The sequence below is a fragment of the Empidonax traillii genome, unplaced genomic scaffold, assembly GCF_003031625.1.
Source record: "Empidonax traillii isolate 1590-97213 ecotype Southwest subspecies unplaced genomic scaffold, ASM303162v1 scaffold55:size2822071, whole genome shotgun sequence".
Lineage (NCBI taxonomy): Eukaryota > Metazoa > Chordata > Aves > Passeriformes > Tyrannidae > Empidonax > Empidonax traillii.
The window spans coordinates 2,285,695-2,356,266 of record NW_020955248.1 but is presented as its reverse complement, the minus strand read 5'-3'; the positions used below and the strand labels follow the sequence as shown (position 1 = coordinate 2,356,266).

General features: G+C 45.5%; 2 protein-coding genes, 1 long non-coding RNA gene and 1 other non-coding gene across 4 annotated transcripts; 3 read left to right on the top strand and 1 right to left on the bottom strand.

Moving 5' to 3' along the window:
* Nucleotides 1-23,794: 23,794 nt before the first annotated feature.
* On the bottom strand, nt 23,795-27,520 carry LOC114055454. Its single transcript, XR_003570728.1, has 3 exons — nt 27,277-27,520; nt 26,803-26,960; nt 23,795-24,690 (listed from the first exon to the last, which is right to left on the bottom strand). It is a non-coding gene; the product is annotated as an uncharacterized LOC114055454 (long non-coding RNA).
* Nucleotides 26,982-27,053, top strand: TRNAV-GAC. The gene has a single exon. It is a non-coding gene; the product is annotated as a tRNA-Val (tRNA).
* Nucleotides 27,521-30,919: 3,399 nt separating the features above from the next.
* Nucleotides 30,920-43,346, top strand: HMGXB4 (HMG-box containing 4). Its single transcript, XM_027879564.1, has 11 exons — nt 30,920-31,069; nt 33,046-33,154; nt 33,770-33,885; nt 34,563-34,638; nt 35,560-36,761; nt 37,938-38,019; nt 38,729-38,793; nt 39,090-39,198; nt 39,743-39,912; nt 40,805-40,927; nt 42,668-43,346. The coding sequence occupies exons 2-11, from the start codon at nt 33,124-33,126 to the stop codon at nt 42,710-42,712; spliced, it is 2,019 nt and encodes a 672-aa protein (XP_027735365.1). The 5' UTR covers nt 30,920-31,069; nt 33,046-33,123; the 3' UTR covers nt 42,713-43,346.
* A 2,661-nt stretch (nt 43,347-46,007) lies between these two features.
* Nucleotides 46,008-66,767, top strand: TOM1 (target of myb1 membrane trafficking protein). The gene is made up of 15 exons (XM_027879562.1): nt 46,008-46,116; nt 53,400-53,484; nt 55,246-55,324; nt 55,484-55,633; nt 55,743-55,877; nt 56,100-56,246; nt 57,271-57,387; nt 57,830-57,963; nt 58,394-58,427; nt 58,993-59,101; nt 60,112-60,232; nt 62,610-62,685; nt 64,849-64,908; nt 65,225-65,261; nt 65,358-66,767. Exons 1-15 carry the CDS (start codon nt 46,065-46,067, stop codon nt 65,504-65,506), a joined length of 1,485 nt encoding a protein of 494 aa, XP_027735363.1. The 5' UTR covers nt 46,008-46,064; the 3' UTR covers nt 65,507-66,767.
* The last annotated feature ends 3,805 nt before the right edge of the window (nt 66,768-70,572 follow it).

Sequence of the window (70,572 nt, the reverse complement as noted above, 5' to 3'; positions counted from 1 at the left end):
CAAAAATTGAATTTTTCAGAGGTCCAGCAGACTTTTGGAAAGCTAAGGCTTGTGTCAAGGTTAATTAGGAGATAACTTTGGAATGGCACCAAGGTAGCTGGCCCAACAAGGAAGACTGAGCCATCAGGCTGGCCCTCACCCAGCCCTGTGAGGCTCTCTGAGACTGGATGCAGCCGTGCAGCTGGAGAGCTCCTTCCCATGCCCTGGGGTGAGCTGGTGAGAGGGATGGCTTTGCTAAGGCAAAAGGCAGCTCTCCACAGCAACCCCTCTCAAAGCTTCTGCCCTTTCTCCCTGCTGTACCCTTCAAAATGGGGCTCCAGCTGGAGGGTAAGAGTTCCATAAGACATGGTTTCTTTCTCCAGACAATATTATTATTATTCAAGCCATGAATTGTACAGGTACAAAGCCAAGAGGAACATCATGATTATCCAGCCTGCCTGCAATGGGCAGTGGGAAGAGAGGTGGTGTTCATCCTCATCACCAGCCTTCAGAGAGGACAGCCTGTGCACAGATGGACAGGTTTGGTGGATGTTTCCTGTTAAAATGAATAGGAGGAGGACAATATAATATATCGCAGTCATTAAAAAGAGAAAGATGTTGATTTGCCCAAAGGCTTTACTACAGGACTTCAGCTCAAAGTAGCTTGCTCGTTGTGCCACATGGCCATCATCTGTCATCTGTCATTTCACCCCCTCAGCGGAGCCAACCTGTCTGAACAAACCCCTCTTTCTGGCTGCTGTTTTCTCAGTGAAATCCGAGCCAGCCTTTTCCTGCATGACAACGCTGAATCCAGCCCAGCCTCTTAGCAGTTAGAGCTGTTGCTGTCTGATGTGTGGTTGCTTTCAGTTCGGTTCCTTGCAGGGGGAAAAACAAGCCTCACCAGAGGGTTCCCCAGCTTTTGGCAGAGCACCCAAGATGGTACAGCATGTGGAGCACGCTGCCATTCCCTGAAGGTGTACATCTAGGTCCAGGCCACTGCAGGGACGCATTGCCCCACTCGCCTCCTTGGAGAGGGACAAGCACGCTCCAGCTCTGCCCACCAGCAGATACCTCCAGCTGATTCTTCCTATGAAGAATATGCACACACCAGGCTTAATCCACAGGTCATGGGACTTGAACCACATCTAATCTTTCAGTCAAGGCATAACCTCAACAGGTCTGGGAAGACTCCAGTGGAAAAAGGACTCTCCACTGCCCCAATTTCTTGCAGCTCCAAACCAATCGCATAGCTGCGGTGAGTAGCAGAAACCAAGCTGCAGGCATGTCAGCAAATAACTGTTGTACAGACTGTTTGTTGTCCACTTGACGCCAGTCCTTGTCAGCATCAATATCCCAATTTCACTTGCTACAAACAAAGGTTAAGTGAGTCCAATTACTCTAGTAAGGTAATATCAATAATGCTACTAATTACAGCAATTGCATTATGGATCATTAGTTAGTGATTATGACTTTGTCAAGTGCTTGGCAATTTTATGCAAGAATCACTCACAGTGTGTCATGGAAAAGAAATATCTTCTTGGCATTGCTGGTTTCGAGTCAGTATAAATGATCTTAAAAGTTTGTGTGAAGTCTGCCAAAAGCTTCTCAGGAAAAGAGATGTCTGCCTAATATTTGCAGTTCCACAGCACGAAACAGGAAGAGAATGATAGTAAGAGAGGGATGGAGGAGTCCTACCATACACAAATGAGAATTCATAATTTTGAATCTTGAAGAATTTAAGAAAATAGGATCCCATACAAATAAAATGGACCGAGTTTGTGTGAGGTTTTCACATGTTTTTGTAATAAGAGGCATTACTATTCTTACAGCCTCCCTGGAGAGCCTTGGCATGTCTTATTTTATTTGAATAAATAATTAATTTAGTTTAATTAAGATCATCCAACAGCCTCAAGACAGGTTTTACTAATTCAAGATTCGGGGGGGGGGGGGCTAAATATGTAGATGGTATCCACAGAGACTGATCTTTTTCTTTAAATTGAATTGGAGATGGTTAAAAGCTGTCTCTGTCCTGTAAATTTTCCTCTGCAAATTTTCTGTAGCTCTGCTGTCAGAGCAGTGGAGATCAGAGACAGTATGTTCCACAAAACTGGCAGGAACCCTCTCTGTGACCTCTTCTTTGGTCACAAAAACATGAGTTCCAAGTGCCTAGATCACACTGAGAAACTTTTTGCTGATTTAACAGCTTTTCCAGGGGTTTTACCAAGACCCTCTCCACCTGATCATATCCCATATTTTCAACCCCTTCCTTAAGTGAGTACTAAAATCATTCCAACCCAAGTTTAATGAAAAGTAAATGGGAAATTGAATTTAAAGTCAGAGAAGAGACCATTAAGATCCACTAATCTCACTCATGCACATGACAGACCATAAATTTCACCCTCCACTTCTTGCACCAATATGCAGTAGAATTAAAATGCCTCTTCTAGAAAGCTCCTTGTCGGGAAGATGATGAGCTTCCTCGCCTCATCATCCCATTAAAAATTCAAGGACTCTTTTGCATTTTGAAGGGTCTTATGAAGGTCTGGAAACCTTATGAAGCTAAAGCAAACAGCTGGAAGCAAGATTTATTCATAGACAACCCAAGGGTGCTGGAATATCCTTAGAACATTTAGGCATCTTGTCTGCAAAAGGCTTGACCTCTACATCGTGCTCTGCACTTTCCTTCTGGACTTGTAGAAATCAAACTGGCAAAACAACAAAGGTGAAAGTCCAACACACAAGAATACTATAACCTACCATTACTTATTATATTTTCAGAAAGAGAGAAAAATATTTCTTGATACTTCGAGCCTTTAGAGTGAAATTCACGGCTATTTAGTCATGTTAAGTTACATGGCTGGACAAGTGGTTCAAAAATCTAAGGACCTCAAAGAGTATAAGATGGTAAATATGAGATGAACATGGCTGTAGAAAAGTGGCACCCAGGAAATGCATCATCCCAGATCAATTTCTGCCATGTTCTGTCAAAACTAATCTGAATAGGCACCAGCACTCTTTTGGCCATAAAGATGTAATACAAGCAATCGTGTATTTGCACTGCTTCTGTCAGGGTTAGAGCAAACCAGTGCAGTAGGACTGTGATATATTCAACTCACACATGTTCAATATACGACAATGAAAACTGAGAAGACAAGGACTTGACCTCATTTGCCACTGCATAACCCCTCAGACTTGGGAATATGGCTTAGGCAAGGCTAAAAGCAATATTCAGTCCATAATCATGTGAAATATTTAACAGAGAAAGCAGATGCTTAATAAGATTTTAAATGACTCATTGGAGGAAACCTTAAGCAAGAGACAATATACACAAGCACATTAAACAGGACAGCAGCATGGTTTTTCCTATTGCCTTTTTAATGTACAAGCAAACAACCAAAGAGAAAAAAAAATTTTAAACTATTGTAATAATGCAGCTCCTGTCCATATCATAGGGATACCAGCTGGAAAAAGACAGATAATTCACCTCCATTTTCATTTGGCAAGATCAGAAGATCAGATGAATTGTGATGGTGTGCAGCTTTGGGTCGCAAGAGTAAAATATGCACTGTTTGTTCTCCATGGCCAGCACTGATTTACCCTTACTTGAACTGAGAGGTTATTTAAGCAGTAATTTCAGCTTCCTGCAACACAGAAGCAATAAATGGATCCTCTCATGCATTTGAGACATTTTTACTAAGCACATTCATGGGGAGACAACTGTTGATTGTACTCCAAAGGCATCTGAAATAATAATTATGATAACAAAATGTCACAGGAAAAGTATGGCTTCAAGCACACCTGCTGCTTGTTTCTCCCTGATGTGCTCATAAATTTGCAGCTTTCTCCTCTTCTTTCTTGGGGCTCCAGGGAGAGAGGTGGCAGGGTGGGGAGAAGAGAATGAGATGCAAGCAGCAAGGCTGTTTATTGCATTCCTGGTGACTGAGGTAACTGGCCCTTGTCATTCATTAGTATGTGTTGAGCAACTTCATGGGGATGGAAAGTGCTGCTGTACAAAAGTATTGGGATTTAATTTCTTTTTTGCCATGGGATGATTTGGCCTGTTCTGAAGACCCTGCATCCAATGGTTGTGTTTTAAGTGATTCAAGAAATACAGTCCAGACTTGATATCTCTGTTTTCCCCTGCCTACAAAGGCACAGAAGGGACCATAGCCTAGTTCTGTGCATCAGTATGCCCAAGTCCATGACAGGTGGCTGGAACCACTGTTATCCTACCTGCTGCTTTGTGGTTTGTGCAACCTGATTTTTGCCAGTCCCATCAGCAAGGGTATGGGGAGACTTATCTACCCAGTCCATCACAGTAGAAAAGAGACATCAGCACCAACAGTTCCCATCCAAACAATAAAGAACATGGTTTAGTGGTGGACTTGGTAGTGCTAGGTTAACAGTCAGACTCATTGATCCTAAGGGTCTTTTCCAATCTCAGTGATTCTATGGTTCTGTTACACAGCCTGAGGCACAAGGAGCAGCCCTTTTGCAGGCAGGTACAGACCCTTGCTAGCTGGGCTGCAACATTTCCATGACCTAACCCTCTGGAGATGTGCTATATAGGATAGCCAGGAGAATATAAGGAACTCAATTAAATACTGCCTCTGGGAGGAGAAAAAAGACTCTCTTCACTCCACAGCACACTGTATGCACACCCCATTACCACAGTCAGGCACAAGACAACAGTGCCCGAGTACTGCACGAGTGTAGAATCCCCTTCCACCTGCTGTCTCTAGTCCAAAATTATGCCTTTCACTAGGAAATGCAAAATGTGCCTCATGTAGTTGAAAGAGGGCTGTGAAAATTCACAAAGCTGCCACTCCATCCCCAACACTGGGAGCATGCACCACACTGCTAAAAGAGGAAGTGCAGCTGACTGATTCCTGCTTCCTCAGTGCATCTATTCCTAAGCAAAGCATCCCTTGCTCTTACTATGCTAGGACTAGTTCCCTGGCTGAACAAAACACTGCAGGCTGCAGAGCTGTCATTTTGCCACTGCTCATCAGCACTAAATTCAGTTTGGAAAAGGAGAAAACAAAAAGAAAAACTTATCTGTTGGTTCTTGGCACTAATCAGTGAAAATCATTTCAGTGGCACCAAGTGAAGGTAAAGGTAATTGAAATGCAATGGCCAGCAGGCTGACCACCTCTAAAAGTACAGTCTGTGTGCCAATTTAAGAATTATTTGGATTTTTTTCTCAGGTGATTTTCATATGTATAATTACATTTGCATATAGGACCCCCTGTAATATGCCAAGTCAACAGCTCTAAAGATTGCCATCCTGTCTTTTTAAATAAAACAGATTAAATCCAGGGAACAGATGCTGCCCTCTCGAGGAGTCTCATCCTGTCCGTCAGAGATGCAGCTACTCTAGATTGTTGTACAGTTACTGGCCAGCACTGATACAGGTACTAGAGTAATCAAAGACATTTGATTACAATCTTTAACAAGACAATCTTCAACAAAGACATTTAACAAAGACATTTAACCACATATCTCTACCTCTGGCCTTTAATTGGGAGCAACCACCCCGTGGTTCTTGAGCCAAGACTTGTGAAGGTTTCCAGTGCAGCTCAGTTGTAGGATATGTCCCACAAAAGAGGCATAGCAGTGCAGAAGCTGCAGGTAATCCAAATCCCTAGATGTGATGGGAAAGGGATTAAACCACCAAAGCCCCATCCTCATGTCTGAGTCAGACACTGTGGCAGAGTAGTGGGGAGAGGGCTCTCAGCCAGGCACAAGAAGTAGGACACAGTGACGATGTGGATGATGATGATTAGATTTATTGCTAATGCAGTATCTAAATATTGCCAATGCAATATCTAAATGTTATCATCTGTTACAATGGATTATAGTATAAGCAGGTCATGGTCCATGGTCACGAGCTTCAGTGAGCCCCCCCTGCTGTCTAAACTCCTCAGAGAAGCCTGGCTGCAAATAGGTCCACTTTGTGTCAGATTTGGTCAACAGTTTAAAGAGTTATACTATAAGCAGGTTTGGCTAGAAATATAGAGGTTTTGTAGTCTTTGGCCTGGCAGAATTCACAACTACAAAAAAACAAAGCACCTATGTAGCGACTTTAGGATTTTATCTCTGTATTTGAATGAATCTTAGTGCTTTTTACTCATCTGTCCAAAAGTGAGTTTTCCCTACCTTTGGACTGGATGTACTTTACAGGCTGCAACTTTGGGAGACCAGTTTACCCACTTTTCCCAGTCTCCATCAGCATTTTATGCCCAGCCTGACTGTAGCTCTTGGCCAGTGTCCAGTCTGCTCATACATGAGATGCTAGTGTTTCATTCTGTGACTAAAGAGTCAACAAAGCACAGATCCCAAAAACAGAGGCTTACAGATTGCAGAGGATTTGATGTGGCTGTCTCCATGTAGCTCAGCCTGTGATGAGCAGCAGTGACGACCTCACCCAGATCATCGGTTTGCACACATCTGAATGCAGCCTTTGGAGATATGAGATATGAACCAGCACAGCTCACTGGTTCACATAAAACCAGCCTGGGCCAAATCACCTTTTCTCAGAACAGAGCTGGGTGTAGCTGTGTGTAAATGCTGCGTGTAAAATCAAGTAACAAAGACTCAACCTGATTACCAGCGCAATGGCCTCCTAAAAAACTTGGTCACCCCCAGTCTCCTCTGTATCTGAGCCAGTTTCATTCTTAATTTCCCAGACCCAAACTATCTTTCAGTGAGTCTGCTTTTGAGATTTGTTGCTTTGCAGAATGAGAAAACTGGCTTGTTAAAACATCCAGGTGGAGAGGGTAAACTGCATTGAGTATCTCCTCTATCTATAATTCAGGTGCCAAACAGAGGGTGCAAACACAGGCCACAGCAGATCATGCTGATTATTCTGTCAGGAACAACTTAGGATGGCAAATTTTAAGCTCTTACTTCTGATCACGAAATGCCTGCAAACACATCAAGACTTTTGTACCTGCACTCATTATTCAGAATTATTTGATAAGCGTTATGTGCAAACATGTTTAACTGCACGTGGATCATCCACAAATTGTACGGCGTGACCTTCATTGAAGAGTTCAACATTCACAGACTGCCAAGGGGCCTGTCAACCACACCATTCTTTTCAGCCCTGATTTCTTCAGGCTGAAAAAAAGGGAGCCATTCCCAAAAAGAAGTCAAGCAGGACATTATGCTTTTCTGTGAGATAAAATATGCCTTTGGATGGTGAAGGCAAGGTTCAAATTTAGAAATATTTTAATCCTTTTCTGTCTAAAGGATCAAGAAAGGCATAAGCCTGATCAATAGACTGTTTGAAAAACTTCACCTCACACTTTCTCTTCATGGTCTCAAAAGGTTATTGCATTTGCATACATGAGGGTGATCCTCTTCGCAGTGGAATCTCTCTTGCTCCCTGCCTTTCACATCTGCTAATTGCTTTAGCACTGTGGGTCTGACTAGAGCTATTAAGTGGCCTGTAGTGTCATGCACTCCACTTTGTAACACAGATCTCACAGATGCACCCACTCTCCTCCTTCTCCATTTGCCTATTTTAATTTTGTTCTCTTTCTCCTGGAACTAGAAAAGTAGGAAAGAGGAAAGAACCACCTGTGACAGACACCAGTGATATTGCTTGATAAAAGGAGCTCCTACACTACAGTGATGGGTGAGAGGAACCTAGGGAAAATCAAATTTGACTGACAGCATCAGTGCTGAATCTCTCGCCTGAGGTATTGACATTATAGTGCTAAAGGTCCCTTCTCTAACACAATAATATTTCATATACCTGCCAAGCACGCTGATTTGAATGTATTCATCTCTCACTTTCTGTCACCACCTATCATGGTTCATCACAGTCACCGTTGCATTATTAATAATCCTTCCTCTGTGTATATGTGCATGTTTGTAGCCCAGATGGAAAAGAGCTCCACCTGATCAACAGCAATCTCAGCAGAGGGCACCGTCTGGGGATTTGGAAAAAATTCACAAGTCTGCTCTTCTATGTCAGTTTGAGAAACAGTCCACCACTAGTTGAAGCATCCTCTCCAGCTGGCCACACACAATACAAGTGAAGGATGAAGTGACAGAGAAGAGAACAAGGGATTACTTATTTTAATGGAACTAGTCAGGAAGCTATGCTGATAAGATCAGAATATAAAGAATGGGAAGCTGAAGAGGGATTTTGCCTCAAAACTCTACAGGAAACCACACAGATAACAGCTTTGCCCAGCCAAAGTGGTCACTGGGAGAACATCATGAAACATTTTAGTGAGCTGACAGCATTGTCAATAGGATGACACTATCCCATTCTAACCGGTGAGATGGGAAAACTTGTGTCTGGTGACTCAGCAGAGCAATAAAGAACCTCAGCTATTAGTCATGGCTGCTGTTAAGGGAAAAAAAAAAAAAAAAAAAAAAGAAGCCAGATCATTGGCATGAAAAGAAATGTTAGGGACACTGACATGAAACCCCTTCTTCAGAAAACACTGGGAAAAGGCATTAAGAGCCCTGTGTTTCCCTTAAGACCAGAAAAGTCTAGTGGCTCTCCAGGACACAGGAATGTAACCAGTGATGTTTCCAATGAAGAACCCAGTGCTAATAAGTTTCTTTAATCAGTGTTTTGCCAGAGGGCAAGCTCTCTTTCAAACAACTGCATGTGTTCCATCACCACCTTCCTTTGAAAACAGAATGGCAAACAAAATCAAATCCCAGTCCCCAGAAGTTAAACCCTAGCTCATGATTTCCTCTGAGTGTGCCATGTATAGCACATTAGAAGGCTCTCATTTTATCTTTAGGGCCCAGCTTTGGAAATGGCAAATCCTTCATCATTGGCAGAATCACCCTGGAACTCATGTCACAGCAGATTTGCAACTTTACGTGTTCTTTGTTCACTGTTTTCCCAAGTAGGTGGAGTTTCATGGTCAATGAATAATGAAATCACCTCTTTCCAGTGTGCAAAACATGATGGTTGTTGCCTTCCTTAAGAAAAGACAAGGCTGAATGAATGCAAGAGCTGAATCCATGCTTCAGCTCTGAACACAGATACCAATTACTCTTGAGAGTGCTCAGTAGCCAAGCACTGGGCTTGGAATGTATTCCTTTGACAGAAGGCTCATCTTGTCAGTCTGACAATAATGTTTGATTCTCACAAGTGCTTCACAGAGCGCCATGTACATCACTAACATCTCTTTCATCCGTCCCTTGTGGTATTTCAGACCTTGTGGTGACTTTTCCACTCTGGCTGACTCCTTGGCTGCAGAAGTGCTGCTTCACCGCCTCTGCAGCCATGTGCTGCTCTGGCAGCCTGCTGCAGCGTGAGATTGGCAGTGGTGGAACTGAGGCACAGGTGCACTAATTCATGACTTTGGGCAACTGTGAAGGTGAGTTTTTGTTAAGATCCCATCTGGGAAATGAGAGAAGCCAAGTTGAGGTTCATGTTCCCTTCGGGTGACTCCAGAGGCAGAGACCCTTCACCAAAGAGTGGTACACAAGGGGAGGCATGTTTAAACTCACTCCAGCTGCCTGCCATGCTCTGACAGGAGCTGTCCAGGGAGATGTCCATCTTGCCTCAGGATTTTTCAGGTTTTGCCCCAAAGCATGTTGTGATGGTTCGGACTTGGTTCCCTGCCAAATGCCCAACCTCCCAGTAGCAGCCCCTTTCTTCCCCCCTTTCTACTTCCGTCAGGGCAAAGGAAAAAAATTATGCAAATTGAAGAACCCGAAAATTAAGTTAGTTATATAAAAAATATATTTTATGTATATTACAGTTAAGATGCTTTGTACACAGCAAAAGAGAATCCAAACACCCCCCGAAGGGATAGGGAAAGGGGAAAAAGGGACAAAAGGAAACAAAAAGGGACACCGAATAGATATGCGCAATCAAACCCAAGAACTAGTAAAATAACTAGTAAAACAAATCTCACCACGTCCCTTAGAAAGAAACAGGATTGACACACGCACGGCCAGCACTCCCCAAGCCTCCACGTGGCAGGTCAGTGGATGCTGCAGGCCTCAGCCTTAGATAAGCGAGACCAACACAGGGACCCACTGTTCCCGAACTCCGGCGGAAGAGAAGAAGAAGAATGAAGGCCTCTCCTCCCTTCTTATTTATACCACGATTTACGTAAAAATCGTATGGAATACTGGGAACACTGCCCCTTCCTTGGTTACAAACTAGTAACCAGGGAAGGCCTAGATTAAAACCACCACACATGTGATTCAATACCTGCCCTTTTTGCATTGCCTCAGGTAGCCACAAATGTTGTAAAAGGTTATGAAATTAGTCCAGTCTCTTTAAAACCTAGCCACAGCCTTTGCATCCATGACCTCAGGGAGAGAGACAACACATTCCATGGATAAATTACATGCAGCATTTTTTTTAAAAAAAAGATTTCTTTTTATCAGCTCTAAAGCTGCTGCCCTTTAATTTCAGTGAATGACCCCTTGTTCCCATGTTGCAGGACAGAGTTTAAAGAAAAAAAAGAAAGGAAAGAAAGGAAGGAGCAATCAATTTCACTTTCCATCTTTAATCATTGTGAATGTCTCAGACAAGTCTCCCTCCAACTAGTCATCATTTCTGGCTAAAGAGTCCCTGCAATCTCTCATCATCTGTAAATTCAATGACACTTCTATCTTCACTGACCTTCTCTGGACCTTTCAATATTTCCTACATTTTTCTTCACCTGACAAACAATGATTTCTGACCCACCATCACCTCGATCCTTCCTATTCTCCTCTACAAGGGAGCCTGTTGCATTATTCAGCCAGTCCCTGACTATTGCTTCCTTTCTGCTTATTTAAAAGTAGATACTTGAGTCCCTGTTTTCAAAGCAGAGTCCTTTATTTTAGGTAGATTGTCAGTGCAAGAATAAGTTGATAAAAACTTTACATAAACCCCAGAAGAAAGCTTTTAAAGTGAGTTATCCCCTCATTCCTACCACTAACATACACTAGCAGAGCTGGATATTGCTGTTGATAAGCCTGTAGAGAACAACAGGAGCAATTTTCATTGCTATGACATCAACTTGCTTTGGAAACTGCTCATAGTTAAGCTCTTTTGGGATTTTTTTGCCCTTAAAAGAAACTGTAGTTTTGGATTAGGGCTCAATATGGGTCATGGAAAACACAGTATCTGTTGCTATCAGAAACTGAGTGCATTGGTCTGTGTATTCTCTTGCTTCACTGTCCTTCTCTATAAAATAGTTAATGATGCTGTTGACCTGCTTTGAAAGAACATTGATGGCTGCTAAGGAAGAGCTCTAGGAAGGAGCTGGCTCTTATCTCACTGACTTTCATTTAGTTTCAGATTGAGGGGCATAGAGAAGAGCCACACCTCCAGAACATTACATCTCTCCGTCCTCATGGGACATGAAAGCAAGGACACGTTCTCCCACAGCCCTACCCCCTTGTGTCTTACAGCATGTAGCCCAAAGCACTGCCCAGGCCACCAGTCTGTCTGAGCAGAATACATGAACTTTTTGGAGCCAAGCTTTCTCCTTCCTCTCTCTGGGCTTCTTCAGTCAGCAATAAAACATTCCATGTTGAAGACATGGCAAGTGTCAGTGCTGGTTGTGAAGATGGCACCTAATGCAACAAGCCAATGTCATTCGTATGCCACACCTGCTTCTGCAGGCTGTCAGCAAACTTCTTCAGTGCGGCAGCACTACACTAGTTCCTTCTTTCCAAATTTGCTGCAGACCCCTGGCAGCAAGGCACTGATTTTTTTTCCATGAAACCTGAGATACTGAAAAGCAGCTAGAGGCTCCTGACAGTCCTTCCCATTCATCTCCTTGCTAAGACTTCCTTCTTCCCACAGTACTATTGCACTCATGCTCAAACTACCCCAGTTTAACTAGATTCTGATGCCAGCTCTCCAAAGGACAGGTCTCTGATAGTGCAGGGATGGGATGAGAAGAGAAAGTTTCTTTTTTATGCCTGACACTTGGAAAAGTGATGATTACCAGGTGTTGTGCTAGCAAAGGCCAGGATGAGTGACCCCCTAGAAATCCTGTGCCATATCCTTTTCATGCTGTGAACCACTGACCTTGAGTAGAAAATAATCTGCTATTGAGCAACATTATGATGGAGTACATGCAACGTGGCACCTCTGCTGATATTTGTCTGTCTTTGTTTTACTATTTATATCTGTAATCATCCTGGAGAGAGAAATTAATTACAGCCTGTCTCGCTATCCAGAGATTTTGCTCATATTACAAACCCCTGAAAGCACAACTCAAGCAGTTTCTGATTATCAGTGAAAGCCTCAAACTGAAATACAAGCTTCTTAATTAATCTCTCCCTCTCTCCCCTTTTCAAGTGATGATTTCATGATGTTTATGGAAAAAAACGATGAGAAGAAGAAGAAAGCAGCAGTGAGAGACTGAGAGAGAAAACAATTTTCTTCCATTTAGAAGATAATTGCAGGGGAGAAGCTGGAGGTAGATGCTGGCTGAAGATTTCAGGCATCATGTGTGGCATTTCTCGTCTAGAACAATTATGGAAGTTGGAAAATAAAAACTGCTCATCCCATTTTCATGGTCCTTCACGTCCCCAAGGTGCTCAGGGTGTTTTAGTCCATCTTCTACTTGCTGAAAAATCAGGTATTTTCTAAAGAAATGGGATTCACAAAACTGCGCAGAGGAGTTAATGCACGTGTGTCTGTCTGTTCAGTTGTCTGCCTTTCCTTCCCTCAATCCCTGGAGCTCACTGGACAATTTTAGCTGATTTTATCTGACATGATAGGCATAAATGAAAGGTTTTCATTAAAAAAAGCAGACGATGTCTGGGTAGAGAACAGAGTCCCTGTGTCCCAAATTATGGAAAGTCTGCAGACTGAACTCACAGCTTATTAGACTCAAGACAGCCCCCATGGACAAGAAACCTTATAAATGCCCCGACCATAGGAAAAGTTTCAATTGGAGTGACTCAATCCAGGTCTCATTAGTTCCAATCGTCATCAACTATTCACTTTTCTCCTTTCCTCCTGTGCCTCTTACAGACTCCCAGCAGGTTTTCAGTAGCGTTTCAGCTTTCAGCAGTGTCCTTTCCAGGCACTGACTACCCTCCCTCTTTTTGGTCCTGAACAGGGAATAGGGATGGGGAAGACAGAATTGCCACCTCTGTCCCCACTGCATCTACTTGTCCCTCTGGATGCTTAGGCAGAACAGAGGTTCTGTTTTCCCTGTTTCTCTTGTAATGATATAAAAGGAGGAAACTATCCTTTGCTCCCACCCTCCTCTACACTGCCCTCAAATGAGAGGATAACTGTTCTTTATGACCATTTCTTCCCAGGTGAGTTCCCCTTCCTAGGTTACTGCTAACCTATCTGCTAACCTGCAGCCACTCACAAGGATGAGACCTTGCCAAGGCCCAAGGACAGCGATGGAGACCATCAAGGGCCATTTATGTATTGCACAGCCAGCATGGGGGCAGGGAAGCATCACTAACAAAACTCAAGCACATGCAGCTGGGGATGCTGGCAAAGGCAGCAGTCCTTGGACCCCACCTGGACATCCAATCTGTGGATGTGAGGCAGCACAGCAAGGGCAGGGACTCCCTGTGTCAGAGCAGTGCCAACAGCCAGGACAACCTGCTTAAGGCTGCTGGGGTGGTTAAGTAGGTTAGTTTAAGCTGTATCACTGTCCCTTACTGGAGGGTTCACCACTTGACTGCTTGCTTTGGAAGGGAAGAATGTGATGGAGTGCCTCCTAAGGGGTTCCCATACAAAGCCCCTGCTCAGCTCTCAGATAAGCAGCTTGTTTCTGAAGGCACTGTTTATGTCTGAGTTAATTCCTCTCCCTTAGAGGTTATGGAGGGATTTAAGCAGTTCATTTTCAGAAAAAGCAAGGAAGATTCTCTCCCCATGGTGTTACCTGTGGGAATCCTGAAGGAAGCTGGGTGCTTCCTATCACGTAGGAAGCACCTATTCCTGTCTGATCTCTAAGTCAGCAAAAGCTGTGCAGCTACAGCTAAGGAAAATTCATCCTTGTGTTTTGGAAGGGAAAGTCAAGCTTACTGTTAATTAAAGCAGGAAGTGTAGTGTAGTTTTTTCTGTTAAGACAGCGTAGATAGGACCCCACATGAGACCATGTCCTTGCTGTACAGCGGATTAGAAGAAAACAAACAAGCATGTTGGGAAAAGCAAAGATTGCTCATTATCAGCATTTCCTAGAAGACTGTCTACAGAGCAGACCATGAGACCCACAGGCATGTCAGAAGAAACTAGATGCATAAGTATTGTAAGTCATGTCTTCCAGTGGATAATTCACTGGATCTGCAATTGTTACCTTGCTTTCCCATGGAAACAAATCTATTAAAAAAGGCTAATAAACCCGTCAGATTCCAGTCCCCCTGCCTTTACAAGAATGAATTCTGAAGGGGCTGATTGTGGGACCAGTCAGCTTGGACAACAAGGGTCAGAGACTTTTATGTCCCAATAAGCCAGTGAACAAAATCTTGCTGAGTGCTGAAGAGAGACTCTTGAGAGACAGCTGGAAAAAAGCCTTTAAGAGTGAGCTCAGTGCTCATAGAGATTAGAGGAAGAGAATTCTGAGGATACCCCAACCATGAGGAAGAACATATCACTCCAAAAAGCACAAACCCTAAGGACACCGTGTTGGGAGGCTCATATCTCCCAGTGCCTTTTCTCCTGCCAGGTCTCTTCTGTTCTGTGCTTCCTGGAGATCCCTCTTTTGAGCACAAGGGCCTAAGTCTCAGAGCATCTCCATCTGTGCCTGCCTCCTGAAACAAGAGGAAAAGCTGCATAAAAGGAGAAGAGGAAGGGTAGGAGTCAGCTATTTAGGAAAGCTAGATAAGACCCAGAAGACCTAGTCGGCAACTACTGAAAAGGAATGAGCATCACACTGCAGTGAAACTCTGCTCAGCTTTTCTCACAGATGTTTCTGACAGATGTGTTCAATACCCCATGTCTCACTTCATTTGGCTCCCCTCTCATCTGTAAGCCAGGGATTTTGATTCAGATCCTTTCATCAGACCCTTTGCTGTCTGATGGCATTTTTCATGCATCCCCTGAAGTCTGAGGCTGGACAGATCTTTGAGAGTAGACACCAAAAGAAGGAGGCCATACCACAGCTGACCAACTGATCTGTGAGCTGCCTTACCTTGAAATACAACTTAACCTAAATGATATCAGGCAAGGAAGGTAAAGCTGGCTTCAATAAAAAGCAAATTCTGTGGTGAATGCTCCAGCAGCAGTGTTACTTGGTGAGAAAACCAAGTGTAGTGGAAAAACATAATGAGATGAAATCATCACTCATCCTCTTTGAGTTGACATGGAAGAACAAGCTTTCTTTTTTCTCTGATCCCATCTTGAGCTGAGAAATAGAAAGAAAAAAGCATCTTCCTTGAATAGAAGGAAGCATCCTTCCATGGCAGTGTGCACTTGCAACCCAGGAAGCCAACCATATCCTGGGCTGCATTAAAAGCATCATGGCCAGCAGGTTGTGGGAGAGGATTCTACTCCACTCTCATGAGACCCCATCTGGAGTGCTGCATCCAGCTCTGGAACCCTCGATAATAAGGACATGGACCTGTTGGAGTGAGTCTGGAGGAGGCCACACAGAGCCCCTCTTCTATGAAGACAGGCTGACAGAGTCAGGATTGTTCAGTTTGGAGAAGAGAGGGCTGTGGGGAGACCTTACTGCAGCCTTTAAGTACTTAAAGGGGGCTACAGTAGAGATGCAGAGGGACTTTTTGTATCATCACATACCCATAAGGGTATGTAATGATACGACAAGCAGTAATGGCTTTAAACTGAGAGGACATATATATTAGATATTAGGAACTAATTACTGTGAGGCACAGGAACAGGTTGCCCAGAGAAGCTGTGGATGCCACTTTTCTGGAGGCACTCAAGGTCAGGCTGGATGGGGCTTTGAACAACCTGGTCTAGTGGATGGTAAGTCCATGGCAGGGGATTTGGAACAAGATGAGCTTTAAGGTCCCTTCTAACACAAACCACTCTGATTCTATGATCTTTTTAAAGCACTGTGATCGGACAAGGACTAGAACAATGGAATAAACATGGAGACATAGAATGAGCTTTTTAGACCCTGCTTTTCACAGCAGGACGGCACTTGAAGGCAAACCTCCTGGAGTTCTGCAGACCTGACTATGCAGCTATTCAAATGTAATGTGTGATGTTCTTTATAACCTGTAGCCTGGCTGACTCTTGTGGTATGTGTTGCATTTGAATGCATTTCATTGCATTGCTGACTAACTCTTAATTTCTCCCTGATGGGCGGTCAAATAAAGTAAAGCACAGCTTTGGAAATTATTACTATTAAAGATGCTGCCATGAGCTATTCCATACATTATGTAAGTTGGGTTAAAGTAGACACAAATCATCCCTATGATCAAAGCTTTTCAAGTTCAAAATTGTGTTCAACCACGCTTTCTAGGAAGCTCTTGCATTTGCATTAATAATAAACTGTTATACTGAGGCCCTCAAGGAGCAGCAATTAGGCTTGAAATCATAGACAATGACCTTTTTTTGTGTTGGTACATATTGTACAGAGAGAAGATTTCAACTTGACACTCATGTTGCTCCTTCACACTTCAATACTCAGTGTCATGAGTCACTTCAATGCTTCAGTGTCACTCCTCACCCTCTGTTTAGTTCTCTGTTCAAATAACCAACCTGGTATCCTGTTTCATAACACACTGTGTCTTAGACCTGTCACCTTGTACCACGCACCGCGGCATTTTCCTTCCTTCTCGCAGCACTGTTGCACTTGCTAGTGTTGTCTGCTTGACTGTATGAATTTGGAAAGACTATAACAGGTGCTGAGGTATGCAAAACCTCAGAAAATTTGTCTGTGCTCTGTTAACCCCATTAGGAGGTTTTAAATGATGTGTAAGATGGTAGATTCTCAAAGTTATTAATCCTCTGACATTCACTGAAATGGGTGGTATTTAAGTAGCTAAAACCCAATAAGAACCAGAAACATTATCCTTTTGCACTCTTATAAATCTTTTAGTATGCTTACTCATGATGTGGGCTTCCAGACTGTCCTGGACTCTCACCTTTTATAAATCAATACCCTGCTGGTTTGCACAACCAAAGACCTGAGCCAATGAATCAATAGCTTGATTTTCTTAATCTAAACTCTCAGTTAGAGTGAGGAGTCTACACATACCCCTACCTTAGTATTGTGTAAAGCTTTGAAATATTAAATCAACAGTCCTTCTAAATTCAACACTTTCCTTGTTTCCTCTTTTCCCTTTTAGTGACATAATATAGCATAGTCCTGCAGCAGGAAGAGTTTGTGACTAGCAGCTGGATAAGCCTCCATAGCCACAAATTAAGGCACTAGTTCTCTCTAAGCAGAACTCTAAGCAGAACTCTTTCTCTAAGCAGAGAGAACTAGTCCGGCTTTTGATCATGATCCAGCTTTGTTTTAACAACAATGATTTGTACTAAGCTCACAACTGAAGTAGCGCAGGCACCAACAAAGTAGTTCAGTTACAAGTTTGATCCCAAGACACTGACACCAGCAAAGCAGGAGACACCAGCCTGCAAGCTTACCCTCAGGACTGGCCTTTTCCACCATCCACATTCCGAGTCTTCATATGGGACTCATGTGGGTGCTCTGTGTATGCTCTGTGAGTTGGCATGATGTAGGGAGTACATACAAAGGCTGTTTGGGAGGCCAAGGGACTCTGCCAGTCCTCCCTCAAGCTACTCCTGCACAGCAGCATAGACCCCAGAAATTGCCACAGCTGTGGGAGGTGAGGATGTGGTGGCAACCTGCAGCTGCTCAGGGGAAAGCGCACTGGAGACCTCCAAGTTGTGTGAGGCATGAGCAAAGCTGGGCTGAGAAACATGGGCTATTATGGGAGTCCTCACAGTTCTGAAGCAACATCCACACGAGCACACCGCACCTGTTAACCCTGGAAATACCAGGGATGCCACTGGGGATGCCACTGGGAATACCACTGAACCAGCGGGATCACTGTGGTGCAAAATGTGGCAACGTCATGAGATGTGAGGTGCTTTTGGACCAGCACTCTGTGGAGACAGAAAGCTGGCAGACAAGCATCCTGCAAACTTCTCGTGACTCTTTCCACCTAGCCTCACCACCAGATGTGTCAGACCTGGCTGTTTCTCCTTTTGTGGCCTGGTCCACGCAGCTCATCTTGTTGCCTGTTTTATTCAAACATGGTAGTAGAAGAGCCAATCTGACAGGATGCAGTGAGCTCTAGACCCAACACGAAGCAGCAGTGGTGAGCACAGGGATGAGTGCAAGCTAAGGCACTATGTTCTGGGATGGGGATTAACACAAGTCTCCAGTTTAGGGTTCGTGTCCACTGATTTGGAGCAAAATCAGGACATACATGCCCGCCTACAAAATATCTAACAGATACTTCCTTAGACTGAAAGCTGTGAAAAGCTTGGTGTTTCTTTTCTCCACCATCTCACAGAAGTTACATGAGCTGCCCATTTTTGCTGGAACGAAGCTTTTCTCACAGTGCTGATCATGACTAGGCACCTGATTTCAGCCCTGAGGGCATTCTGCCCATTTCTGCTCTTGCTTCATCCCCCTATGCAGCCACAGCAAAGTAAAGGAACCTGCAAGTGGTGAACTAACCTGGGCCCATCCAATTTTCCTAAGTAAATGTCCCATGTCTGCCCTTTATCGATCCATCTGCAGATGTGCATATGAAAGCAGGTAATTCGTGCTGAGATTTGCTAAAAATATGTCTAACTCACCTTGTGTTTCAACTGGCCATTCAAATTACTTTCAGAAATCTATTATGTGCATTACCATTTTTATTTTCAGCACAAAGGGGATTTTTTTTTTCCCAGCCAGTCAAGTTACTGTCTACTTTTATAGAATAAATTGCTATAAATTAAGTTAGCAGCAGTATAAACAGAGGTAATAGATCCCTGTCTCTGTAGTGGCAGCTGACAGCATTATGGAAATGAAGAATGTCTATTTCTGAGTTTATTCTAATGCTGATGAGTTTGCACTGATGTTCGTCTCTCTCATTTCTCATTTTATCACCTCTAATGCAATGATTTCCCCCCTGCAAGCTTCTCCTTCCTGAAGTTTGATTTAGTCAAGTAAATCCTAAAGGCTATTTTAAAAATGAGCTATAGGAAAAAGCTTAGAGTTAGCCTAGTGGGTACCACTTAGGCTTTTGTTTGAATAACAAAACTTTGTTTCAAAATAATAAAAGATGCTACAATTGAATGCATTCAGTCCAGTAAAAGTATAATCCATTTTCCCCTTGAAATATGCTCATAATAAAAGAGAGCATGTATTTTTGCTTTAAATCCATTTCAAATTTCCAACCCCTGCTGAAGAATAGCATGGAGAAAGTGAAGTAGGAGGGAGAATAAGAAAGTGAAAATTTGCAGCCCAAAATGTGTGAGTGTTTGGGTGTGCAAACACATAAAATGATCTCTTTTTCTACTACCTACTTTTCCACAACTCTGGCCATGTAAAAAAAGGCTTTTAAAATGTTTGGACTAGAACCAATTTGAGGAATTCTTTCCACCAACGAATTGTAATAGGAACACTTGTGGGAATAATAACTAAGCCCTTAACCTTGTGAGATTTTCCAGATGCAACAGCCCTCCATATTAAAAAAAAAAAAAAAAAAAAGTAATTTTATAAATTACGGAGGTGACCTTGGAAAAGTCTCTGTCCAGGAACATGTTTGATGGCCCTTAGCTTAGAAGCCTCCATCTGCCTTTTGCAGAGCACAGCAGCACTTTCGGTTTTGTGAGAGTTTGGTAAAAGGTGTCTTGAAATCTGTGACAAGAGCCATGTCTTTCCCAGTAGGTTTGAACACAGTTGCCTTGGTCCATTTCCAGACCCAAAACTCCATTGAAAAGAGCTCTTCTATGAGGAATAAAAGCATGGGCTGCTTTTATTTTTAGATGGGGGGGGGGGGGGGGGGAGAGAGGGATTTTCTGTTAAAAAACAAGCCAGAGGAATCACAATAACCTTCCATTCTTGCCCCTGCCCTAGAGCTCAGATTGTCATTGAAGCAGGCAGGGAGGGAGCTATTGAACCCAAAAAGACCAGAATGACCACCAGAGAAAACTTTCTCCTGGTTTTGACACGGACATCTGAAGTGTTCCTGAAGACTGCTCAAGTTTGGTGAGGTTTCTTGGGAAAGCAGGCAAAACAACAATTGACACTGCCAGCCAGGCTGCTTTCCTGCCTGTGCACAAATCCATCACACTGTTATGGAACCTCAGAATCTAATGGTTGTAGCTGGAAAACTGCCTGGAAATTATTCCTTTGCACAGGAAATTCCAGAATTGGAAAACTTGAGGATTGTTCCAAACCAAAATTATTGTGCATTTTTTAATTCTCCAGGGTATTCCTCTCCTCTCAGCATTTTGCTTTTAGGATTTCATTGAGCAAAGCCAACTGCAACAGTGGAACAACAGCAAATAGTGTCATTAACAAATTCCTTTAATCCATATTCATACCTGAAACAAGGAATCTGGAGGAAAAAAATAAGGAATCATCCATTAAAACCCAGCCTTTGCAGAGGCAGAAAATGGAGAACATAAATCTCTTGGTCAGGAAGAGGCAAGTGCTTTCTCAGTAGGTATAGCTGTCTTTGAACACCCTGCAAAGCTGGGAACTCTGGCTACAAGGAGCATCCCAGAGCATGCAGCTGTGACCAGGAGTTCAGGGCAAGAGGAGACCAGAAACGACTCTGCTGCCATCTGGTGATTTTTGTAACCATTTGATCTTAAGATGCTGTGAATCTTGGCAGGTAGCACTAGCTTAGCAGTGCAGGATAATACATACATAACTGTGAACTTGTCTGTGGTGAAGAGAGGAATATGGTGAAAAATTCGGTGCTGGATGTCTTCAGCACATAATGAACATAATGTTGTGTAGATCCACGTTCAGCCCAAAAGACATTGCTGAGACATTATTGCTAGCAATGACCAGAGCAGGAACATTTAAGAAATGCTGCATTTGACATTTATGTGATCATTTGTCTCCCGGGAGCATTTCTTGACAATTTCTCAGAATCCAAATACGACTTCTGTTCCAGAATATGGCAGGGCTCTGCTTTCCAGAATGGAAGAGTTTAAATAAAAATGCATTTGACACTACAGAATTAACACTAGAATTAACAGAAAAATTTATGTCTTTGTTTAAAACTGTGCTCCTGTACTCCAAGAAAGATGAAAGCAGGGATTTCCACCGCCTCCTTTTGTCATGGAAGGTAGTCCTTTTACGAGTCTTTTTCCTCTCCACTAAGCTCTCCTTTCTTGTTGTTTCACAAAAAATCCCAGTGATTAGTGGTCATGTCTTCTCCTGCACTCTACCTTACACGGTGTACATTTCCAATCCCTTCTCCATCTTTTCATAAATGTTTCAATCTTTCTTTATAGAGGAGTTTTCCCATGAACAGTTTCATCCCAGTGGTCTGACTCAAACACCCTCTTCTCCTCCTTTGGAGTAGTTCTAAATTGAACTGAAAACTCCTGCTGAAGGCATAGCATCGATTTGCATAATAGCACTGCAATATCCCACATCCCCTACATTTTGCTTCTCTTTAACCACTAATTTTGTCCATCCACAGAAAACACTCATTTGCTGAATGTGCTGAAAATATGCAAACGCACTTAATAGAAATAGAAGAATGTCTGTTGCTTTTCTCCTTGTTAGATCTTAGGCACTGTCCTCATCCTCCCACCTATCAGAGCTTGTAATTTACCAGTGCTGTTTCCAGGACAAATGTGTCTAAAGAGTCCTGAATTTCAGCTCAGTAATAGGATTGCTAAATCCAAATATAGAATGATCCAAATAAATATATAGAGGTTTTAGCCCAGCCTCACTCATTTTACTAGAACACTGCTGTGGGGGTGTTTTGAGCTGTGCTAATTTGCAGATTTCTTGGTAATAATCATCTTTTCTTCAGGTTCCTTCAACTGGAAACTAATGCATTTCAAGAAGGAAAATGTGAAGAAAACAGCAACAACTGAAATAGACTCAGTGGGGGAGGTTTTCGGATTTGTTTTTTATTTGGCCATTTATTTCTTCAGAAATAAAAAAGAAAACTCCTTGCTTATGAAATCTAGCAGACAATACAATGCTCTCAAGTGATGTGGTAAAAGCTTCCATTACCTGAGACACTTAACCGTGAATTGAATTTAGGACCGTAAAACCTCCCATTCTTTCTGTGCTCCAAGTGCAGCACAGGTACTCAATAGCCTCACCATGCTGGTACTGTTAAAAAGAGAAATGAGTTATGACTGAGATATATACTGATACAATCTCTCTACTCCTCTCTACCTCAGTACTTTAAGTGTTGCATGCTGCATAGAAATAAACAACTGTTCTCTTCTTTTTTTTTTTCTTTTTTTGACACTCCTCCAGTCTGAAATCATAACTAACACCCACCAAACTCTTCCCCAGGTTTCCCGTCAAAATAAATGTGGGGCACACAGACCTGCATGCGTCACCTGGAACCAGTCCTTCTTGGGAGAACGATTTATCCTCCTCGTATAATGTACAAGTGATCAGAGCACAGCCCAGACACACAGAAAGGATTTGAGAATCACTGGGAGGCTGGTCGAAACTGTTTCTCAGACTGTCACAGCTTCAGCATCCCCAGACAATGCTGAAAACCCTCAACTTCCATCTGAACAGCAACTAATGAAAGAAACGAAGAAATTTCAAAATATTGTTGCATGGTGCAGTGAGAAAAGAGAAAGAGCTTCTACTCCCGTTCATCTTGAATCACCTCAGCTTCTTCTGAAGGTTTCTGACGTGGATTGCAATGAAAATGTTCTCATTGCAAGTTTATCCCATGTTTTTACTTACACTTTAGAACAATACTGTCTTCACACAAAAAATTTAAGCTCAGCTTTATGACTTCTCAGTCTGCTTGGTGCAAATTCATTTTATGGAGGCCTTTCTTTCCTATATCTTTCCCAGGATTAGCTCAGTCATAGCCTAGAGTGCAGAATTCCCAACTAGATAGTTCTCTTGTACCATGTTGCAATGCCACAGGTCCTTAATTTCAAGTTCTCCTGTAACCCAGAAAAGTGAACTTGAGTTAATATTTATTTTAAATTGTGGCACAGTGAGAGGTGAGGCTTCTTCAAGTAAGTTTGCTAACAAACACTAGTGCAACCCCAAAAAGCAGTCCAGGACCAGCTAGCTATACTTTACCCAATACCAAGGACTCGTTGCTTTTATATAGCTGGAGAAAGGGAGGTTGATGTCTCCACGCAGGACAATTTCTCCTTGCCTTGAATGACGATTCCCAGAAAGTCTCAACACTCAACAACTTTCCATTATGATGTGTGCCCTTGAACACATAAGCCAACTGACCAGGATAAATATCTTCTCTTTAATGTTATAAAAATCTCCCATGTTTCCACCTCTGTAATTTCTTTCCATACTCTACTTGCAAATAATACAAGTCCTATGTTCTGAGTGGCATAATTCAACAAACAATTTTTCAGACAGTCAGAACTGGCACCAAACTAAATATAAATGCCTCCAGCATAATAGTGGTGGCCCAACCTGCAAGGTGCTATCACAGAGTGCTACCTACAGGCAACAACAGTCCGTCCTCCATATGACGTGCTGCAAACATAGAGTAAACTTAGAGCTGAGCAGGTCCTGTTCTGGTCTCCAAAAGGCCAGGAATAAGCTGTATGTGTTCTTTTTTTGTCACATCCTTCTGTGGCTACATGGAAAACTATAATGCAGGTAGACTTGCGCTGGTTTTTCTAACATCTTATCAGAAAGTTGTATCCAAAGGTTTTAAGAAAGCATTAAGGAAGTATTAGAGTTGCAGTATAGTACCCTAATGAGACCTCTGCTCAAGCTGTGTCCATTACCACTCATCCAGCTTCAGGGAAGAATTCAACATAAGCAAGCACAGAGCAGGGTTGCCAGGATGGGGAGAGGGAGGAGGAGGCCACCAGTTAGGAGGGAGATAGGAAAGCATGCTTTGTTTAGCCTAGCAAAATGAGAAGTGAGTGGAGGTATGACGGCTCTCTATAAATACTTCTGAGCAAAAACAGCAACAAGAGACAATAATTATATTAGCTAAAATAAGATGTTGGCACAAGAACAACTGAATGCAAGTTAACTATGAATACATTTAGACTGGTAATCAGGAGATGGTTCCTAATCATCAAACAAAAGAGATTCTGGAAGAGTCTCCCAGTGAGCATTGTGGGGGAATGAGACTCGATTACTTTTGAGATAAAGATCAATCAGTTTACAATAGGGATTGAATAACAGTGGGCCTGCAATAGCAGGGAACAAGACTTGATGACCCAGATCATGTTGTCCTGTCCAGTGACCCTGAAAGCTTTGCAAAGTACTTGTCACATAAAACATATAAAATGTAGTGCAGCACTACCAATTTCTCCCAACACACACCACTCTGCAATGCAGGTGGATGTACAATGCACTTTTTGGTTTTCCTCAGCCAGTCTTCATACCAGTACATCTTCTTATTGCCTTTGCTGTGCCTCCAAACTTAGTGAGTCTGGAGTCCTTTCCACATGTCACCTCTTGTCCATATTTTTGCAGCAGCCCCACAGACCACGGCACACCATGCTGACAAGGTTGGAATTACGCCAGCTGGCATCTCAAGAGTTTTGCAGGCAGAACTGTCCCATTGCCAGCCTCTGCAAACTCCACTGCCACTTACCAGCTGTTCAGGAAACAGTGAAATCTTCTCTTCTGTTCTGATCTCTACCTATGGCATCTGTAGCCAGAAGCAGAAGCAATATGCACGCTTGGTCCACAGAAACAGACATGACCCATCCACATTATTTGAAGAGAAATTTTGTAATACAGTAATTTCTGCTACACAGTACGGGGCAGATGTCAATGCTGTGGGTTTGTCATAAACAGAAAACTGAAAAAATGAAGCACCACAGAGTAACAGGCTTTTTTCCTACAGTGAAGGATCACGCCACACTGTAGAGCGGCGTCAGTCTGGCCTGTACAGAAGAGGGCTGCCATGGAATAAGGTATGAGAGGAGGATATTAAATAAATCAACAGATTCAAGGGAAAAAGGGAAAATGCAAATCAAGGATGTAGATAAAGCTGAATGCCTGATGTTTTATGAGACCAGGGTTGTGGGGAATTACAGTCAGTAGAGACCAGCAAGGTCTCCAGGGACCAGGCATGGAGGGAGAGCTCAGTGCTGAAAGCAGTGCAATAGGCCTTGCATGCCTCTGTGAAACTCAGATTAAACCATTCTATGTCCTTGGCAGGTGGCAAGAAGGGAGAGATCAAAATCAGTGAAAAGAGGCAAATTCACTGCTGACTGATTGCCTGCATTTAGCCTTTCCTCTATGCATATTGCCCTGGTATGGTCCTTTTCCCTTGGCGTAATCATATCCTCTCTGGACCCCACTAATCCTGCTGTAACTCACTGTCCTGGTTTTGCTCCGGGTCAATTTTTCTCACTCCCACCCCCCACACACACAATTACTACAAGTTGAGAGTAAGTTTATGCAGACAAAAGAGACCTGATTGGGGAAATAATATTAACATTTATTACTAGCAAGATAAAAAACTAAAGCACTATATCTACAATAATTCTACTAAAATAAAAGTACTATGTATTTACAGAAATACCTCTCCCCCCTTTTTATCAGTCCATGAGGAGAAGCAGTCTCTTTCTCCATTCTCGGAGCTCCAGGTCTTTTCAATAACTCTGCTGCACTCTAAAGCTCTTCTGTTATCTCTAGGACAACAACTCCGATTCATCGTAGCTGGAACTCTTTTTCTTTCTCTCTCTTTTCTATGTCGGCCTCCAGGGCTGGGCCTACCCCCGTCCTGGGCTAAGACCGGAGGCTGGAGGTTTACCCAGGCCTTGAAGATCTTCTATTCCATGGACTGCAAGGGGACACTTGCCTACCAGGGATCTTCACCACAAGGCCACAGGGGATAATGGCTTTTGAGTCCACTCTTGTTTCCTGTGGGGTCCCTCCCCATGGGAGAACAGTTTTTGATAGACCTCTCCGACATGGGTCTAACATGGATCCCTCACTCAGACCCCAACATCTTACCCGAGCCGTTCTTGCTCCAGCGTAGGTTCTTCTAGGGTAACAAATCTCCCATCAGCAGCATGGATCCCTCACTTGGATCCCAACATCTTACCCAAGCTGTTCTCACTCCAGTGTAAGTCTCTCTATGGCCTACAAGCCTCCAACAGGACTGTGTTTCATTTCGAGTTTCTCATGAGGTCTCAGTTTTCCTTATGCATCTACAAGCTCCTTTATGAGTCGCATAGGGGTCTCCTCACCCCAACAGTCTTCCACAGGTGGCAGGGATTTATTTTCACTCTTTTCCCTGCTGAAGAGAGAGAGAAAGAGAGAGCAAGAGAGAGGGAAGAAGCAGCTTCCCCCCCCACTTCAAACTTCTCTCCCCTGCTGCAGCTTTGGCCTTGAACACTTCGTTATCTCTCTGCCAGAATTCTTCTACAGTGGTTTTCGTCTAAACAGTCAGTCCTCTAAAGTTTTTTTTTCCTTTACTCTCTTACATGAGAGAAGGGGGGCTTCAGTCCCACACCTGCCCGCAGCCCAGGGCTGGGGGAGGAGGGAGGCCTGGTCCCCACTTGGGGCCTGCCACCGCTGCTACATGGCTACCAATTTCAACTGCTACTAATTTCAACTATGCAACAGCCTTCTCTTCCGTTTTCTTAAAAATGTCATTGGCAGAGGCGTTATTGAAACTTTGATTGGCCTTTTCTCCGGAAATCCACCTGGACAAAACCATCCTCAGCCCCAGGGGCTGGCTGGTGGGCAAACCACGACACTCACCGTACTTTTTCCCTCCCAGATGGACATCGACTTCCCATCTCACCTTAACTCTCTTTGCATATGAATACAGAGGGCGAAGCACTAGGAGCAGGGGGAGAAGGTGTGCCCCCACTATGACAGATGTTGTGGCTCTGGGCAACATTCAGGCTGTTGTATTCACATTACAGATGAATGCACACACCCTTGTGGTTTCATTAATGGCTATACTGAAAGATATGGGAGCCCCTGGTGGTCAAGTGGTTAAGGCGCGGCGCTGACAACGCCGAGGCCCGGGTTCAATTCCCGGTCAGCACACTTCCCGGGCAGATGGAGCTTGTTAGCCCTGTAAGGCAATCCATCTACGTCCTGAGGACCTCACTGCCACCGTCCAAGCTTGCTTGGCCCCGGCAGATGAACCTTAGGATTAAAGGGTGGGCTCAGTTCCGCGCACACTGTGTCTCACCTAAAAAATCCAATGCGCAGGCTGGAAGGTGGAAAGACGTTCCCCGGTTCTTCGTTCGCGAAGACTGGCCACTACTTATACTGAAAGATGAAGAGGCACAAAAATGAATGCATCCTGCAAGAAAACAAAGACAAATGGGAAGTAATCTAAGTAAAGCCCCAACACTGAAACAATGCACATAACAAATCTTTTGAAATTTTGCTTCTTTAAGGAAACAAGCCCTTGTATTCAAATAGGAGTCACCAGTCTTCTCTATAAATAAGAATAAGGAAAACTATATGGCTGAGACAACTGGCAAGCAAGCAAGCAAGGGCCATTACACCTAAAGTCCACTGCAATGTCATGGTCACTTCCTCCACATTCATAGCCATAAGCCTTTTAAAATATCTCTAGTTTTCATAGAATCTATTCAGTTGCAACAACCTATGCTCCCTTTTTAAGACAGCTTGGTAGATGGTGGCATACAAGTCCTGTAATGTGCACAGAGAAGAGTAACACTCTTATCTTCTTATGTCTGTGTAAAACAAAGCAGGCTTTTCATGGATAGGTGGGGATCAGAGGTTTTAATCCAAGCCCCATTTCAGTTAATGCCAAATCATCTCGGAATCTAGGAAAAAAATATGGGAAAATGGGACAGGAGTGGAAAGAGATTTATGAGTTGCAAACCGTGACAGGGAAAATTGATAATTGCTCATACAGCTCTGAGTGCTGTATTTAATTCAGTACATAACTTGGTTGTAAGCTTGTGCTCCTCCTATACTCATTGTGCTTGAGACACCACAGAACTAAGTACTAAAAACCAATGAAACAAAAAAGAATTACTAAACGTAGAAGCTTGGACTGTTGTTCAGTCAGGAGCAAATAAGCAGAGAAGGATATGTGGTGGATATAATGTGGGGAAAGCAAGACCATACTGGGAGGCTTTATGGACGGTAAGCCCTTAGCACACAGCTAATCTTGCATTAAGCATAGGAAACTACACACACACTCGAAAATGTTCTGCACTGGTAAGAGCACTTTATACAGTATGTATCTCACAGACAAGAAGACACCTCAGGGAAAATATCATGTACCATTGTGCAGTTTCTCTCCCTGGGATACAGGCAAAAGAATGCAAGATACTCTGAGCAAAAGGAATAAGCAATATTCACACAACAGTCTGAGACTGACTGAAGCTACGCTTCACGTCTTAAAAACTATGGGGACTGTTTGATTTTCTGATTCACTCGCTATGACCTCTCATATTCCATACTACAAAGATAAAATTATGTCAAGTGTTAAGGATTTGAAGGGGTTGTGACTCTCTTAAGTTTGCTATCAGCATTCTGACATTTTCCTCACCTGACCTGTTTAATCTAGGTGTACACTCTAAAGGGATTCCTGGATTTTCTAGAAAAGGGAAAGGCTAAGCTGTCTGATAGCATTCAATAAATGCCAGTGGTTTGTGCTGGTCGGTTCCTTTTATTTGCTCTAAAGAATGGATATGATTGAAATGAATTTTTCTGAGCATTTCTTCACTGATGAAAAGTGCAGTAGGAGGGACTACATGTTATTGTTGTCACTATTACAATTATTATTATTACTATTATGTTTGTTCTGTGGGAGGAAAGGAGTATAGAAAGATCTCACCAGGGGAAGTCTGAATGATTGGTGCTTCAGTGGCTTTATGTGCAAGTATCCTGGTATATGCTCATTTTTGCAAATTCACCTGCAAATTCGTTCTCTCTTCTCCGCATACAGTCACTGACACAATCTAATACCTGTGAACCATCCAGCACTAAAAACATTAAACTGCAGGGAAGCTCAAACGCTTTCTCATTCTAGGGTGCAGAATATTAAACATAACATCCCTGCATTTTACTAGCTATCATTACCAAATGCTGGCTATCATCAAATACCAGGCTAATTTAAGCTTTCAATTTTCAAAGCAATCTGAATCCATATTCCTTTGGGCTGCACCTGGCCTCGCCCAGCCATGTTACCAGCTTCTTCTGAGTTGCTCCCATTCTGCCTCCACCTGACCCATAGGCCAAGCGCTCCCAGGAGTTAACTGATGTTTCTGTTACGTCCATAGATGTTTCTGTACGGTGCATAATATGAGCAAGAAAGCTGAAGACTATAAAAACACAGAAACTGTTTTTGTTGTGTTGTGCATTGTCAAATGGGGTATGAATACATCTCCAGGATCCCTAGAAACAATTATCATCAATAATCAGAGATAAGGAACAGGTCATGTCAAGTTCAACTCTGGCAAGATCCTGGTCATAAATTTGCAGAGGGACTTGTCCACCTGGGTGATTCATCCCTGAGTTATGAGTTGGAAGGTAAGGAGTGATTTTAGTGAGCTTTACCAGCAGCAGGCACACGTGTATACATGTGTGAGAACATCTGCACAGGCTTTGTGCTCAGCCTAAGGGCTGGTGGGTTTTTACTCTGATGTGTTACAGCTGCTGCACTTGCAGATGTTGATCTGTGTATACAGGCTGTACCTCCCACTTTGGATCAAACTACACTTTTACACAGTATAACAGGCACTGACCTCTGTTCTCTTCAAATTCCTCTAGGCCCTACTGGACTGCAAATAATTACTGTCATAGTTATGTACTTGTCAGGACACACAAGCATCAGCAGGACCAGAAGGCAGATTTGTAAGGGCTGGGGAACAGCATGTCCGTGATGGGTCAGGTTTAACCTCAGGCATGGCTGGGAATTGTAGTCTGCAGACAGCATGTGACTGTGAGCAGCCTCTGACAAAGAATCATGCGAGTATCTGCCGGCATCTAAATAAAAAAAAAAAAAAAAAAAAAAACAAACTGCATCAGTGGAGATGACGAGGTAAGAGTGAAATGAGGTTTGTTGAACCTCCCAAGAGGTCAGAGTGGACAAAGGCTAACCTAGTGGGAAGAGGGCTTGTCTATTCCGACCTGGCTGTTTCTCGAGGTTTTTTACCTCTATCTCGAATCCTTTGCAGTAATTAACAAGTCCTTTAGAAGATGCTGAGGGTAACTTGCCTTTCTCTTGCCTACTACCTTTGTACAGTTGATCAGAATGGATGCGTGGGTTGTGTGATGCCTTCACGGCAGCAGCCCCGACTGTGCTGTTCAGACGTGGTTCTCTCTGCCCCAGCTGGTCCTGACTCTCCACCTATGCCGTGCATCCACTCAGCTCCTCGGGCCATCAGACGGCCTTGCGGGAGATGTGCCCGCTCATGTGAGTGCGTGACTAATCTCATGGAAGCGCTGGCTCAGTGAGCGTTTAGTAACAGGATTTCACCCTTTCCCATTGACCCACCGCTGCAGGCACGAGCAGCCAACAACCAAGCCAAGCTGCAAGCCCGGCCAGGTCAGTCTCCTACAGACAGGGACAGCGAGAGAGGGGAAGCTGCGCCGGGACACGCACACGCGAGGAGAAGGCTGCGCCAAAGCCAGGGGGAAGGTGGGTGCGAGCTCCACAGGCGCTGGTCAGGGTGAGAGCGAGGACAGGGCTGAGATGTCCCGCGCGTCTCCCACCCGAGTCTCCCAGATTCCCAGGGGGACGCGGCTCCCTCCCCGCCATCGATGCGCTCGGCGAGCCCACGCCCCGCCCTCTCCGCCGCCGCGCGGACGCCGCGTTGGAGGCGCTCGGCGCTCGGCCGGCTGGCCCTGGCGGCGGCCCCTTGTCTCGCAGCGCAAGATGGCGGCGGCGGGCGGCGGCGCGGCGGGAAGCGGCGGGGCCGAGTGAGGCTGTCGCGGACCGCGCTCACCCTGCTCCCGCGGCTCGGCGCCGCCGGGACGTGTCGCCGCCGGTGAGGCCGCCCCGCGGCCGGGGCACACCCGGGCCTTCCGCAGGAGCGGAGCCGCGGGCTGGCGTGAGGCTGGAGCGCGCTCGGGTGAGGGGGCGCGGGGCGGCCGAGCCCGCTTTGAACGGAGGCGGCGGCGGCGGGGACCGTCCCGGGGGGCGCTGGGGCGCATGCGCGGCCGGCCGGTGCCCGCGGAGGGGCCGGTGCCGCCTGTCCCGGGAATGCCGGCGGGAAATGAGGCGAGGCAGCTGCTTCCCGCGGGCTGCCGGCGGCGGGAGCGAAGCGCGGGGCCCCGGGGCTGCAGGAGAGCAAGGCTGGGTCTCCATCTCCCGGGCATGTGCGTTACGGAACGTGGAGGCAGAGCTTCCCCGCCGAGCCTGTGCGGTCACTGCTGACACCGAGGAATTCGAAGCAGGGGAACCTGATTAGGATTTATAGGATGAGACTAGTTAAGTGTACGTTTTGTGTTTGCTGGGTGGGAAGTCTGGGTTGTGAGCCCCTCTGAGCCGTATCTACCAACCTTAATACCTGCCAAGCAGGTAAGATTAAATATAGAGTAAAAGGTATTGCACAGAGCTGCAAAGAAATCCCAGTTTCTCCAAGTCATCCATTCATGAATGACTGTCTCCAGCTTTGTTTTGCTGAGCAGTATCTGTATTAGGCCCTTTCCCTCTGGAGCACAATGCTTTAATATCATGTGTCTTCCCACAGAAGTCTGTTTGACAGATGAACATCAGGAGATGTTGACAACATCTGGTTCAAGATCGTGAGCCCACAAGTGGCAAGATGCCTTTTTTTATTGCAAAGTGCAGTGCTCTAGTGCAGATACATGTGCAGTGCTCTTGTGTGTTGGCAGAACTGCTGTGCTTGCTACCAGCAATGTATAGGGGTTGCAATACTGACTTGATATTTTGTGGTGGATGTTTTCCCAAAACCTGAAGATATAACGTGTATGCCTGTGAACTTAAGCAGAAACATCTCCTGTGTACCCTCATGCCTGATTCAGTTGTGACTTTGTTATATCACGTAAGTAACCACTATAGGAATGGATATGTTGTACACTGTACATCAGGCAGTTGTCTGTAAAATTGAGGTGTGTGCAAGGATGTACAAGCACAAGTTCCCTGCTCCCCAAGCATTCCAATATAACTTCAGCGTGGCAAGGTTACCATGACAGCTGGAATGAACAAGCTGCATGGTGGAGCGTTTACACGTGTGCACATACACACAAACACTGAGTTTTTGGTTGGGTGTGATTGGTTTAATCACCTATGAGCAGAAGGTTGATCTTTTCTTGCTAATCTGGTCACTGCCTGAAGAACAAAAGCTGTATGATCTGAGAAATCCAGAGTGTGGCTGTTCCATAATGGTAGTGTCATTTTATATGCCAATAACTGTGGAACAGGAGGACTCAGTTAGAGAAGGCCTGAAACCTGTGGGCTGGCAGAGGTCAGGGTGCTGGAGAAGGCCTAATGAAAAGGAGTGCTCTCTTCAGTCCCCTCTCCCAGGCTGGCACTGAGAATGGCTGCAGTGGTAGCATTGGAAACAATTCAGAAGGGTGCACACCTTCACTACAAAATGTGTGATCCTTTAGTTAAAAACGATTTGAAATCATTGTTTTGTAATATAATGATTTCTGCCTGATCCCTTCTTTTCCTTCACTTCATCTGAGATTCAAGGGTTTGAAATCTCTCTTTAAAGATCCTAATCTTTGCTACAGTGGCTCCTGACAATGGTTTTGACACAGTTTGGGTGCGTTTTGTGTGTCATGAAAATCAAACTCAATCGCCTTCTCACTCTCTTCTACTTTTGTAAAGAAATTACTGTAGTGATTTAGGTATTTTATAAGGAAGAGGTAGTCTTTTCTATGTCGAAAACAATACAACATCCATTTTACTTTTAAAAAAAAAAATCTGTTGAGCCTGGATAATAAGCAAAAACTTATCCAAAGGTAGACTCCTTTCGCACTGTCTTCCAGAGAATCTTCACTTTGTTCAGAGAAAGTTTCCCAGTTTACATAGTGGTTCTTCTATATAGGAGGGTTATTTTCATTCTCTGTTTCTCAGACCTTTTCCTATAGATGGGAACGAGGGAAGGAGCCCAGACGTGGCAGCTCATTCACAGGCAGCTCCTGCAGGACCACCATGGCTTATGATGGCGCCAGGAAGAAAGAAGGTATGACTGCTTCATAATCTCAGAGGGATTTGCAAAAAAAAAAAAAAAAAAAAAAAAAAAAAAAGAGGGTGCCCTACCTCTGCAGCCTTGCCAGGCCATGCAGTCGGAGTGGGAAAGGAAGTTAGTGTGCTGTGGAGCCCTTAAATTTAGCTTGGCCAAGTTACTGGAGGATCCCGAGCCCTTGACTTTCTGGTGTAAAGTACTGGGATTAGAACTTGAGAGAAATGGGTGGTATTTTCTTGTGCAGACACCCTGATTGGAAACTCTGCCACTGCAGCCTTTCTTCTCCCCTGCCAGGTCAGTGGAACTGGGGACCAGCAGTAATGATAAGTTTAGTCATGGTAACACTTCTAGGACCACTTGTCTTTAGGAAGGAATATACAAGGGTTAGAAGTTAAATCTGGAGTGATTGTATTAGAGTGTTAGAGCTCTGAGCCCCATCCCTGTGGTCAGACAGTACAAGCTGTTACCTTTTAGGCCTCTGTGCTTGTTGGGTTTTATGCATCGCTCTGCCAACATCCGCTGTTCTCTTATTTTGTGCATGATCCACATGTCTATCGTTCCATAATGGGGTATTTAATTTCTTCCTTTTTTCCCATTTCATGTAAACCATAGAGTTCCTAGAGAGTCACCGAGGTGTTGATGATGGGCTGGCAACCAGCAGGATACAGCGAGAAAAGAAGCGCTCTTACAAGGATCTGCTGCAAGAGGAAGATGAGGTAGCAACTCAGGTAGGAAGCCCTCAGAGAAAGCTGAAGGTGGAAGGATGTGTGTAAAGCTAGTGATGGAGTGCCTTTCTTGTTCTCTTTTTTTAAATTTAGAAATGCATGTGGAAGGCTGCAAGAGCACCTAATCATTTTCATGGCTTGAGAGTGTATGCATGCTTATTTATTTCTTAGCTTTATTAAGAGGTAGATGTCTGGTTTTTATCACCTCATCAGCTGATCTCCAAGAGCTAGCTTTCACTGCCCATTTCTTAACCCTTTCAAATGTGCTTTTTCAAGTTTTCTTGTGTATTGCTCCTCTCACTTTGGGGGGACCTCCCTCTAGAGATCTGTCTTTCAATTTGCTTGTAGCCCTGTTGTGCTGCAGTGCTTACAGAAAGCTCGATGGTGATCTGGTGGCTGATATGCTGAAACCAATCCTGACTAATACCGTTTTTTGTATTCTCCCACATTTCTGTAATTTGTGTTTTGTCTTACTTTAAACTATGTGCTCTTGGGGTCAAAGCATGTTTCCTTTCAGCACCCAGAATGATGATCCTGGCTCATACCTAGGGTTCCTTGATGTTACAGTAGTACAAATAACTCTTGATATCTCCTACAAATTGTTACCTACATTAAGAGTTCATGTGAATCTCATATTATTTCCCTCTTTTTTGTCAGCAACATTTTTCTTCTTATTCCAGGACAGTGACTTTTTTCCAGGAACAGAACCTCACAAAAAGAAGAAAAAGCACTCCTCCGATGAATTCTGCTACAGAGGTAAGACAGTAATCAAGCAGGGGAAGGGGCTAACAGATCATGACTTTGAGGAAAGGATGCTCTTAAACCAGTTTCATGAAGCTTTGTGGTTAGCATTTTATGGGGGGTAAACCTGCCTAGAACAAGTAATCAGAAACCTGATGCTAATCAGCACCAGACAGCAGAAGATTAGGGAATTATATTTTCAGAGTCCAGCTTAACAAGTTGCCATTGTTGGGGGTAGAGATCTTCCACCTCCTTTTCGTTGACAAGCTGTAGTCTTCTAACCTATGTCTTCCCATTTGGCATTTGCATTTCTTTTTATCTTACTGCGTTACAAACTATAATTATACTTGCAGGTAATATTACCTTTCCTGTATTTATAAAAATAAAATGTATGAGGTTGAAAAATAAATGCTTTTCTGCTCACTTATTCTCTCATTAAGTTGGCCAGAAAATGACAATTCGACTCATAAAAGCTTAACATGTTTAGAATTTTATTTTTGGCACAATGGAAGGAGAAAGCCAAGCATAAATTTCATCAAAATCTGTCTAGAGATTGAAAAAGCTCGTATTTTCAATTCATTGGTCTCGCATTAGCTAAAAGTGGCATGAAAACCTTGCACTCAAGGTGTAATTTCAGGCTCAGTAAGATATATTTCTATCAAAATATGTTACTTCACAATAGAATAGAGTTTGACAAAACTTCAGGAACTCTCCTGCTGTCTTCCAGTAGGAATTTTTTACCAGCTTGGGTGTTACAGACTCTGAATTGTATCAGTAAGACCATGCTGAGCTGGCTACAGTCTTGAGAGGTGTTCTATTTAAGCCAGGCTGTAAATCTCTTAGCTGCAAATTGTAAGTCTTGCAGGATTCCCACTTCCTTTCTTTGCTGTCTTTAAGGGAGTCATCTTGATGTACATTTCTCTTCATCTTTTTCAGGTGTTTCGCCTCTGGATCTACCATCAAAGAAGAAGAAAAAAGCAGCTTCTAGCCCATCCTCAGCTGATCCAACCATGGATTTACTCAAGGCTATCACCTCACCTTTGGCCACAAGCTCAAAGTCTTCAAAGAGGACCTCTGAAAAATCATCTCATTCTTCCTCTGGCCATTCTGAAAGCAGAAAGGAGCACACCAAGAAAAAGCTGAGTGGGAGCAGTGCGGAGCACTCAGTGGACGATGGCAGCTCCCACAAATCTAAAAAAATGAAACCTCTCTATGTGAACACGGAAACACTTACTCTTCGTGAACCTGATGGCTTGAAGATGAAGCTCATCCTTTCACCGAAAGAGAAAAGTAGTGCAGCAGATGATGATGCTTTATCCTACTCTTCAACACCAGCAACTGCAAAGAAATCTTCAAAGAAATCAGCTCGAGATGAGCAAGGCTCATTTCTGCTGGGTCATGAACTGCAGGGCTTTCTGAAGTCATCTCGAAAGAAGCACAAACCGCCTTCTGACTCACATCCGCCTTCTGATAGTTTTGGTGCTGACACCTCCCTTCATTCAGAGGGCCATGGAAGCGAGTACGAGATTCCAGGTATGGAAGCGCCGCCAGAATCTGGTTCTTCTTCTGGTGGCGAGTTGGAGGCTGGAGAGCTAGTGATAGATGACTCCTACCGGGAAATCAAGAAGAAGAAGAAGTCCAAAAAAAGTAAGAAAAAAAAAGACAAGGAGAAACACAGAGAGAAGAAGCACTCTAAGTCTAAAAAGAGTTCCGGGCATTCTCCTGTGGCGGTAGCAGAAGTAAGGGTGTCACCACCACCTCCCAGTACCCCCTATGTTGTTCCTCCACCTCCTCCTGCTGGTTCTCACTCAGATGGTCAAGGTGAGAAAAGAAGGAAAAAGGAAGACAAGGAGAAAGACAAAGCTGAAAAATGGGAAAAGGAGAAGGAAAGAGACAAGGAAAAGGAAAGAGACAAAGAAAAGGAAAGAGACAAGGAAAAGGAAAAAGAAAAGGAAAGAGAAAGAGAAAAAGAAAAGGAAAGAGAGAAGGAAAAGGAAAGAGAAAGAGAAAAAGAAAAGGAAAGAGAGAAGGAAAAGGAAAGAGAGAAGGAAAAGGAAAGAGAAAAGGAAAAAGAAAGAGAAAAGGAAAAAGAAAGAGAAAAAGACAAAGAAAGAGAAAAGGAAAGAGAAAGAGAAAAAGTAAGGAAAATTGGAGGGAAAGTACAAAATTGGGTGGTGGGTAATGGTGGATTAGGCATTCCATTACAAAGACATGTTAAACTGAAACAGAAGGATAACTGATACCACTATCAATGGTTTCACTGAAGCACGTTTGGAAAACTTTGTCAGCCACTGTGATTTGTAGCAAAAGGAACATGTTGGTTTGTCTTTGTGGCACAGGTAGTCTTTAGCCGATAGAGGTTCTCTGGAAAGGTTATACTTAATTTTACTTTGTACAGGTCAGGTATCAAGCAAAGCTGCATCATTTTCTAACATAACTGGTTCAGGCTATTGCCAGGCAGACTTTTGGACTAGTGATCTAGTCCATCATCACAGTAAAAAGGAATCAAGCTCTTACCTGAAAAGTTAGGATATTTACCCATTTACTCCTCTAATCAAGTGAAATTACAATTCTTATAGACTACCATGTTCCCAGTTTTGTCCTGTACTTATAAATTCAGTTTTCCATGGTTACTGTATAAAGAAATGAGTAGCAGAAATGGTTACTAGCACATGAACAAGTTTGCAAATTATGTAACTGTAGCTGTGTAAGTTTACAAATGGAGAAAAGCAGTTTCTACATGCTCAGATAGAGAAATGCTGCTTTGTGCGAGGAAATGGGCAGACAGAGCCCAGATCTGTTCAACCATTATCCTATTCTATTTGGGAACTTTTCCCTGATCATAGCTTGGCAACTGCAATATCTCTGCTGTCTATGTACTTAGACAATCTGTTTTCCTGCCAATTTGAAATACTTTGTAAGGATGCAAGGGATAGAACAAAATATTGTCATGAGGACTGAATTGTTTTGACAGATCTATAATAGGTACTGTGGATAGTGTAACAGATAGTGGTTTTTGTTTCAGGTTTTAAAACTGAGATACATTAACAGAGGGGTATGTTGATCCTGAAATTAGAATAGCAGGTTGCTGTTGAGCTTTGTAAGATGAGCCGTGTACTAACACTGGTTCTGGCTGGTTCCTGTGCTTTCATAAACATTAAATGCAGCCAGAACATGTAAAACATTGCTTTTTAAGGTTCCTCATTTAAGTGCCATACTTTTCTCTAAGTCTTCAATAAATGCCAAATTCTTATTAAATTGGAGAAAGTCTCATCAGGATTAAAAATCTTTGTTTCCTTTCTTCTTCTGACTAGCCAAAGAAGAAAAACATGTCTGCCTATCAAGTGTTCTGTAAGGAATATCGTACAACTATTGTGTCTGAGCACCCCGGAATAGGTAAGAGAATAACTGAGCCTTTTCTATTGCTTATACACCAGTCAAATTAATTAGGAGAACATATAATCTCTGTTTCAGACCAACCCCTTACTTTTGACAGAATGCAAAGAATCTGCCAACTTAGAGTAAGAGGTGGCAAAGGGGACAGGAGTGGATTTTCATAGAATCATAGAATGAACTGGGTTGGAAAAGACCTCCGAGATCATCAAGTCCAACCCTTGATCGAACACCACTGTGGTTACTAGACCATGGCACTGAGTGCCACATCCAGTCTCATCTTAAAAACCTCCAGGGACAGTGAATCCACCACCTCCCTGGGCAGCCCATTCCATATGTCTGATTACTCCCTCTGTAAAAAATTTCTTCCTAAAAGATTCATGATTGTATTATAATTACATTTTAACCAAGCTGTGAGCCTGGATAAAGAAATTGCTAACTCTTTCGTCCTTTACTTAGAGAGTTACCTTCATTGTGTCACCTTCCTGCAAATACACTGTCACTTCATATTCCTGGTATCAGCTTTTTTTTTCATTTTAAACAGCAGCAGGAATGCACACTATCACTCATTTTCAGGAGAGTGTGGAGAGTTCCAGTTGTGCAGTGCCCTGCTTTCTGAATGTGTATGGATAGGCCTGTAAGTTTCCTATGTTCTCTCTTTGATTTTATGATCTAATTTGTTTGAAACATTTTTCTTCTTTGTTTCTGCCAGATTTTGGAGAGTTAAGTAAAAAACTGGCAGAAGTGTGGAAGCAGCTACCTGAGAAGGATAAACTGGTGAGTGTGTGAGTGAGATCTTTTTGTAAAATGATTTCTGTAAATTAGGTGCTCAGATCAGAATGTGCTAGCAGCATTGCCACCATACCTTGAAATATGCTACCTATGTCCCCCAAGTATGTGAAGATGGAAAGTATGGAAACCTTGCCCTTGCAAACATAAAAGCCTTCATTTCCTGCTCATGGTATTGCTTCATCCGTTAGCTACATAACATCATTCTGCCTCCAGGTCCTGGCATCAGGTAGCAGAATTACCTAATGTTATGAATCTCCCTTTTCTTACCATGGTAACTACAGATCTGGAAACAGAAAGCTCAATATCTCCAACACAAGCAGAATAAAGCAGAGGCCACCACTGTGAAGAGAAAGGCATCGTCTTCAGATGGTGCACCACCAAAAATGAAAGGTAATTGTTGCACTTTATTTGCCCTCATCTTTTTCCTCGGAAAGGGAAGATAGTGTTGCCAGTGGAATAAGAAGCAAACATCCTTACCTGCTTCACATCCCTACCAGATTTCTCACAAGATTTGACATTTAAATCACCATAATAGCCAAATCAATTTTTCTTAGAGAGCGAGAATGATGTCAGCATTTTTCATACAGATTTCCTTGTCCAATTCATAGAATAGTATTGTTTTTAGCACTTCAGGGATTGAAATGTAAAATAAGAGGCAGAAAGGAAGTTGTAGTGGGATTAATTTTGCTGCTAGAGGAAAATTGGTTGTTCTTGGTTTGGCGTCCCTGATACCAAATCTCCACAATTGCATTCAGCTGAGGTAGATGCTTTGTACATGTAAAAAAAAAGCTTTGACTCTAAAGACCACACAATTGGGTCCCCAGAACTCTTTAAGCATCTCATGCCTTTGAGATTTGAACTTTACTCAGTAAATAGGCTTGTAAGTAAAAGAGCAAAAGAAACAAATATGGAGTTTTAATTTGCATGTTTCCAGCTTCTCCAACAGGAGTGATTTCCCCTCATAAGAAATCCCCCACAAGCACTGTGGTGGTGCCTTCCTCACCTGCCAAAGCCCCCGAGACAGATCCTATTGATGTAGCTGCACACTTACAGCTGCTTGGTGAATCCCTGAGCCTCATTGGACACAGACTGCAGGAAACAGAGGTGAGTCTGTAACCAGCAATTGATGATTATTTCATTTAATCTAAAAGTTTTAGCTGATGGTTTTCATTTAGGAAGAGAAACTAGAGGTGATGTGCCGTGGTTTTTTATGCATTGCTCCTTATGGTAGTTTTCTGGCAGTATCATATTGCCAGTGCTTTTGATAGGGGCTACTGTTGTTTCAACTTACCTAGTAACACAGAAGATATTTTAATGGTTTACTACTGTTAAATGATAGTGATTCTATGAGTGCACACACATACATGCGCTTTCAGAACTCAGCCCAGACTCTAAGCAGAACATGTATTTGTCTCTAATAATACCACTGAATTTTATGGGTAGCATGATCATCTCATCACACTGTACTTGCAAGAACATGTATTTCACTGCTGATGAAACAAGCTTTTTGTTTTTGGGATGGATGAGATAATTTTCACAGGAAGAATCAGAGTACAGAAAGGCACAAAATTCCCTTTCCTGAATGTATATCAATGACTAAAGCATTTGTTACAGACATAGCATTTCTTTAAACTTCATAAATCAAAAATTATTGTCATTAGGACTCATGTAGTTAAACAAAACAGATGGTATGAAATGACAAAGCAAGTTCATTACAAACATTTGGGAAATTCAGTGTTTTATGCAACTCACAGCCTTCTGACCTTTTTTGTTGTTCCCTACCTTTTTCTTGCACCAGTATGTTGCCTACTGAATTCTTAAATTTTTTGACCCAGCAGTCTCTGCTAGCACTCTAGGCACAGTTTTGTTACTGTGTAAACAATGAAAGTGGAGTAGAGGAGCTGAAGATACTGTATCTGCATGAGGATTGATACAGTTGAGAAAGAACCATAGGTTCCACTACTCATCCCCATCCAATTTTTTTCTTTACTGCCAGGGAATGGTGGCTGTTTCAGGAAGTTTGTCAGTACTTCTAGATTCAATCATCTGTGCTTTGGGCCCATTGGCATGTCTGACCACACAACTGCCTGAGCTGAATGGCTGCCCGAAGCACGTTTTGGTGAGTTCCCTGTGGTTATATGTTACCATTATATGATATTGTGTAACTGTTTATCTCCCATTGGCAACTGACCAAATATTTGTAGCATTAATAGCAGTGTGGGTAGGTCCTGGTTTAGGGATGAGTTAATCCATCTGAATCAAAGTGCCAGTACAAGTACCAGTATTTTTGAAAGTTCGATTTTCTGTAAAGATACTGCCCCCCCCCTTCTAGCTGCTTTGTATGACACAAGTTAATTTTCCTTTAGAAGCATAAAAAATAGTTTGTGATCTCAGGATTTCTGATGTGATGGTGTAGGGCCTTTTACATGTGGCTGAAACTTTCTCTGAGGAAAGAAAAATAGTCTCTGTTTTGAGGAACTGCATAGCTACAAGTTCTTTTCCACTTTAAATTACACTGAGTATTGAGCCCTGATTTAGCAACAGCTTTGGCATCTATGTAGCCTGATGTGACAGATTAAGATGGCAGCAGCATAAAAGGAATTGGGAGTCATATCCTCCCATAACAGGAGACATGAGTAAAACCATGAAGGATAGAAGCAAAGATCAAAAATACACAATCTGCAAAAGTTGAGAGACAAATCTGGCAGAGAAAACAACAAAAACGGGATAGGAATTGGCATGTCATAATAGGGCAGCCCAAACATTGATTCATTCTGAGAACAGGCTGTTAACAACAGGAACAAAGTCGACAGCTTAGGCTGTGAGCTCCCACAAACTGGCTCTCTGCACAAAAGCTGAGTCAGTGGGGTGTTCCCATCCTAAGCCATGGAAAAATTATATGCTTTTTTCCTTCTTGCTTGCCAAGTGCAAAGATACCACATGACTAATGGTGAGTTTATTGGAAATTTGATCAACTTATTGTTATAAGGAGCAGTGGAGCTTTAGGTGAATTAAAGCACATACCCTTCAATTCTGAAAACTAGTGTTCAAGAGTTGATAATAAATAAATAATTCTGATTTTTACTGTCAGATACATAACGAAAATGGATGAAATTCAGCAATTGTGTTGCATGTAGAATGCAGTTTATCTTTCAGGCAGTAGGTGGCATTGTTAACTTCTGGAATCACAAATGGTACAGGTCTAGCTCCTCCAATTAAAAGGTGGTGTTCTAAGGCTTTCTGCTATCCAGCCACAGGCTTGAGCTTACTGAAATACTGCACTTGAAGAAACATAGAGTTGGGGACTTTTTTTCTGAGGTGCATGGAATGATTCTTGCTCTGAGAATTGTGTTATGTTTTGCAAGAAAAACTGAAGAGCACTTCTTTTTTCCCCATCTGACACCCTTTTCAGGGTGTGTTTAAGGCTTTTTCTCTTTACTTTTACTCTACAGAATTTCATCGAGAACTTGTGAGTGTAAAGTCAAATAATTTTTTTCTATATGCTACAACTTGGATCACCTTGCTCGAATCCTTCATCACTGGTTTTTCTGTGATGTGATATGGTCACTGGCTCGCAAAGATAAGAGTATAGAGTTCATAAGGAGGAGGTCACTTGGGGAAAACCTCAAGCATTTTCAGTGTTTCCAGTGCTTACCGTTACCAAGGTTACCTTTATGTTTAGTTAACCTTCATTTCCAAAAATGCAAAAATAAGGCTAGTGATTGATAGGCAGATTTGGTTGTCTCATCATATGATAACTTGTAAGACAAGTTCATACGGTTAGTATCCTCTTCTGTGTAATTTTTAAGCATTTTGAGTTATTGCCTGACACTAAAAAATACTGAATTTCTTTTCCCAGTCAAACACACTAGACAACATTGCCTACATCATGCCTGGACTTTGATGGGAAAGGATTCTGGGATGTATACTCAACCTCTGCCTAACTGACTTGTGTACATATGCACTACGCCAGAGCTCCTGAAGGGCTCCATGTGGAGGCTTTTAAAGTTTTATATGTGTATAGTATATACATAGGATTGTAACTATTTGAGTTCAATTTTATGAAAAGTTGTGAAGATGAGAAAACCCTTTTGTGTCAGCGGGTGAAACGTCCTCCAATCTGAAAGTAGTTTGTATGAAGAATTCAGAACACTTTTGAGATACTTGCCTTAAATATAGATCCTTTGATGGGGGAAGCAGGCAGAGAATGGACTTCTTGATGTAAAGAAGAAAGCTGTCACCATGAGAAAAGTCATTGAAACAGATGGCCCAGAGGGGTTCTTGACTCTCCATTCTTGATGGTTTCAAAAATTGAATGAGCAGCCTGCTCTAGTTGGACTTTCTTTAAGCAGGGAGATGGACCAGATGACCTCCTGATACCCCTGCCAACTTAAAGTATTCTGATATTCTATGGGCAGATAGAGATGATAGTATATTTTGGACCAAGAAATAGAACTGAATTCTTCACCAGCCCTATTTGTAACTCTTTTTCAGTTTAAAATCCACTGCTTGAGGGGAAAGCTGGATAGCTGATTAAAGATACAGAGGTCTTTGCCTCTTGGTCACTTTGTCCAACCCTTGCTCCTCAGTCAGTAGTAACGGAAAGTTGTCAGCGTCAGCTGGCTGGTCTGGTAGCTGGCATTTGAAGTAAAATAGAAGATGTCAACAAGTTTAATTTTTTCTTGTGGACTCATACCCAAATCATCATTAGCACAATGTATCAACCAACTGATTGGCTTGAGAGAATGAACCTCCTGCTGACTTTTTCCAGGGCATGGTCAGTCTGCTTTGATGGAGAGGAGTGCAGAAGCAGATGGGAAAAACTTGGATTGCTTCTGCCTATCTTGCGCCTGTTTTGTGAGATTGCTCCCCCCCATCCCTTTCACCAGCACTATTGAAAGAGCCTGGTGCTGCTGCGAGGCAGTGACTGCTGACTAGTTTGAAGCAGGTATGGCTGAGTAAGGCACATTTTGGTTGATTGGACCGGTTCTTCTTCCTTCTTCCAGCCACATACTTGGAGTTGGGTTTTCTGCTCCTCTGGAAGAGGAGATGCGGGAGAAGACTTGATTCCTGTTTAGACCTATGTCTGTCTTGTATGTGTATGTGGTGTTCATATCACATGTATTTAACTTTTACCAATATCTGTAACAGATTTTAATTTATCCTGTATATTTCTCTCTCTCTGTGTGTGTGTGTGTGTGTGTGTGTGTGTATATATATATACATAATTTAAAAGCAAAAATCCCTCGGCCAACAGTGTGTGGAAAATAGGAATCAACTTTGCCTCACCTCAGTTCCTGCAGGAATCAGCTATATGTGGGAAAACACGAGGGAGATTCTAAGTGTTTGTAAAAACAGGCTATCTTGTGAAAGTAGGTAGAACAACTGAAATATAGTTTGACTCAAACCTTTCCAGCTCTGTAACAGGAAAGTTTTAAAATTACAGAAGAGTCTTTTTTTACATCCAAGTAAAACTAGCTTCTGTTTTTCAGGATAGTCGAAAGTGAACTATCCCTAATTCTGGCTAAGCCCCAAATGAGAAGTAAATTAAATCCTTGGGTGTGCAGAAGGGTTTTTCTCCCCATGCCTCTTCACCAGGTATTCCGCAGATGTGCCTGTGTACAAAGTAGTCTGTCTCTTACAGAGTTTTTCTCAGTGCAGTGAGAGATTTTCTCAGTCAGTTAGTGGAAGAGCCAAAAGGTTCTCAGACCACTGGACCAGAACACACGTTTTAACAACGTATGACAAATCCCAGTGAGCCCAGAATTAGAAAGGTCCCAGGAGGAATCCTAGCCCATATTGAACCATCTGCTGCTGGGAGCGGCACAAAATAACTGGTTTTTTTACCAGCCCTTTACAGTTGAGAGCACTGTGGTGAAGGGACAGATCTGCTTTCAAAGAAACAGATGGGGATCAGCTTTAGCTTTGTTGTCTGTACAACGAAAAACTCTTGAAGAGTGAAAAACACACACAACCCTGGTGTATTGTATTTTTATTAAAATTTGTACACTTTGTATAATCTGTATCTTGTGGTATTTGGTACTATAGGGAAAACTTTGGCAAGACAGCCATTTTTATATTTTTGTTATTTCTTTGCTGTTTGGTCCAGATTACATTACAATTATACATGGACACTTTTTTGTACTGTACTTACAATATAATTTTTTTTTTTAACATTTGGAGTATTGTCGTTCATTTCTGGCATGCCCTGTTTTCTGCAGCTGTTGTTACTACTCATATCTAGTCTTTCTGAGCAAAGCACATCCAACCCTATCCCCACTAAGCTCAGTTTGCAGGCAAGCTGTATTCTTTGCAGCAGGACAGGTCACCCCAATCGCTGGAAGACCCCTGGGCATTTGGCTCTTCTTTCTGAAGGGAGACAAACCATCGAGTACTACGGATAGCACTGGGGCATTCCTCTTCCCTGCTGCCTCACCTCAGTTTGGGTTCATAGTATCAGGTGAGACCAATACTTGGGACTTGAGTGTGTTCCATGGGATGTCAGGCGTGGCAGCATCAGAGCAGGATTTGTGCTGGTTGTTAACATGTCCCCATTTTCCGGGTATGGGTGTTGGTTGATTGCAGCCGCAGCTTGGGCAGGGCTGGGGATTAGGCCAGGAGCAGGTCACAGAACACTGTGCCTTACCAGCAAACCTGTACAGGGTCACGGGATGGTTTGAGTTGGAAGGGACCTTAAAGCTCATCATTACAGCACTCTGCCATGGACAGGGACACCTTCCACTAGACCAGGCTGCTCAGAGCCCCATCCAACCTGGCCTTGAACAGTTCCAGGGAGGGGATATCCACCACTTTTCTGGGCAACCTGTTCCAGTGCCTCACTACCCTCACAGCAAAGAGCTTCTTCCCAATTTCTACAAGGGTGCTCCCACACCAGGCCCTGGAAAACTAAAACCCCATCGCTACAGGCTTTCCACGACTCGGGCACCGCTCTGGGTGTTCTGCACGAGCTCGGGTGGCTGCAGAAAGCGGCGGAGGCTCCCGGCGGCAGGAGCCCCTCTGTTCCCGCGGGCCGAGGCTACGGGCCGGCAGGACACCTGTCCGGCAGTCACCGCCCCTCCGCACGGCGGCTCCGCGCCTCGCTCAGACCGCGGCCCGGTGGGGCCGGGCCGGGGCCCCTCCCGGGCGGCGGCGGTGGCGTCACAGCGGGGCCCGGCGGGCCCGCCCCGGCCGGCGCGCGAGTCACGTGAGCGGCGGCGGCGGCGGCGTCAGCTGATCGCGGCGCGGCGGCGGTGGCGATGGACTTTCTGCTGGGGAACCCTTTCAGCTCCCCCGTGGGGCAGCGCATCGGTGAGACCCGCACCCGCGCCCCCTGGGCCCCCGCGCGGCCCCGCGAGCCCGCTCACCCCCGCCGCCCCGGGGGCGCCCGACAGACCCTTCCTCGGGGAAGCGCCGGGCCCCGCCCCCGCGGCGGGACCGAGCCGGCTCTGGCCAATCAGAGCAGAGCTCCTCTCTGACTGACGGGCACCGCCGACCAATAGCGAGCGCACAGCCCGAGGCGGCTCCCCCGGGGGCCCCGCCAACCAATCCGGGCGCGAGGGGGTCTAGGGGTTAAGTTTGCTCGCTTAAAGGGGCCGCGGGCCGGGGGCTCGGGCCACGCCCCCCGAAGCTGCCAAGGCCCGTGATTGGCTCGGGGCCATTCCCGCCAGCGCCTCTTCGGGGGCTTCGCGGCGGGGGCGGGGCCGCGCCGGGGGCACAATGGGAGCCGCTGATTGGCTGGGCACGGGGGGAAGGGGTGCGTGAGCAGCGGTGGCACGAGGGGCGCCCTCGGAGGCTGAGGGGGGCGAGGGGACAGAGGGGACAGTGGGGACAGAGGGGGCTGCAGGGACAGCAGCGACAGCAGCTCCGGGCTGGCCTGTCCCTGTGGCGTGCGGCTCACCCAGTCGGACCAGAGTCCTGCACCCGAAGGTCGTGCGCTCTGGGCACCGAGGGCGGCTCCCCGTGCTGAGCTCTGGGACGAGCGTCAGGGCTGTGGAGAGCAGCTCCCTGCGGCCCGGGCAGGCTCAGGACAGTGAGCACGGCGCCCACGCTGTGACCTGGCTGGTCTCCCGCAGCCCCTGCGCTCAGGGCAGCTTGGGGAACGTGGGAGAAAGATGTGGTCGGAAAGCAGAGCAGCGAGGCCACAGTTAGAACAAGACCATCAGCAGCTGCACTGGTGTCAGAACAGAGATTCTTAAAATCAGTTCTTTGAGCAGTTCTTGAAATAATTAGAATGAAGACCTGTTCTTCCCATGCTAAATTGCCTAAGGGCCTTCAAGTTGCACTTGAAGGTTGATGCCCATTTAAACTCTCCATCTGTGAGTTTATGCACTTCCATTCTTCCTGTTTGTCACTTGGCAGACCTTTGCTCTTCGCTGTGAACATCTGGTCCTGGATTCAGTCATTTTTGGTGCATTCGCGTGGGTGAATGGGCTGCTGTGGCTGGGGTGGGAAGGGAGCAAGCAGCTGCTCTGAGTAATGCTTTTGTAGGCACTGCTTATTTTAGAGGCTGCCCTAAGCACTGTCCAAAAGTGGGTCATTGGCTCTGCAATGTACCACTCTGGTGTTGGGTCACATAGGTGAGATGCACTACAGCAAGTTGGGGGATGGATCATCAGAGATCATTCTGTTATCAAAAACCTCCAGATGATCTTCAGCATCTCCCCAGAAGAACGTCACATGCTTTATCACACGTCCCAGGAAAAGCTGTCTCCTGCCCTTTCCCAAATGAATGCTCTTTGTTCTCTTGGTGACTGTATCAAATATGTCCTTGTGCTTGGGTAGAGGCAATCTGAGGATGTCACAGATCCCTTCTTGCCCTCCAGATCTTCTGGTCAGTATAGTAACCAGATTGTAAGTGGGGCCCCTCTGGGCCCTTCAATTAAAGAAGGGATTCCCAAGCAACAAACCAACAGCAAAGAAGAGGGGAAAAAAGGTATTGCAAGAGTGTTGTTAAAGAAGAGTTGAGAATCCCTAGTAACAGAGGTATGATAGTAGGGAGATCTTAGTGACTGGGGTTATTTGGGGTTATCTGAGTCCAAAGGGGTGGAGGAATTACTGAAGATGAGAAAGGAACTCAGTGCGGAGGACTTGAAAGGGGTGGTGGCTGAAAATATGAATGTTTTCTCCCTTTGAACATTGTCTATCAACATCCTGGGGACATCAATAAATGCTATCTTCCCTGTTTAATTTGAGACGTGAACATAACTTACCCAAACTTGTTTGGTAGGTCAGTTGCAGCTTCGTGTTCAACCCATGAGCCTGATCACCAAACCTGCATAGTGCTGCTGCTTTGGGCTGTCTGCAAAAAGCTAATGCTGCGTCCTTGTAAATTACTTAGGCAAAGTCATGTATGCTTGATATAGTTTATGAGGTCTAAAATAGCTTTAGATGAAGGCTAAGGAATATTTTAAAACTCCTCTGTGGCACACTGCAGCGATGTTCTCAAATTCCTTCAATAATGTTAATCTAGTAAGACCCATTTATTTTGCTGACTAGGAATCCAGAGCTGAGATAATCTCAATGATCTGTCACAGAATGAGTCAGTTGCAGAGGAGTAGGTTTTCTAGTTTCTTACTCACAGTTCTGAGATTTAGTCACAAAAGTTGCCTCTGTCCTGTTTTTGTTTGTGATGTCTCTTCCCAAGGCAGAGGAATACAGAGTTGCTTGTTTGTTTTTTCAGTATTTATTTTTGTTGTGTGAGGGTTTTTTTAAACACAGCACTTCTGACCAGTGGGAAATTTTCCAGAGTGATGAAGCATTGTAGTTTGGATTCCCCCCTCAAAAGGGAAATCTGCTGCACCTCCATCTCAGAGCTAAGAGCAGCTTTTTTCCACTTTCAAAGTGGAAAATCTAATTTCAAGGAGGTGAATTCCCTCTGCGTGAGAGAACGGAGAGGAAACCACCAATACTCTCTCCTCACCCTGGAAGTCTGAAATAACTGGTAATTATAGCAATACCAAAAGGGACAGAGGCAGGTTATTTCAGCGTGTGAGGGCAGGCAAGGGAGAAGAGTAACGGTGTAGCACAGAGATGAGGATTTTTTATGGTTGGGAGTTGTTTTAAGCATGAGAACCAGTACAAGTTGAGAATGTGAAGAGGGAGCAAGTAAGAGAGGTTCATGGGTGAGGAAGAGGGGCAGATACAACACAATATGCTAGAAAAATCTCCACAGCCATTTGGATCCCACCTTGCAGGTGTCACTGCGCCCCTCTGTGAGTTGGGACCTTGGGAGCAGTTGTCAGTAATACTCTCCTGTTGGAGCCAGGGGGGTCCCTGCAAGGCTGTGCTTCTCCAAAAGGCATTGCCTTGTCTCCTGTGCCCCCTCTGTGTGGAGGAGAAGGGGAAAAGGCAGAAACTGAAGATTCACTTGATCCCTGAGAGTTTGAGTTGAGTCACAGGAAAGGAGCAGGAGTTTAGAGACCCAAAAACCCACAGCACTATGTCAGCATAGCCTGTGTCCATCACCGTCCTTGCGTTAGCCTTGGAGCCATATCTCTGTTATCCCTAGAAAGCATTTTGTCCCCTCAGTCTTTGGAGGAGTGATACAGCTAAATGAGGGAGTCCTAACAGAGCTGAAGTTCCTTCAAGGGAAGCAAAACCATGAGGCTTAGCAAGGAGAGTTTGTACAGGGTGCTGATTTGGGCCAGGGGCTTTATGAACTGAAGGGAGCTTGGGAGAAAGGACTGTTGTGTTGCTTTATGTTGAACCTATTTAGTCTTGTGCAATGAAATGTTGGTGCGCTCAAATGCCTATTGGAATGCGTGAGAATGTGCTTGATGCTTTGCTGAGGAACTTAAAAGCCAGCAAGACTGATCCCTGTAGGGAGCACTATTTAATGGCTTGATTTGGAGGAGGGGCACACAGCTTCTGACCTGCTATGGCAAAGCATATCACAGGGAGAGAGTTCCTGAACGGCACCTGTCTGGTTATGAGTGCTTCAGATCCAGGATGGGGACCAAAGGGGACAGAAGCCCATGCAGAATCTTCCGTCCCTGGCTGCTTACTTCCCCACATCATGGACTGCAATGATGGTGTGCTGCTGCAGAGACGGTTGGGTGGGATTGCCAGACTTAACAGTGGGCTCTACCCTGCCATGCATGAAGGCAGAGACAATAAACTTGAAAAGAAGCAAAGTTGGGAAATTCACTCATGGCACAAAGCAAGGTACAGCTCCCTTGTGTCAGTTATACTAAGCTCGGAGTTCTTTGTTATCTGATGACTCCAAATAACTTTCATAACCTAGTTGCAATCAGCAGGAGCACATCAAATGCCAGGCAGGAAAAGAGTCGATGCTCTGGTTGAACCCGTACCACAGTCCTCAGTGATGCTGGGTCGATCTGAGCAATTTGTGAGGCAGCAGACTGGAATCAGACAAACCCCAATGCTGTCACACCCGGGGAACTGGACTGGCTGCCAAAACAATGTGGCTTTGAAACAACCCCGTGAAGGGGCCTCCTATACATTCAGCAGCCAGTAGGTTTGGGGCTTGGAGGGAGACGGCATTCGTAGATAGTCTCTGCCGGGGGGCCGTGGGTCAGGCTCAGCTGTTAGCACACAGAAGGAGATGCTGCCTGATGAGTCCCACCAGGCAGAGTGCTGGGCATGCAGTTGTGCCCTGCCTCCTGTGCTCGCTGTTTTTAGGGACCTGTCACTGCCCTCAGCCATCCAGGGCTCAGATTTCATGAGGGGCAGACAGCTCATGTGCTAATTACGGCTCGTGAAATGGGGCCAGCCACTCTGATCCTTCATGTGACTAATGAATTAGACTTTGTTTCCTTCTCTTCTGCAGGCTTTAGAAAAAGGGTAAAGTTCAGGATTTCAGAGAAAACTCCAGCATATCTTATTAGGCTCGGACAGTCCCTTAGAGCTTGGAAGAGAGCAAGGAGGATTAAAAGGGCATTAGCTCCAGCTCTCCCAAGGCCAGATAGGCCAGGCCTTGATCTGTACTGGGTGAACTCAAGTACTTCGTGTTTGGAATTGCCTCAGGGTCACATTCCTGTTTTCCATATACCCTAATACTGCTCTTCCAGCTTTTTATTTTATAAGCCTACATTGCATTTATGACAAGTTTACTGCTTTCCTGCAGCTCTTCCTTGATGAATGTATGAACAGGGGTGATGGTAGCAGGACCACAGCATTGTGAACCAACAGCAAGGCAGTGTGTGTCACTTCTGAGGAAGCCAAGTTTTGTCATAAGTGGCCAGAGCATGCATGGTTTATTTGCATTCCTGTCCGAAAAGCAAACCTACTGCTCGACCTTGGCAGGATTGGTGTGTTTGGAGGAAAAGGAGTGGTGGGGATCAGGTTACAGAGTGCCACCAAACATTGGGAAGCAAGGGAAGGGTGTTTGCAGATTCAGTTCATGCTTGTGTACAATGGCAGTGAGAATGAGGAGAGTTGGGGAGATTAGAATAGCAAGGACTTGATAGTTAAAGGCAGTTTTTATTTTGTCCTTGGTTTCTTCTGTAGCTCAGAGCTTCCAAGCAGGCTCAGCCCTGTTCCCAAGTTGTGGGTTTTTCCTTCCATGTGGAGTGAGAAGACTGCGAGAAGAGAGGATGTAGACAGCAGAGCAATGAAATGGATTTGTGTGATTCATTTCCAGCAGCAGCAAACAGTACAGAGAAAATTCTGGCTTCTTCAAACCACGGTGTGTCATGAGCAGGGAATCCCAGAGGAGAACACAAATGAAGGGTGGCTTTGTGACCATGTGTGCCAAATCCTTCAGACTGACCTGAGCCTGCCGGTAGGGCTAACTGTGTGGTGTCCCACGGCAGGAGGAAACCTGGAGCTCTGATATTACTGAGTCCTGATCCCAAAAATGCCCCCAGTGGAAAACATTTTCCCCCATGTGTTACCACAGCTTCACCTATTGATTGGTATATCCCCTGGTGCACCAGACATGCCCATTGCCCTGGATATATTCTCTACCACATCACCCAATATGATGCTACCTCCTGTGCCTCACTGAGGAAGCTTGGATCTGCCAGAGATCAGGATTCCTATGTAAAATTAGTACTCAAAGTGACAAAAGTTCACCTGAATCAAGAAACCTTGAGGATATTACAGTAGTAGCCAGACCTTCAGAAAGGTGGAAGAGCATCAAGAACACTCTGCCACTCTCCTTCCCTTGCCTGCCCTCTTCCACCTGGCTGTGGCCACAATGTAATCAGCATAATCACAGTGTAATCAATACATTCTGCAGCCAACAGAAAAGGTGGTGGTTGGATTGCGATAATGTGCAAATAACTTCACACTGTGGTGTGCAATCTGTGGGAGGGACACGTGTATAAGAGGCTGCCTTGCACAGTGCTGTGAATGGCTCTGTGCCTGACCCTTAAGTAACAGAACACCGCAAAACATGATGGATGTGCTTACCTAGGCAGGAGTTAAAAAAATCATCATCTTCCTGTGTGATGGTCTTATCCCATTACTGCGTGAATGGGCATTTAATTTCTTTCCCACACAGGGATCATTAGCTGCTGGGTCAAAAGGAGGAAAAGGCAGCTCTGCAGAGAAAAGGGCTTTCCAAAGGGGTAGAGGACCCAGAGCAGCAAGGGACAGCCCCAGATTTTGCAGGGACAGCAGTTTTGAAAATGCAGGCACTTCTGTTGGGTCTGAGCTCTCCTGAAGAGCACCTGGTAAGTGCCAAACCAGTCTGGCCAGTTTTAGTTCTCTAAGTTAAGTGTTTTGTAGGATGGGAGAGCTGGGAAGGATGATTCTTGCCCTCTGCTTGCCATCTGTTGCGTCTCCTTGTTTCCCCGTGGTTTCCTGCCGGCCCTGCTGGCAGTTCTGTTTCCCCCAGCCGCTGGTGGTGTCCCTGAAGGCATCAGTCAGTGGTGTGGCCAGGACAGAGACATGGCTGATTACAGGGTGGAGACATTGGTGCTCTCAGTAATAGCTGCTCATTTCCCAAATCTCTGCCTTGAATAAATAACATCAAGGCTGACTAAGGAATTCCTAATTAAAGGGAACACAATCAAAGCTGAAACAATATTGCTTCGACTTCAGCCTGCAGTTTGCTTCTGCCCACACTCCCCAGAGGCCAGAAGTTCAGGGGAGAGGTGTAAATGTTAAACAAGAGAGAGCCTGCTTTGGTTATGTTTGCTTGTCTATTTTTATAGGGCTGGTGTACCAAAAAACAGGGGGGTTGATTCTTTTGTCTCCTTAAGTGGTACAAACCAAGAGTGACTTTAGAGCTATGACGGTGCGAACGGACCAAACTCACAGTTTTTGGCCTTGCAGTAACAAAGCAAATAAGCCCCCCTTTCCTCAGCTGTGGAGATGAAGTAATGCTGAGCCCCTTCCCTTCCCACCAGCGATCCCACAGTGTGTGTGTCGGTAGCATGGGTGGCACGAGTGAAGTTGAGCATCCACCCATCCCAGCGCCAGCCAGCCATGTGCTCTGCGGTGCTGACACCTAGTGGGGAGCACTTGGTGACCCGGAATTTGCAGCTGGATTTGCCTCCTTGCATACTGTAGTGGAAGCCAGGGAGAAAGAGGCTGGGATCTGGGTGTTATAAGAGCTTAACAGCAGCCCATGAGAGTGCCAGGGCTGCTCTTAGCCCTACCCTGTTTTGGTTTCTGTTTTCCAGAGAGAGCTACCGATGGGTCCCTACGGAGCGAGGACTGGGCTCTCAACATGGAGATCTGTGACATCATTAACGAGACTGAAGAAGGGTAAGGAGAGCTGGCAAGGGTCCATATCCAGCAATGGGTCCCAGCACACCCTGTAACACTACATCCCTAGGCTGCAGTGGTAGCATACACTGGTGGAGGTAATAAGCTAGGCTTCCCAACAGTCCCTTAGACAAGACTCTGCTAGGAGACCTGGAGATACAGCCAATCTGCCACAGCATTTGTTAGATGCATCTGTATAATCTCTGTGAGTGCTGGGAGCCATTCAAACAAACCTTCAGGGTCTCCAGAGAACCCTTGATTCAATCCAGGCTGCCTCCCATGTCCCAAAGGCATATTTGCAATTCTTCCACTTTGGTTTATTCCTTCTTCGTACCCCTCTCTTTCTTTCCCCTGGGAACGTAAAAATCTGCAGGCTGGTGACTGAGTAGAGAGCTGCTGTTCAGTCCTCTCACTGTGCAAGTCCTACTGGGGTTTGCTGCTCAGGTATTGTCATGTACCGTCACTCAGACTCACGCAGAGTGGGTGGGGGAGCCCTTGTCTCCCTCTCCCTGCAGGGAAATGCTCATAAATCTGCCAGACTTGTTAACTCTGGACCTGGGGATTTGCCAATGAATTCAAGGGAGGCTGCTCCTTCACACAGTGGAGATGTCAAGAGCAGCATGTAAAAAAGAAGGTGCTACATGGAATAAAAAATGTAGGTTTCACTCCTGCTGTCCTACCCCACAGTGATGTTGACAGAGGATTAGCAAGCCCAGTTTTCAGCTTCACAGTTGTATGAAAACAAAGTCAAACATCTTTACTCACAGATCTGTCACCACTTCTTTTTCATGCTATTCCCATGGTGGAAATACACCTGTCTCTGTCCACAGTTCTCAGTCCTGATCTGTGGCCTCTTTTTTGAGGTCTGGACTCCTGATAACACAGCTGCACCTTTCTGGGATGACAGGCTCTCCCACTGCCCTGCTAATGCTCATCCATTGACACCATGCTGCCCCAAGGGTCAATGCAGTCCTTCCGTCCTCACTGGCTCAATGTCTCCCCCCCACTCTTTTCCCCTAGCAGTGCTCTTCTTCCAGCTCAGCCTCGCTTCCTGTGCTCTACTAGAGCATGTTGATCCATTTGTGCCCTCTCAGGACCACAGTGGTCTGAGACCACGGTGTTTCTCCCCTCTGAGAATGGTTAAGGAGGCCCGCAATATAGGCAAGATTTTGCCACTGAATCTCCCCTGGAGCTTTTTAATCTCCTTTTCTCCAGGGAAATGTTGTTTAACAGCTTCTCTCTGAGCAACACAGGAATTGTTGTAGCTTGCTTTCTTCTTCCTGTTTCTAACCCATGCCAAGCTTTTCTGTGATGTCCTCCTTTTCAGTCTCTCTGCCATGGGATTTTGCTCTCCCCCCAAGCTGTGTGTTTCTAGCATTGCTTTTACTCTGTTCTCTGTTGTGTCCTGAGCACCTTGAGTTGTTGCAGACATCAGCACAGAGGCCTCCAGTTTCAGGAACAGCACTCAGGGACATGGTTTAGTGGTGGACTTGGCAGTGTTAAGTTTGCTGTTGGACTCGATGATCTTAAAATGTCTTTTCCATCCTAAATGATTCTATGATTAGCAGGGCCCCACTCCTCTTGCAGAACCACAGGCAGAAGCTGTTTTACCTGTCATTGCTTCAAGCCACCCTGCAAACATGGTGGGGAAGGACACCTGCAGTGTATGAGGCATCCAGAGCCAGTGGCTGTTTTGCTTTGCCTCACTGTAGGTGGGGCTCAACCTTCTGATGATCTTTCTTCATTGCATTTCTCCCTCAGGCCCAAAGATGCTTTCCGAGCCATTAAGAAGAGAATTGTAGGGAACAAGAACTTCCATGAAGTTATGCTGGCTTTGACGGTGAGTGGTCAGGGCTCTTTCTCAGCTCCACTGTAAAGCTGAGTGCTGAACATGAGCTTTAGCTCACGTGTTGAAAAGACACATGTATCTAAAGCCAACAAGGCAAATAAGCACGTGCAGGCAGAGAAGTCTATAGCAAATACTTCATTGCCTTTGAAGGTTCTGGAGACATGTGTCAAAAACTGCGGCCACCGCTTCCATGTCCTGGTGTCCAGCCAGGACTTTGTAGAAGGTGTCCTAGTGAGAACAATCCTGCCGAAGAACAACCCACCTGCCATAGTGCACGACAAGGTGCTGACCCTCATACAGGTGAGCCAAGAACTGTGAGCATCTGCACCTGTTCAGAGAGTGTTTGTCTTTAGGTTTTACGGTAAAGTATCGTAAATGGTGATGGGCTGTGCTGTCTCCTTCTCCCCAGTCCTGGGCAGATGCCTTCCGTAGCTCACCGGATTTGACTGGTGTCGTTGCTGTCTATGAAGACCTGAGACGGAAGGGCCTAGAGTTCCCCATGACTGACCTGGACATGCTGTCACCCATCCACACGCCACAGAGGGTATGGGAGCATTGCTGAAGAGAAGAATGTTGGGCAACTGCCATTCTGGAGCTATGAGGGGACTTTAGGGACTCTGTCTTGCATTTAGAGGGCTTTTGGGGAGTGAGAACTCCAGGACAGGCAAGAACTGTTGAAAGCAGGTGCCATCAACATTTCTCCTCTAATGTCAGGTGTGAGTGTCTAACATCTAAATCTCTGTCATTTTCCCACCTCTGTCTATAGACTGTGTATAGCTCTGACTCCCAATCCGGACAGAACTCACCTGCAGTCAACTCCCCTCAGCAGATAGAGTCCATCCTCCATCCTGTCACCTTGCCCACTGGGAGAGGCTCATCCAGTGACGCACCCATCACACCCACACCAGAGCAGGTGAGTTGGACACAAGCCCTGTGATGTTCTTTACTCTCCCTGTGTTTGGGGGCTGTTTCACAAACACTGTTATGGGACTGCTGTCCTGGTCCTTCCCTAGCCTCTGTCTTCAAGAGCCGTTCCTCTACAGCACAGTCCCTTGAGAGCTCCCCAGAGCTCCATTGTGGTCACATTGATGAGCTGGGATACCACAATCATGGAGTGGTTATGTTTTCCAAAGACAGGGCTGCTTGCAGGTAGAGGGAAGTTCTGGTTATAGGGAAGTGGGGACCAGAGACATCAAGGTTTAGAGTGAGGTCTTTGTAATGCAGTTCAGCAAAAGCTTGCTCAGTAGATGCCTCCTTATCATCTTTGTTTAGCTTGCCTCACTGCTTACTTTATACAAATCAGCCCTGTCTGGCTCGTGGTTTCCGAAGGCTAGGGCTTCCTCACTTGTTTCCCCATCCTCTTTTCTCCTTCCTCACCCTGACTTCATATGACACCATATTCAGCACCAAACCTCCAGCTGTCAGTATGTTGCATTCCCTTGCAGAACAATGGTACAAACTGTTCTAAAGAGGCTCATTAGCAGCTTGTGAAACCAGAGGGATAAAGCTTCAACTGCACACTTACCTGAGGCTCTCCTGTTGAGTGGGAATTAATTTTTTTCGTCTGCTTTGGAAATTAAACCATTTAAGTGGCTGCCACACAGGACTTGCTAGCTGGGGAGAGATTTGAATCATAACAGCAGCGCCTGTGCTGGCTATTAAAAATCAAGGCTAGGCTAGTAGCCAAAGGTCCCAGTTGAGGGCCTGGCATCTGTTACCAGCAAATTAACTCAGTGGTAAGTAATGAAGATTCTTTCTGCTGGGGGCTCCCGAGAGCTTAACAGAGTGGCAGCAGTGGTGACAAATTAATTCCCCAGTGGCTGTTCCCTGCAGCTCTACGAACACACATACAAACATGGTGCTATTTACTGCTGTACAGAGCTACCTCAGCTACCTCCCCAGTCTTCCCAGGTGGAGCTGTCACTTCCCTTTTGCAGATTGGGAAGCTGCGCAGTGAGCTGGAAGTGGTGAATGGGAACACAAAGGTCATGTCGGAGATGCTGACGGAGCTGGTGCCGTCCCAGGCTGAGCCTTCTGACTTGGAGCTGCTGCAAGTAAGGAACACTGGAAGGGTGGAGGGCTGGCACAGGCAGCAAAATTTAGCAATGACTTGATGGACTGAGGCATGATGCATGCATGCCAGACATGGGTAACAACTGGACAATTTAGTGTGGGGTTTATTAGGGAGTAATGGGATAAGGGAGACACAGGGTAGATGGAGGGAAATTGCACTACTGAGGCTGGAATCATCTCACATGGAGATTTGTCCCTAAGGGCCTTTCTTTCTGGGCAATGTGTTACACAAAAAGCATACAATAATTCCATGTAGAGTCCAGACTCAATTTCACTCTCACACCAATATTTATTGCCCATCAACAAATTCCTGATAGATCCCAGTAGCCTCTGGAGTCTATGTCTATTCCAGTCAGACTCCCAAATCCATGAGTGCTCAGCCTTAGCGTGAGCTGTGTGGTAACTTCCCCTTGCTTTGAACAGGAGCTGAATCGGACATGCAGAGCCATGCAGCAGCGTGTACTGGAGCTGATTCCCCGTGTCCTCCATGAGCAACTCACCGAAGAGCTGCTTCTCATCAATGACAACCTCAATAACGTGTTTCTGCGCCATGAAAGGTACCTCTCTTCTCCCTTCTCTGCCCTGCTCTCCCACGAGCCCCTTGAAGGCCACCTATACCACCCTTTTGATCTGTCCGTAAGTATAATACTCAAGATGTATCAGTCTATACCATCCCTCTCTGAGAACAAAGTCATTTCTCAGTTTTAGCTGACTAATCCCTGTCCCTTCAAGACTATATGGAGAGCTATGTTTAAACCATTTTGGTTGGGAATAGCTCTGGAGGATCACAAGCAGCTTTCTCTCTCAGGAGACATCAGCTCTGTGGGTCTTGTTGTGGTGTCTTCAGTCTTGAGAGGAAATTAGGCCTTGAGCCATGTTCCCCCTTTCCTGTTATGTAGGAAGGGACAGGCTGTGCCATGCCTTATAAGAAATCTGTGGGTGAATAAGCACATGCTATTGAAATGCATCCTGTCATTTTTCTTGCAGGTTTGAGCGCCTTCGGACAGGACAGCCTGTCAAGGTAACTCAGAGCAACTTCACCTCTGTGAAGCTTAGACTGCATCCCACAGGTCCAGCCGGGCCTGCCGAATTGGAGAGAGGTTCAGTCTGCCCCTTAGAAGTGGTAGGCTTTGCTCTCCCAGCCAAGGTGCACCAGACCACCTGGTGTGCAGGACACTCCATTTCCCACTGCCAGCCTCGCCCTCCCTGCCCGTGGGAGCCTTCCCCTCACTCAGAGAGCAAGAGCAGAGCAGCAGCAGTTATGGTTTTCCAGCACTGAATATTGGGAGGATCAATTCCCATATGAGCCTTCTCTGAGCACTGTCCTGTCCTCTGAACCGGCATCTACCCTACTTACTGACATCTAGCAGAGCTGGGAGGCTGGCTACTGAGACCAGCCCTGGGACACTGTTCCCAGCAAGTTCTCTGATCACTGTCCCCTTTCTCACAAGGAAAGGCTTCACAACTGGCATCTTTCGATGGGTATAGAAGGGTTTTCCTCTCCAGTATCAATGAGCTAGGACTGTAGGGCCAGGGTGTCCAAGCTTCCGAAACTCTCCACCATCTTCTTTTTTCTTCCTTCAAAGGCACCAAATGAGGCAGAGAACAGCTTGATTGATCTGGGACCCAGTACTCCTTCTACATTAAAGCAGCCTGAAGTCACCAACAACCTTTCCTCTCAGCTGGCTGGAATGAGTATGTTTCCATGCAGTTTTCCTCTCATCTTTCTCCTGTGCTGCATCGGGAATCCCTTCCTGCCCTTGAATCATCTCCCATAATTATATAGTCATGTTCACAGAGTAACCTGGAGAAATGGTGTGTGTTTTCAACTAATAAACTCATGAAGAAACTTGTATATGCCCCAAGGCACTCAAGCATTGTGCAGGAGGTGGACATGCCTTAAGAAGGATCTCAGCATTAGTCTGTGGCTAAGGATTAGGCCTTCCAGCAGGGTAGGGGATGAAATTGCCCCCTCTGCATGCCTGGCAGCATTGCCTAGTTGCCTCTCTTGCTGTGTGGTGTGAGGCTGACCTCTAAGGTCTAGAAGAAGAAAATCAGCTGAAACTATGCTGCAAAGGTGAAGCCATGAGCATCTTGGGCTCAGGACTCAAGATCTGACAGGTTGTTTACTGAAAAAGCCTGAGAGGTCCTAAGGGTTCTTCAAGATATACCAGCAGCCTACATAACACTGCCTGAAGCTCTCACTGCCTGGGAGCACATTCAGTACAGCTGGGATGCAACTACCGAAAACTGGCAAGACTGTTTTTATAGACAAGCCAGTTGAGATATTTTTCAAGTCAGGTTTTTTTCAGATGATGTCTGAGTCATGAAAATCCACTCATCTGTCTCAGAGGTGCTTGCCCAGAAGCACAGGTCTTCCACAGGTTATGGAGCAATTCCCTCCTGAGCTGTCTAAAATGGTCAGGAACATCTAGCCTTCAGCATCAGTTCAGTAAATTGATGATGATGCTTTTGCCTAAGACTGAGCCAAAAATCTCTACTGAGCAGGCAAAGAAACTGCTTCTGTTACTTCACTGTCGACACTGCACACTTGTAGCCTGTGCTGCAGCTGAGGGGCAGGATAAAGGAGTGGGCCTAGAACAGTTTAGCCTGTTGTGATGATAGCTTTCCATCTAGCACTCTCCTAGCCCACAGCCCTTCATTTACTGCTCTGAGCTGCCTGTTCACCCTTCTTTCTCCCACAGACTTGGGCTCGAGCAGTGTAAGCGCGGGGCTGCACTCCCTCGACACCTCTGGCAAGCTGGAAGAAGACTTTGACATGTTTGCCCTGACCCGTGGCAGCTCGCTGGCTGAGCAGCGCCGAGGGTGAGTGCAGCAGCCCACTCTGTCCTGTCCTGCCTTCTTGTAAAGGAAGGAGTGCTCAGGGCAACTGGGGCCATGATCCCAACCAACAGCAGTTCCTGGGATACAGGAGGATGCAACAGAAATGCACTCTTTGGATGCACAGTATTTGTAGGACAAGCTCTGTGCTCCCAGTCCTTTTTTCTTCTACCGTCATCTTCCCTTCATAGTTTCCTCCTGGGTATGGAGAGAAGGAAGCGGTTCCTGTATAGGAGCACTGTGGTGCCACATGTTCTCAGGAGATTCAGTGTCTGGAGATGAAGGTGTGGAGTGGGACTGGCTGAGTTTTCTTGTCCGTCTCATGTGCCCTGAGTGGGGTGATGTTAAGTTCAGGAACTGTTGAACACTGATGGAGCCTAACAGGGTATTGAACTGGAGTGCAGGAAGAATGCAGTCAGTTGTGGCAGGGCAGGGCACTGCTCTGCCTCAGCTTCCCTGTTGGCAAATGGGACTGATGTTTCTTCCCCTACAGTGTGTTTGAGACCTGGAGTAAAGCACTAAGAGCTGGGTCTCCATTGTACTGGCTGAAGTGGTCTTCTCTACTGCAGAATGGATTCCTAAATCCTTGTTCTGGAGGAGCTAACAGTGGCTGTGCTGACCAGATCTGTTGGGTTTGAGAGACTGTGGCTGATCTCACACTGCTTTCCTGTCAGAGTCATTCCCTGCTCTCCATCAGCTACCAAGCAGTAGAGCCCACAGGCGCATGGCTGTCTCCGGCCCTCCAAGACCTGTGCTCCTGCGCTCCTGCATTCACTGGGGTGCCTTGTTCTGCAGCTGGATAGCAGCAAGTTAAGGTCTCTTATACGTGTCAAGTTAAGGTCTTTTAAGGACATCTCCTTCCATTCCTCTGCCTTATACTACCTCTGGTAAACATGATGGGGAAATCTGTGGCCTACACATGACTTCATGTGTTTTGTTCATGGATTTTCCCACCACTTTTATGGTGAGGTGTGCTGCCTGAGGGCAGAGGCAGTGCAGCTCAAAAGCAATCGTGCCAACAGCATCTGATCTGGGGCTGAAATCTGAGCCACTGGTATGTACTCAGTGCTGGAGGCTGGGGGAGATCTGGACAGGGGTGGAATTGTATCCTCTGTGCTGTGGTGCAATCCTTAACAGGCTGAGGCACAAGTAACAAGACATCTTCTATTTATTCCTCACTGGCCTTCATCTGCCAGCACTTGCGCTCCTGCCAGGTAATCTCTACAGGCTCGGGCTTCGCATTTCACTCATCGGCATCTGCTCTCAGTGTCTCCCTCCACCTGAACAGACCCACTGCCCTACAGCTCCCGAACAGGACGTGCTGGCAGGAGACACAAGCAGGGCTGCTGGCGTTTTTTCCTGAGCCCCCCCATGCTTCATGTGTGCCTCAGTGAAGCAGTGCTTGAAACACTTCAAGCCTTTCCTGCCGTTCTTCCTCATCAGTGGCATGATAGCAGTGCTGTACTTCGTCCTGGATGCCATTGTCCACAGCGGCCCCTTCACAGATGAGCACTTCTTTGAGAAATTTGAGCAGCGGTGGCCCAAGCCCCTGGCCCCCAACAGAAACAGCTCCACTTGATGGTCTGCTGGATCTGCTGAAAGGGGCCCAGGAGCAGCTGGAGAGGAGACTTGTGGAGAGTTTCTGTGAAAGGCTTCATTCTCCTAGCATGGATGGAATGTTTTCCCCACTCTACATGGATCAAATGGTGATGTGTGGCATTATCATGTGGGATAGCAGCATAGAGAAATGGGATGAGGGAGATTATGGATGAGACGTATCTGTGTGTGGAAAGAAGTTGCTGTAATGGTGCATTAGGAGACCATGAAACAACACTAGGCTCTTCTGATCATCCAGTCTCACATATGTAGCATGGGCCAGTGAGCCTCTGCCACCATCAGTTCTGTTGTATCAGTTAAAGAGATATTTTTGAGCTGTGTTTGTGAGGTGAGTATGTAGGGGCTTGTTGCTCAAATCCTTTCTAAAGTAGCTGTTATATTCTGGTCAGTCTGAGTTAGTTTTCTCTCTTTATAGTCAACCCCAAAGAAGGTAAGTGGTGTATTGATGCACCTAGCTCTGTAAGTCTGTGTCTAGTTTCATATGATACCTCGTTATTCTCCTGTCATGTGCCACAGCTGTCCTGTCGCATCCCATAATAATGTTGCAGCGAGTAGATTAGTCTGTTTTGTGGTGAGCTATACCTTTAATAGGGGTTTTGCTCACCTTTCTAGAAGCTCTTGGGAGCAGAATGGCAAGAGATGAAAAGTCATGCAGTCAGAATAACTGAATATATGTTTAGGAGTTTTTGCTCTTCACTCTCAGGCATCTCATCAGCCTGTGCATTATCTAATTTCATGCTTTCAGGGTAAAGTACGAAGATCCCCAAGCCACCAAAGGACTCGCTGGTGCCCTAGATGCCCGGCAGCAGAACACAGGAACAGTAAGTGGCCACAGAGCTTTTAGTGTATTACCAAAAATAAGAGTATCCTCCTTGCTCACCAATGCAGTAAATGTGCTGTCTGTTTGCAAAAAATCAAGTGTTTTGCATTACCAGTGATAACTCCTAGTCTCCACAAACCTGCATGTCTTACCTGGGCTACATATCTCATTCTTTAAACCCCTGAGGTGCAGAACTATGGAAAGCCTGGGGTTAACTCAATCAGCCACAGGATGTCCTCCCTACATCTGCAGGGAAATTTCCACGTGGAAATGTATGTTTTATTCATCTTAAGCAGGTTTCCAAGTCCAGTTGCCCCCTCTCTGCAATCAGAGAAGTAGGCCACCAGTAAAACGTGTTCTTTCCCCCACCCTAGACCCACTGCCTCCCCTCTCCCTCACACTCTGCAATGCAGGCTCTCTCTCATCCAGGGGGAGTCTGGTGCCTCTAATGATGGAGCCCAACTGACTAAATGGATGATGCGGCAAGGAATGGTGAGATCTGAGATCACGGAGGGCCAGCAGAGAGGAAGGAGGCTGGGGCTGCTCAAGTAGAAGTGGCGCTGGCACAGCACATGAGGATGCACAGCAGACATCAGCAGAGATTGCTAACTGAAATGGAGCAACCCTGATCTTGGCCAGCGGTGGAGATCAGAGTTGGGAAGGAAGCAGGCAGAGTGTCAGCCTCAAGTAAACATGTCTGTAGGGAAAAATCCTAGGAGCTCTGAGGCCAAGAGAGCACATGCACTCTGAGCTAGAGGATGGCCTGTTTTGGCGTGGGTATCTGGGGCAGAGGCACTAGCTGGTGGCATCATGAGCTGCTTCCATTCATTCCCCTTGCAGCCTCTTCTGCTTAGCACAAGCTGCCTCGTTTGGAGGAAAGCACATTGTGACTTTTACTGTTCAAGGCCTCCTCCTGTAGCTTGAGTGTTTGAGCTTTCAGGCTGTTGAATTTGGTCTTTTAGCAGCAGGAATTCCTAAAATTACATTCCCTCAGGCACATGGAGGCTTTGACAGCTCCCAGGTCTGAAGCTTGTTAGCCTGTCTTCCTGTAATGGGCACTGCCCAGACTGATGTCTGCTTTAGGAAGTTTCCCCACATGCTGTCCCCTTGGCTTGAATGCACTTCTACCCCAAAGAGTTTCTCTCTGGGCAGGCTCTCCAGTTCGCTTCGAAACTTCCCTAATCTCACACATCCTCTTCCATCCCCATTTATTCATCTGCCAGCTGTAGTAACTATCTGCACTTGCTCCCTGGTTTGGGGAAATCTTCCTGTCCTTGATAAGAAGTTGTTGCTCTTTTTCTTGGTCTTGGTGTTTTCCAGAGGCCAAGGGAGCTATACATATTAGAAGACTAATAAATAAGTTACCACAAATACTCTCACGCTTCTGCTTGTGGAGCCTTTAGCAAGGGCTGCTTCTTTCTCAGCTTTGGTCAGGAGCTCCTGCATAGAGAAAATGTCCAGATTTGGTTTCCTTCAAGGTTATCTCTGTCCACTAGTAATATGTCTCTTCACTGCTTAAATTGACCAGGGACATGAATGGGATAACCTCATCCCTACCGAAAGTAAAATTTACTTTAATTGTAGATGACATTCTCTTCGATTAATCTGTTTCAGTAGTTTTGTGTGATGTCAAATCCTGCTGTGCTTCATGATCCTATCAGGGAACTGATTCTTGGCAGGTGTCTTTTCTCCTTATTGTGGTGCCAAACCTGGCACATCCGGTATCTTAAGCACTGCAGACTTTGACATCAGACTGTCACTAATTTTTAGAAGGGAAGAGGTGTGGAGAAATGCACACTTCTTGTCCTCTGGCTGCATAACACAAGCAGCCAACTCCCACCTAGTGAGACCTCACCAAAATGGAAAGTCTGGTCTAGTCCTAATACCCCAAAGTCAACTGCCAAACCACAGAGGCTCTTAATGGCATGTACCCTGGAAACTATGCATGTCTGGGCATGGATGTGGGAGAGCAAGCAGGTGAGTGGTGGCATTGGTAGCTGGGAAAGCTTTGCGGTGGCACTGGCTGGATTTGGAAGGGCCTGAGCTGACTGAACAGTGGAGCAAGAGGGTGAGCTTCTGCATTGGGCTTTCTTTTTGCGTAATGGATTTCCTGGAACATCCTCTCTTTTCTTGGCCTCATCATCCTTTTTTCCTTTTGTCCTAGGTGCCAGTTCCTCAAGCCAATTTCATGGAAGACATAGAAAAGTGGCTCTCCACTGATGTGGTAAGTGAGGGGCTGCTTTCCTGGAGCCACTTGTCCTGCCAGAGTTCTCTGCAGGGCTGGACTTCAGGTGGTGGGCAACACTGCTGAATGTATGGCACAGGCTGCTCAGAGGGAGCAGGGAAGGAAAGGCCAAGGACACAGGGCAACAGTATAATTAGCCTTCTGGGAGGCATAGCAAATGAACTGAGGATCAGGGCCACATGTCTGTACTGCAGAAGTGGAAGGAGAACTATCTTGTCTCTCTCTGTGCAAAGAATCACATCTGTGAGATGCCTTTATCTATCTTCCTTCTAACCATGCCCTTCTTCTTCTCTAGGGTGAATCAGAGGATGCAAAAGGTGTCACCAGCGAAGGTGAGACGTGCCACCTATCCCCTTTTCTCTAACTGTTCCTGGCAGCATGTTGGCTCTTCCATTCTTTGCTAATCCTCTGCTCTTCTCTTTCCCCAGAGTTTGACAAATTTCTGGAAGAGCGAGCGAAAGTTGCAGACCGCCTACCCACTTTGTCCAGCTCCTCAGCAGGGAGGTCTGTCTCCCCTCCAACTGCCAGCCATCATCGGAAGCAAGCAAAGGAAGATGATGCTATGTTTGCTTTGTGAATGCTATGGACCGGTGTGCTGTGGAGCAAGAGGCTGTGTGTGCTGTTTTGCTTGCCTCCAACCAGGGGCCAGCAGAGGAAGGACTCTGTCCCCTTCCTCCATTCTCTTCCTCTTTTACCTTTGAGTTGTTTTTATTATTAAGCTGCTTTCAGACTTCAGATAATCTTTGTTGTGTTTAGGGATATCACACGATAGACTTGTGAAGGGGAGTTTCAAAGCTGCTAGAAGAATGTGGGAGTTCAGTGGGCTTTTCTCTTTTTGGTACAGTGTGGGCAAAGCAGAAGGAGCTCTGGAAGAAGCTCCCCATCCTACTCTCCAGTGATGTAGTTAGAGATCTTGCCCAAGAAACAGGAGAGGCTGCAGTCTGCTGCTGAAATCATTCCTGCCTGCCTCTTCCCTCACCCCTTCCCTAGACTGGATCTCCAGCCCTCTGCCTGCCAGTATTAGACTGGAAAGCACAGGGATGTGAAGCGTTACTGGTGGCCAAGGAGGAACACTAATGGTAGAGGGACCCTGTTGCTCTAATCTCTCTTGCACAAGTGCTTGTGGTATGCAACACCTTCCCACTCATAACCCCTTCTCTTCCTCATCCTTTCCTCCCCTTCCCCATCAGTTTATCCAGAATCCTACCCACAGCCCAGATGTTTTCATTGCAAGACAGCCAGTTACCCAGGCCCTTGGCAGCACACAGGGCTTGAGCTGCAAGCGGTACCCCAGGCTGAAGGGGCTGTCTCCTATGGGGTAGGATGTGCCTTCAGCAAACTATCTGCAGTTAATTTAATTCTCCCATTATTATACTTTTCTCCCGACGTGATCCTACCCCTCTCTCTCACTTCCACTGATGCCTTTCACCACATCGTGCCGTGGTGTGGGGAGTTTCTCCATACAGACTCCCTCAGGGTAGCTGTATGTTCTGGGGTCGCAGAGCTGTGTTCCCTAAAGCAGGAGGCCCTTACATTAGCACTGTTACACCACTGGGGGGAACATGCTGTTGCTGCAGTTCAGCTGGTGAGCACAGGGGCGAAGCAAGACATCCATCATCTCATGCCAGCCAAGCAGCCCTACAGCAGCCAGGAGCTCCTTCGTACATGAGGAGCAAAACCCTTTGGAGCAAACTTCACATGCTGCCTGATTGTAAAGGAAAACCAGGGAGGAGGGTGCCAAGCCCAGGGCTCCTGCTTGTGGGATTTCTTGTTGAGTGTGGGAGAGCTGCCTTTTTTTACTGCACATTAAAGGAGCAAAGACTTGAGCCTCCCTTGAAGATATGGTGTGTGCTGTGAGTGCTGGTGTGGGGAGGGGAGGATCCTGTGGGGAGAAGAGGAGTGAAACCATGCAGCCACAGTTTCTTTCCATGAAAAGGCAAGGACACTGTCATGCTGCGAGGAGGCACGGTGTGGGGGCCAAGAGTGCTGGGAGCCAAGGCAGGTGCTTGCTGCTTTTTACCAGTCTCCTGGGTCAGTGACTACAGCCCATCTCAAAATAGCCAGAGGGTGAGCTACCTCCTCTCCTTTCCCTCTCTGCCTTGTGACCAGATCTGGATACCCACCTTGCAGCCCATAAGTCACTTATAAAAGACATGCAAGAAACAGTTGCTACGAAAGGGCCCTCTGGTATCCACAGGGCATTCTCAGTTGTCCCCATGCCATACCCCAGCATGCAGCTGAGTGGCAGCTGAGGGAAAGATTCTTAAAAGGAAGTGTAATGGGTTGAAAGTGTCATCTGAGCCCTAGACTTGTGGGAAGGAGTTAAATTAGCTGAAGTTGCTCGTGCCTCAGCACCTCCCTCTCCCCATGCCTGCTTGCAGTCTCAGCTGTACCAAGCTCCGGCAGAGCCTTGAGGATAAGAGCTGCAAGGAAGCTGGGCTGCAGCTGGTGGCAGCAGAGCTGGAATAATCAGGGTGCTGGTTTTCTTCCTCTGTAAGCAGTTGTGAGACAGGAGGAGGCTTTGTGTCTTCTTGCAGCTTTCCAAGACAGGCAGCACATACTATCTTTGGATAGTTTGTCCCTTGGAAAAATGGATCACCATTTTCAATTCCATTGCATCCCCAATGCCTCTGGTAGGACCCAGGAGACCTCTTCCTCCTTTTTGAACCAGGTGTTATTATGTATTTAATATAACTCTGTTTGAGCAGCAGCCCTCAAACCAGGGTGTGCATGCTATCTTCTGGGCAGTGGGGAGGGGAAAGCCCAACCTACTGAGCCTGAAAGCTGCTCGTCCTGCCCCGTCTTGCTGCTGAGTCCATGAGTGGCTCTGCTGGGGGCCGCCTGAAGCAGAATGGTCACCTCTCAGCTACTCTCCCTCACGCAGCAGGACTTCACTGTGCCCAGGACCCCACACTCCGCACCTAAGAAGGGCTTGGGTAGAACGAAGTGTATAAAGCACTTTCTCTCTGAAGAGCACAGCTGAAGAGCCACAGGCTTCTGCCTTACCAACTACATGAGGGTTTCACGCGGCAGACAAGGGTAAACACTGGGGATTGGCACAGCTGCAGTCCTCTAGCATTTTTAGTTCATTTTTACCACACTCACAGCTTCCTGAAGTTTTTTGTGTGTTTTTTTTTAGTCTCCAAATCATCCTTGTCACAGCAGATGTTTGTAGTGAAGTGTGTGGAGAGACTGGATTTACCCATGCAGCACTGACTCTGGCCTCTGCTGTCACCCCTGCTGAATCCAGATCCTTGGAAAGCATCTCCCTCCCCACCCCAGTCAGTGCTTTGTGCTGGCAGGGTGGCCCTCAGGAGGACACTAGAAGTCAAGGGACCATGCGTGATAGGACAAAGGGGAATGGCTTTAAATTGAAAGAGAGTAGGTTAAAACTGGATATTAGGAAGAACTTCTTTACTCTGAGTGCGGTGAAGCACTGGAACGGGTTGCACAGAGAAGTTGTGAATGCCCCATCCCTGTAAAGTGCTCAAGGCCAGGTTGGATGGAGCTTTGAGCAAACTTGTTTTGTGGAAGGTGTCCCTGTGCATGGATGGGGGGTTGGAATGAGATGATCTTTAAGGTTTCTTCAAACACAAACCATTCTATGATTATGTGAGAGCCCATGAGCTACAGGCCAGTGCAGCATTCCTGCAGTGCTGGAGACTTGTGAGGGCATGTCCCTCCCACAAGACAGGGCTGAGCTGGGATGTGAGGGTCTGAGACCCCCTGCAGCTTCCCTCCTGTGTCAATGGGAACTCAGACTAGGAAGAATGGCACAAGAGCAAAATACTGAGCTCCTCCCACTGGAGCACCTGCAGGAGAGAGAGAGCAAGAGCAGGGGCATGATGGAGCCCAGGCTGGTGAGTTTTGTAACTGTGGGGCCAGAAAGGTCTCCAGAGGAAGCAAACAGCCTGATGCAAACAGCAAACAGCAAAAACCCTCTTGCCAGTGCCTGGGCTCAGGCTGCCTGGCTCTTCTGGGAAGAAGGGGCTTCTGGTGGCCAGTCAGCATTTGTGCAGGATAGCAGCCTGTTCACACCAGTGTTGTTTTGAACACCGGTTCATGTCTCAACTAGTGCTTAAAGCCCTCAGTGCCTCCAGCTCCCTCTGTAGGGGACATTGCCTGCAGCTTCCCTGAAAAGAGAAATTAAGACATCCCTAACGTACACCCCGAGTATGGGGAGTTCAAGCTCCTCCAAACTGCCTCTGGGATATCCTTTATCTCAGGATAAAGACTCTTTCTTCCACCATGACCTTGTTTTTAGCTCCCCAGAAAGTGGACATGGGACCTGGCAAAGCCAAGAGGGAATGATCCCTGAGGAAGACTTGAATGCAGGAAAATTGGCTCACTGCTATTTTCGTCACGGGGCAAACAGGTGGGAAGGGTTTTTGGTGGCTGTCAAGTGGGGTCAGTTTGAATCAATGATCAACACGTGAAAATTTAGATGGCTGCTTGTGGCCCTCTGGGCAAGCCTGTCCTCTTCCCACCATGCAGCCAGCCACAGCCATGGCGCTTTCCACTGCGGTGCTTCTCATCCAGCACAGAGATTTATCTGACAGGGATGATGCATCTCTTTTTTAAGTAACTGAAAATATGAAGAACGGGAATGAGGGCATGGAAAGATTCCAAACTAGTACTGTCGCACTTCTTATAGATTATACCAGTAATAGCTTGAATTATTTTGCAAGGTTTCTTTTGAGGAAGAACTTAGGGGAAAAAAACCTGCTAGTTCTGCAAGGGATCATTTTTAAGTAGAGGCTGGACATTTTGCATTGTCAAAAAACTGCTTTATGATTGAAAAAAAATCAAATGACAGCACTATAAATAATTCCTTTTAATGACTTTCCCTTTTTAAAGGATTTTTCTCATGTTGCTATTTTAAAAAGAGCAGTGCTGCCTGCTCATTCTGACCACCAGATGGCTGTGGTCCCTCACACGCTCAGCCCGGGCTTCCCAAACTCAGAGGATAACCCCTCCTTTCTCAGTGACCTGCTTAGCAGGCTCTACCACCCCTGGGAACAAAAACAAAACAAAAGTTTTTCCTCACTGTAAGTGTTACGCTGCAACTGTCAGGCCAGTGAAGACTCACACACAGAGCGACTGCTCCAGAACAGGCACTCACGTGTTGCAACTGCACGGGGGACAGGAAGGAGTGCTTTGTGCTCTGTCTAAGCATCCATTAATAACCACACTGGGAACAGGATCTTGACCTGGACAGATATTTTGCATGATCCAGAAGAACTGTTGCTATGCAAGATTAAGAAAGCCGTAACTTCCTTGTACTGGGCCGGAGTCGCTCCACATCTCTGAAAATTAAATACATGCTCAATGCCAATGATAATATCCATGATGTTTGGGTACTGTGATATCTGCCATACCAGCATTGCATTCATAGAGACAAAAACTTGCATGCTTCTCTTTTACCAACTACTAACCCCCAAATACTATTTGATTCTTTCTAAAGGGGAGTTAACAAAAACATATCCTGTTTTCCCACAGTATTGTCTCACACTTCGCCACAGAAGTGTCCCGAACTAGTACACTGGGAAAGCTGTTCTTCATTCCACTGACTTTCATGTTGCTCTGCCATGTCAAAACTTCCTCAAAGTTTATTTTGGATAACAAAATTCCCCCTTCCTTCAC

Excerpts from the sequence above, each read along its gene's own strand:
- HMGXB4 (XM_027879564.1), top strand. The coding sequence starts at position 33,124 with ATGGCTTATGATGGCGCCAGGAAGAAAGAAG. Across the intron at positions 36,762-37,937 it reads AGGAAAGAGAAAGAGAAAAA|CCAAAGAAGAAAAACATGTC; the intron begins GTAAGGAAAATT and ends TCTTCTGACTAG. Across the intron at positions 38,794-39,089 it reads TACCTGAGAAGGATAAACTG|ATCTGGAAACAGAAAGCTCA; the intron begins GTGAGTGTGTGA and ends TGGTAACTACAG.
- TOM1 (XM_027879562.1), top strand. The coding sequence starts at position 46,065 with ATGGACTTTCTGCTGGGGAACCCTTTCAGCTCCCCCGTGGGGCAGCGC. Across the intron at positions 57,964-58,393 it reads GTGTTTCTGCGCCATGAAAG|GTTTGAGCGCCTTCGGACAG; the intron begins GTACCTCTCTTC and ends TTTTTCTTGCAG. Across the intron at positions 62,686-64,848 it reads GGCAGCAGAACACAGGAACA|GTGCCAGTTCCTCAAGCCAA; the intron begins GTAAGTGGCCAC and ends CTTTTGTCCTAG.